The 72,089-nt window shown below is 41.7% G+C and overlaps 1 protein-coding gene across 3 annotated transcripts; it reads left to right on the forward strand.

The window, feature by feature from the left end:
- The first annotated feature begins 30,196 nt into the window (after positions 1-30,196).
- Nrep (neuronal regeneration related protein) lies at positions 30,197-58,311 on the forward strand. 3 transcript variants are annotated; one of them, XM_057789280.1, is made up of 5 exons: positions 30,197-30,361; positions 30,810-30,853; positions 32,163-32,226; positions 52,026-52,103; positions 56,526-58,311. In XM_057789280.1, the coding sequence occupies exons 3-5, from the start codon at positions 32,224-32,226 to the stop codon at positions 56,649-56,651; spliced, it is 207 nt and encodes a 68-aa protein (XP_057645263.1). In that variant the 5' UTR covers positions 30,197-30,361; positions 30,810-30,853; positions 32,163-32,223; the 3' UTR covers positions 56,652-58,311. The 3 variants fall into 3 exon arrangements, with proteins under 3 accessions (XP_057645263.1, XP_057645262.1, XP_057645264.1); XM_057789279.1 differs by lacking the exon at positions 30,197-30,361 and adding an exon at positions 30,485-30,632; XM_057789281.1 differs by lacking the exon at positions 30,197-30,361 and adding an exon at positions 30,651-30,690.
- Positions 58,312-72,089: the final 13,778 nt, after the last annotated feature.

Below are 72,089 nucleotides of genomic sequence, written 5' to 3' on the forward strand. Positions count from 1 at the left end.
TGTTACTACAGTTACAGCCTGCTTCGAGGCCATCGCCTCGTCTGAGAGTGATTCTCACGTTATTAGCAAGAATGTTTGTTTTTCTCAGAAATATCTTTAAGCTCTTAATATGTACTTTCTGTCAAAAGTTAGCTTTACTTCTAAATGAAGAAACTGAGGCAAAAAAAAAAATCAGATTAGATATGCAGTCAGTATGATCATTCAGTGGAATCTAGAAGAATTATTTCCTTAATTATCCAAGACACATAAGGAGATTTCTCCTTCAGTTTCTATTTTCTTTCCTAATTTATGTTTTTAAAAGTAATGTCGATTGGAATGTACTCATGCTACATAATAGTGAGTTTCAAATAGACATTTTCATGAAGTTTATTATGTATTTTGACCATATACACCCCTTCCCCAACTTCCTCTTTCTCCTCTGTCCTCATATCCTACCTCAGGCCCCACTTAGTCTCACTTCTACATTTCTGTTGCATAAACACATCTACCCATATATGATTTTCTATATGTTTATGAAATCTACGGTTCAAAACTGAAGTCAATGTGGTATTTACCTTTCTGAGTCTGACTCATTTCTTGTAGACTCCAGGGCAATCTGGCTTCCTGCAATGGCATGATCTTGTTCTTTTTGGCTGAACAAAACTCCATTGTGCGTAGAGAACATCCTTCTTTTATACATTCATCTGTTGTCAGGTACCTAGAGTGAGGGTAAGTGCATAGCCACAGACACGTGTGAAATGTCTCCGTGATATGCTGACTTAGAGCCTTTTAAGTCTATGCCACAAACGTGAAACTGAGTCCTGTGATGGATAATTCTTTCAGTTCTGTGAAGAACCCCATATTGATTGCTTCCTTCCCTGTGAAGAGGCTTTTAATTTCATGTAATCCCATTTGTCAATTCTTGGTTTGTTTCCTGAGTGATCAGAGACTTTTGAAGAAAGGTTGCCTGTGCTGTGTTTTCAAGTATGCACTTTAATGTTTTGGAGTTTCTGGCCTTCCATTAAGTCTTTGATCCATTTTGGTTGGTTTCTGTACAGAGTAAGAAATACGTGTCTAGTTTCATAATTCTAGCCTCTCTCCATTTTCTCTTCCTAGAGACAATCTAGTCCAGACCCCCTTTCCATTGCCCTGATATCGTTTTATCTTTCAGGGAACACAAGTCTTGAAGTACAAAGAATTGAGCTGGAGATCTAACAAATGTCATGAAAGCAGATATGATGATGTGTTAAACCTGATTTATGCTCAAAATTCAAATTTCTCTCTCTCTCCCTCCCCCCCCCCCCCTCTCTCTCTCTCCCCTGAGAACCGGACATATGACATATTATGTTTATCTTTTGTTGCACCATTAATTATACGAACAATGTACAACTTGAAACAAGGGTGATTATTTGCTACTTCCATGGCTCTATCTTTTGAGTCAGAAATTCATGTGTCCACGGAGATGTCTGTGCTATGCAGTAATGGATTCTCAGTTGGAAAATACTATGACAAGGAGCTAGAGCCACAGCAGCCTTGGTTACCTGTATTCCTAACAGTTAATGCCAACTGGGTGCCTAGCTGGGCCCATTGCCTAGAAGACATCTACCATCCACGTACATGCAGCCTTTCCTCATGGCATAGGCTTCCTGTCCGTACACTGTGCAGCGCTGTCTCAAGTGCAAGCCCCTTAAGGGGAAGCATGAACCAAAGGACAGCCATACAACCTCTCCCTCCTAGTCCCAAAGCCACACTGCCTTGCTTCCACCTTACTCTGTCGGTTGCGGCCCTTACAATCTACTGTTTCAAGCAGAAAGGCTGTGGATTCTATTCTTTCCGTTTCTGCTTTCCTGACACTTACTTATGTTGTGCGTATGCACACACACTTGTGATGGCAAGCATGTGAAAGTCAGGATAATGTGTTCGAGTCCGTTCTCTCCCTCTACTGTGTGGGTCCCAGGGATTGAATTCAGGTTGCCAGGCTTGGCAGCAAGTGCCTTTACCTGCTGAGTCATCTTACTGGTTCATATTTTTATTTAATCTTTGAAATTTTTAATCATGTCAACTTTTGTAATTTTCATATTTAAAAAACTAATATAAAAATTTCAATAAACTATTTTGATTATGTTCCTTTCCCATTACCTCCTCCTTTCCCTTTCCCATTTCTTCTGGCTCCTTTCTTCTTTGTGTGAGTGTGTGTGTGTGTCTGTGTGTTGAAGTGGTTCACTGAGTTTAATAAAGGTTGCTTGCTTGAGTGTGGGTGTTATTCACTAAAGCACAGGCAACTTACCAGTTGCTACACCACTGAAGAAAGCTAGCTCCCGCTCCTCTAGTAGATCTTAAATGCCAATAGCTCCTCAGCTGGTGGGCACTCATGAGGGTGCTCCCTAAGTCATTCTGGAGCGTTGAGGGGCTCCATCTTGTGCAGATAGCACAGTTTCTGTGTGTTCCTGAGTGCAGTAGTCATGCCATGTCCAGAGAATGGCATGTTGCAGCACCTTGCTCCATTCCCTAGCTCGTCCACTTAAACTGCGATGGAAATGTGACAACGTTCTCCTGTGAAAAGAAAAAAAAAAAAAAAAAGAATATCTCTCTGATAAAAAAAGGTACCAAACCACGTGGCTAAAGACAGATAAGAACTGTGGGTTAATTTAAGTTGTAAGGGCTAGCAAATAATACACCTGAGCTAATAGGTCAAACACTTTAAAATTAATATAAGCCACTGTGTGTTTCTTTGGGATTGAATGGATGCAGGATCAGGTGGGACAAAAAATTCTGTCCATAGCCACATTGCTGGAAGCCTTTCTTGGTGACAGACAAGAAATCGTCAGTTGAGATTCCTTATCCTCCATTACTAGGAGTTCCATGGTGTATCATGTATCAGCATCCTCAATTATGACAAAGACATTTTTAAATGGAACACAAAATGTGCTAACCATAAGAGAAATTTTTTTTATACTTTTTTTTATTAATTTATTTAATTATTAAAGATTTCTGCCTCTTCCCTGCCACCACCTCCCATTCCCTCCCCCTCCCCCAATCAAGTCTTCCTTCCTCCTCAGCCCAAAGAGCAAGCAGGTTTCTCTGCCCTGTGGGAGGTCCAAGGACCGCCCACCTCCATCCAGGTCTATTAAGGTGAGCATCCAAACTACCTGGGCTCCCACAAAGCCATTACATGCAATAGGATCAAGAACCCATTGCCCTTGTTCTTCAGTTCTCAGTAGTCCTCATTGTCCATTATGTTCAGCGAGACTGGTTTTGTCCCATGCTTTTTCAGACCCCGGCCAGCTGGCCTTGGTGAGTTCCCGATAGAACATCCCCATTGCCTCAGTGTGTGGGTGCACCCCTCGCAGTCCTGAGTTCCTTGCTCGTGCTCACTCTCCTTGTGCTCCTCCTTTGGATCGTGAGACTTCAGTCCGGTGCTCCAATGTTGGTCTCTGTCTCTGTCTTCTTTCATCGCCTGATGAAGGTTAATATTCAGGGGGATGCTTATATGTTTTTCTTTGGGTTCACCTTCTTATTTAGCTTCTCTAGAATCACGAATTATAGTCTCAATGTCCTTTATTTATGGCTAGAAACCAAATATGAGTGAGTACATCCCATGTTCCTCTTTTTGGGTCTGGCTCACCTCACTCAGGATAGTGTTTTCTATTTCCGTCCATTTGTATGCAAAATTCAAGAAGTCATTGTTTTTTACTGCTGAGTAGTACTCTAATATGTATATATTCCATACTTTCTTCATCCATTCTTCCATTGAAGGACATCTAGGTTGTTTCCAGGTTCTGGCTATTACAAACAATGCTGCTGTTAACATAGTTGAACAGATACTTTTGTTGTATGTTTGGGCATCTCTTGGGTATATTCCCAATAGTGGTATTGCTGGGTCGAGAGGTAGGTTGAACCCGCCTTTCCTGAGAAACCGCCACACTGCTTTCCAAAGTGGTTGCACAAGTTTGCATTCCCACCAGCAATGGATGAGAGTGCCCCTTTCTCCACAACCTCTCCAGCAGAGGCTATCATTGGTGTTTTTGATTTTAGCCATTCTGACCGGTGTAAGATGGTATCTTAATGTTGTCTTGATTTGCATTTCCCTGATTGCTAAGGAAGTTGAGCACGATCTTAAGTGTCTTTTGGCCATTTGAACTTCTTCTGTTGAAAAGTCTCTGTTCAGCTCAGTGCCCCATTTTATAATTGGATTGATTAAAGTCGACCAATGGAATAGAAGAGAAATTTTTAATAAATTTGATTATGTTAAAATTAAAAAAAAAAAAAAAAAAGAAAACCCAGGGTGAGCAGGACAAATTGATGCTGCCGGCTTTACAATGCAAAGGTTGTTACATTACAAAAGAGCAACAAAGAGGAATTTTTACATGTCCCAGTCACCGGTGATGCAGCGGCTGCTTTTGTTAGGTTAGTTCAGTCAGTTTAAGTGTTCTGTATGCTATTTCCCTCTTGTTTTGAAACCTGGCCTTCTTCCATGATTAAGATGCACAAAGACTCTTTCCCCAGTCAAAGAAACACAAGAGTTCCCTACGAGAGTGCCGAGAAATAGCTCCATGAGTTTACAGCTAACTGACTCTTCACAAAGGTGCCAAAAACATGCATTGCAGCAAGGACAGCCCTGCAATACAGGTCTTGTGAAAATTGGATATTCACATGCAAATCTTAGCCCGTACCTGCCTCCCCACAAAAGTCAACTCAGAGCAAACAAAGATGTTAATGTAAGTCCTGAAGAGGAAACATAGGTAGCACTTTAAGACATTGGCATAAACAATAACTTAGAAAGAAAACAGGCTCCTTAACACAGACAAAAATAACTTTTTGTTGCTCATTATAAGAATGAGTGGTTTGCAAGTGGGAGAGCCTCAGTTGAATCTCTCCCACCCAAAACACGCAACTTCATAAAGGCAAATGTTAATAAAGACTGTTCCCTGTCCTCTGCAGCGAAGTGGATGGGACCAGAAAACATCTGCCCAGCAAAGCAAACAATGGATGCGGGGAAACAGACTTCATGGGAGGAGAATGTTTTGCAAACTGATCACTGAGAAAGGATTAACATGCAAAATAGATAAGGAGTCAATATATGTAATATAAAAATCAGGAAGAAGGAATACAGTTAAGAACCGGAAAATGAGGGCTGGAGAGAAGACTCAGTGGTTAGAGCATGGTGCGCCCTTGTTGAGGCGTGGGTTCAGTTTGGAGCACCCCTGTCGGATGGCTCATGCCTCCCTGTGGGCTCCAGCTCCAGAGGATCAGCCTCTTCTGGGCTCCACAGGCACAAGCCCATACGCTGCCACACCCTTATACTCATCATTAAAAAGGAAAAGAAAATCTTTGAAAAAAGATTTATTGGTAGATGATAACCGACAGTTACTTCTCAGAAGAAGTGATTCAAGCGATCAGGTAGTTTAAGAAAAAAATATTCCACATCAATGGCCATGGGGGAGTATGTCAAAACGGGGAGCTCTTGAGTCACCAGCTGGCATGGAGGCTATCAGGAACACGATGCCAATAAGTGCACAATGAAAAGCGGGGGAAAGGGAGCTCCTGTGCACTGCAGACCCAGTGTTCATAAGGAGAGCCATTGCTGAGAGCAGTGTAGACCCTCTCTCATATACTCTATCATATACATGTATATCATATGATTTATCACATGATCCAGCTCTCTTACTTCTGTACATATTTCCAAGGCAAATAGTGTTAGCATAAAATGACAGTTGCACAGCCATGTGTATAGCTGTACTATTTACAGTAGCTAAGATCTGAAACCAACATAGAATCAGTTGATGGATCCATAAAGAGAAGATGACATACATTCTCAATGGGTCATAATTGTGAATTATGAATTGTGAATTATGAGTAATGATTCAGCCATCCAAAGAATGTTCTCCAGAAGCTGAGGGTGGCACTCGATGGAGGACTAAAAGCTTATTACTTTATAACCACACACAAGACTCTGTATGTCGTTCCCAGTCGTTAACAAAACTTAAGAAGAAAAGAAATGCTATCTTCTCACTTGTAGCCAGAGGGATGGCATTCGAGGACATTAAGCGAAACAAAGCAGAGAAGACAAACATTGCATCTTCTCCTTCCTAGGTAGATGCTGAGATCTATTGAGCTGCCTGTAGAACAGTTATTACTAGAAGGGAAGGGTAGAGGAGGAATCCAAGGAAGGTTGGATAATAAATATTAAAACACAGATAGTGATGAGTTCTCCAGCACAGTAGGTGACTGCGCCTCACAATAACCTATTATATATTTTATAGGTAATAAGAGGAGTCTAAACATAAAGTAACGAAGATGGAAACCTTAGTAACTCTCTTTGAAAACATGTATTGAAACTTCATAATGGGTCTCATAAATATGTAACTATTATTTATTAGTCAAAAATAGTCTAGTGCCAAGGGAGATAAAAATACTAACTACTCTGAACTGCTTATTACCTATTGTCTACACGCAGTAAATTACCATCTGCACCCTATAAATATGCATACTTACCATATAATTATAAAAATTTAAAACCCTCATTAAAATTTTTTTCTGTGCTACGGACAGCACTGCTTATAACAAAGAATGGATTTATATCACAGAAAAGAAGGCCGTTTAAAATACGATGTTGGAAACCTCACTTGGAAGTGCTCTAATGAACTCTTTTCTACGTTCGATAGTTTCCCTCTTCCCTGGTTTCTTCCTGTTAGTTGTCTTCCTATAAAAGCAATGCAGTTAGACTTGCGGCTCCTGCACACCCACACTCAGGGCAAAGACAACTCTGTGCACTCAAAAGCCCATTGACGCAGTCTGTTAAGCCACGGCCACCTGCGCCGAACCCTACCCTCACTTCCTCTCCGTTTCATCTTGTATGGGAAAGGGCGCTGATGAGATTTATTCCCCCCGTATATGAATGAATCACTCCTCTTCCTGCTCTTGTCTGCTCTGCCGAAAGGGCAGAAGTTGCTACATTCAGCTGTGGTTTTAAATACCATTTCCCCCTCTGCTTCCAACTAGCATGCATTGGCTTGGAGCCAGTGCTGTCCACTTAAAATTTCCATCTCTGATTTCCAAAACACTGGGGGTGGGGAGCCTCAGCCCCAGACATTATGAATATTGCTTAAGGCAAAAAAATCACCACCCATTGGAGATGTGACTTTGAGTTTAAATTTTTCTCTTACCTGACAGTCATATTCTCTCTCTCTCTCTCTCTCTCTCTCTCTCTCTCTCTCTCTCTCTCTCTCTTCCTCCCTCCCTCCTCTCTCTCTCTCTCTCTCTCTCTCTCTCTCTCTCTCTCTCTCTCTCTCTCTCTCTCTTCCTCCCTTCCTCCTCTCCCTCTCCCTCTCCCTCCCTCTCTCTCTCTCTCTCTCTCTCTCTCTCTCTCTCTCTCTCTCTCTCTCTCTCTCTCTCTCTTCCTCCCTCTCTCCTCTCTCTCTCTCTCTCTCTCTCTCTCTCTCTCTCTCTCTCTCTCTCTCCCTCCCTCTCTCCTCTCTCTCTCTCTCTCTCTCTCTCTCTCTCTCTCTCTCTCTCTCTCTCTCTCTCTCTCTCTCTCTCCTCTCTCCGACTGGACTCCCTTTTCTAAGCCCATCCTTCAATTTAAACTATACACATTTTAGGAATAGCTCAATCTAGGAGAGGCTTTTATGGAAATACTAAATGTAAAAGACATGCTCTCTAAATTCGCCCCTAAACGTCGGACTCTGGGAGGATAATGCTTCCCACATGACAGCTATAATGTGAATGGCAGCCCTTCGCCTCAGTCATTGCTATTGCTTTATGCTTTCCTGCCTTGTTAGCGAGACTGCCCCAATTCTTCCCATACTCCACAGACCGGCTAAGGGACTGCTGATCGGAAGCCCTCCATACCTGTCTCCAGCTGAAGGCCTGACGCAACACAATCCAATCAGATCGTTTTCCTAGGACAATGATAAAAGATGGAAAGACAGCTTTTAAAAATAACCAAGCTTAATCCCAGCACTCGGGAGGCAAAAGGCAGGTGGATCTCTGTGAGTTCGAGGTCAGTCTAGTCTACAAAGCGAGTTCCAAGGCAGGCTCCAATGCCACAGAGAAACCCTGTCTTGAAAAACTGGGGGGAAAGCCTAAGCAACGCAGAACAAAGCCACGCAGAACAAAGCCACTGAGGGCAACAGAAGCACAGAGTGGCTGCTAGGAGGGGTGACATGATGGGAACTGGTTTCTGATGGTTGTGGAGAGAAATGCACCTGTGGGAACCAGGTGATCCCTGCCACTTGACCTTGGGGCGTCTGGGGGCCCCTCATGCTGAAGGCTTTGCTGATGTTCTCCAACACTTACTGTTTCAGCGAGTCTGCAACCACTCGAAGATTATTATGCTTCATTTCTCATGAGAAAGGCAGTGAGATTTTTTTCATTTTTGTTGCTGGTAAATAATTAACTATTTTCTGAGTGTGCACGCTGTCAGTGGTGAAAACAACTGTGTGAGTGGATTTCAAGGAAGCATGATTGCTGCTCCTCTAGTCTGGGAGTTTCTTTATCTGTTATTTCCCTTTTCAAAATCTGAGAGTTCTTCTGTCTTTAAATTTTTTGTTTTTCTTTTTTTTTTTTTAACTGATACACACTGTTCACACCTATATTTCAAGTTTGGAAATGCATATTTGCAAGCAGCAATACAAAAGTATTCATGAAGAATGCATAATCTCTGAAAATTATGAAAACATCCCTGCTACCAATACATTTCTAAATACAAAACTGACTAACATATTTGTTACTTCTGTGTAGCTAGAGAAGTTCGTTTTCAAAACAGATAAAATTCAGTCTTTAGGTGTGAATGGTATGAATGACAGTCTTTTTTTTTTTTAATTCTTAGTTGTTTGGGATCCTTAAGCATGCAAAAGCTTTGAACAGGAGGGTTCGCAAAGGAACCAGTGTTGTATTATGGCATCCAGTTAGGCCAGAGCTGGGAATGCCTCTGGGTCATCTACCAACCCTGCAACAGACAAAGGTCTGATCTCCAAAATATATAAAGAACTCAAGAAACTAGACTTTAAAATGCTAATTAACCCAATAAAAAATGGGGCACTGAACTGAACAGAGAATTCTCAACAGAAGAAATTCAAATGGCCAAAAGACACTTAAGGTCATGCTCAACCTCCTTAGCGATAAGGGAAATGCAAATTAAAACAACTTTGAGATACCATCTTACACCTGTCAGAATGGCTAAAATCAAAAACACCAATGATAGCCTTTGCTGGAGAGGTTGTGGTGAAAGGGGCACACTCATTCATTGCTGGTGGGAATGCAAACTTGTGCAACCACTTTGGAAATCAGTGTGGCAATTTCTCAGGAAATTTGGGATCAACCTACCCCAAGATCCAGAAATACCACTATTGGGAATATACCCAAGAGATGCCCCATCAAATGACAAAAGTATCTGTTCAACTATGTTCATAGCAGCATTGTTTGTAATAGCCAAAACCTGGAAACAACCTAGATGCCCTTCAATGGAGGAATGGATGAAGAAAGTGTGGAATATATACATATTAGAGTACTACTCAGCGGTCAAAAACAATGACTTCTTGAATTTTGCGTGCAAATGGATGGAAATAGAAAACACTATCCTGAGTGAGATATCCCAGACCCAAAAAGAGGAACATGGGATGTACTCACTCATAATCGATTTCTAGCCATAAATAAAGGACATTGAGCATATAATTTGTGATCCTACAGAAGCTAAATAAGAAAGTGAATCCAAAGAAAATCGTATAGTCATCTGCCTGGAGAGGGGAAGTAGACAAGATTGCAGGGCAAAAACTGGGAATTTGCGGGGGAGGTGGCATGGGGCAAAGGGGAAATGGGATGAGAAACATGAGAAGGGGAGGATGGGAGGAGCTCAGGAGATTGGGATGGTTGGGATATAGGAAGGGTGGATTCAGGAGCAGCGAAGTATATATCCTAACTAAGGGAGCCATCTTAGGGTTGGCAAGAGACTTGACTCTAGAGGGGTTCGCAGGTGTCCAGGGAGATGTCCCCAGCTGGTACCTTGGGCAACTGAGGAGAGGGAACCTGAAATGACCCTATCCTATACTGATGAATATCTTACATATCACCTTAGAACCTTCATCTGGCGATGGATCGAGGTAGAGACAGAGACTCAATTTGGAGCAACGGTCTGAGCTCTTAAGGTCCAAATGAGGAGCAGAAGGAGGGAGAACATGAGCAAGGAAATCAGGACCACGAGGGGTGCACCCACCCACTGTGACAGTGGAACTGATTTATTGGGAGCCCACCAAGGCCAGCAGGTCTGGGACTGAATAAGCATGGGTTGAAACTGGACTCTCTGAGCATGGCGGACAATGAAGGCTGATGAGAAGCCAAGGACAATGGCACTAGGTTTCGATCCTAATACATGAACTGGCTTTGTGGGTGCTTAGCCTGTTTAGAAGCTCACCTTCCTGGACGTAGATAGAAGACCTTCGTCTTCCCGCAGGGCAGAGAATTTGGACTGCTCTTCAGTATCGAGAGGGAGGGGGAATGGTGTGGGGGGAGGAGAAGAGGAGTGGGGATAGGGGGAGGGGAGTGGGGGGAGGGGGCAATATTTGGGAGGAGGGGAGGGAAATGGGAAACGGGGAGCAGGTGGAAATTTTAATTAAAAAAGAATTAAAAAAATAAAAAAAGAATAAAATAATAATAAAAAAGAAATACAAAAAAATTTTTTTTGACAATTTTATACGAGTAGATAATGCACTTTAGCTATTTTTATCCCCCCTTCCTTTCATCTTCCTCCTCTTTTTCCCAATCAAACCCTTCTTCTTCCTGAACAGTTGCCCTTCTCCATCCACCTTTCTATTTGTGACCCACTGGGTTTAGAGTAGTTTGCGAGAGTGTTGGTGAGAGATTGCTCACTGGACGGTGGTTGTGCCACTGGAGCCAATGACATCTTCTTCCCCAGCAACCATTAACTGCTAATAAACACCCAGGAGGAAGGTGGGCCTTGTGGACCCCATCTGGGATGAAATATTGATAGATTTATGTGTGATAACCACAGATACATTGAGTGTGTGGAGAAATCAAATATGCTCTAGTACTGAATGAAGTTGCCATGCTGAGCCTCTTTTCTGAAGGGACCTAAGAATAGTTTTAATGGCTTAGTTTTTGTGACCAGACCCTACTATGCTGACTTAGATAGCTTCAAATTTTCGGGTTCAGGTGATCCTCCTGCTTCAGTTTCCTAGAAATCTGGTGGGTACACTGTGCCCAGCTCAGAGAACTTTCTTAAGAAATCATATGATCTCGAAACTTCTCCGGAGATATTTGACAGCTGAAACTTTTGAAGGGTGTAATGGTTAATCTCAGTAGTCAGTTTAAAGAGTTCTGGATGGCCTGGAGAGATAGCTCAGTGATTAAGGGCACTGCCCGTTCCTCCAGAGGACCTGGGTTCAATTCCCAGAACCCACATGGCAGCTCACAACTGTCTGTTACTCCAGTTTCAGGGTATCCTATATGACACCTTCACATCATTGCACATAAAATACAGTTAAATAAATTATTTTAAAAAAATAAATAAAGAGTTCTGGAATCAGCTGGGGGGATGGCCTCTGAGCACACATGTTTCCACTGCTAAATCACAAACACGCGCATCCTAACTAAGGCACAGCTACACCAAACTATTGTTTTATTGTCTTCAGCTTCTCCTATTTTATATCTCACTATCACATTTGAAGGGAAATTTATGCTTGCACTCACATAGCACACAATTCCAATTGTGCAGTATGTTCTACGGTGAGAAGTGCATTATCCGGTTCCCTCTTGAGACAGTCACTGTTGGTTTCATGTTAAGTATATATGTAAGATCATACTCATATAAAATGTAGTAGAGTGCGCAGTCTCATTTAGGGTTTCTTGAGAAAATAAAACTCTCATAGCCTACGGCATTCATTGTATGTAATATATTTAATTTTTAGTCTGAGCACCAGGAATGGTTTTAATTATATGTTCCATGGGAAAGAATCATAAATAATCTTGTGTGTACTGAGTCTCAAAGGAGAAACGCAGTACCAACTATTGTGATAAAAGTTGAAATGGAGACTTCACACTACTGAAACCATATTTGGATCTTTCTTTGCCCCCTCTGTAGGCTTGAGTGATTTTCCATATTTGTGTAAAGACTGATGTTTCCATTGGGCTACTGTTTTTGTTGCTGACTATTATTCCATTATATGAATAGACTGCTGTTTATATGCTCATCCTCCTGTTGATGAGTATATGGAACATTTCTAGTTCAGGGCTAATTTAAATAATGCCGCTGCGAAAAGATTCGTAATGTCGTTTGTTGATACACACACATTTCTCTTTTATATTTGGTCTGGGGATAAAGTTCTGTGTGTCTGAATCTGTGCTTAACCCTTCTTTCTGGTTGCTCTAAGCATCTTAGAATTATTGTATAATGTAGGGGGCCAAGGATAAAACAGATTAAAGTTTGGGATGACACAAGACAAGTATGACCTGGCAGCATCTCTAGAAGAAAAATACAGTAAAGAATAAGGAAGACATCATATTTTACTGGCATTAGTACAAAGTAATGGGTTTCATTATGATGTTTCATAAATGCATTATGCTCTCATCATCTTCAATCCCTTGTTATCACGTCCTGCCTTTCCCTCCATGCTCCTCCCCAATTCCTTCCCTTCCAAGGCCACCTCCTGCGTGCATGTATTCTCCCTATTTTTCTTTACACATTACTTGTTACATATATATAAATACGTGTGCGTGTGTGAATTCATTTAGTGTTGTTCATATGTATATATCTTGGGCTGGTCATTCAGTGTTGGATAGCCAACTGAGGGAGCTCCTCCTTGGAGAAAACTGTTTTCTCTTTCTCTCAGCAGTCATTAATACCTGTAGTTCTTCATCTAGAGGTGTGGCCTTGTGAGATTCCCCAACCACACTTGCAGGAAAACTAGTGTGGCCATTATGTAGGTCTTGTTTAGGCTACCACATTGTTGATATTTTTTTGGGTACAACGTCTATGTCCTATTTATAAGATACAGTCTCTCAGCAGTTGCCTTGCTTCTCCAGCCCTTATAATCTTCTCACCCCCTCTTCAAGATGCTTCTTGAGCCTTAGGTACAGGGGTTGTATTGTAGATGTATCAGCTATACTACTCCTTTGCCTATGCCCAGAGGACTCAGCATCCTCCACAAATGCTTGCTCCCCATGTTCGTTGCTGCTCTATGCATAGACAGGAAATGGAAACATCCTAAAATATCCTTCAGCTGACGAATGGATAAGGAAAATGTGCATATCAACAATGGAATTCTATTCTGCTATAGAGAAAAATGAAATGATGAACTTTTCAGATAAATGGAAGGAACTGGAGAATACTACACTGAGAGAGGTAAGTCAGTCCCAGAAAGACAATCACCACATGTTCTCGTTTAACTGTGGTTCCTAGCTCCAAATCTTCTGATGCAAGTACATAATTCTGAGTAAACACAGAAACCAGGAAAATAAAAGAGACCAGTAATGGGATGGGAATAAAGAAGGAGTTCTAGAGAAGGAAATAGCAGGACACGTATTCCTTGAAGGGAGAAATTAGAAAAATTGGAGAAGTGATAACTGTGGAAGGGAAGGGAGGAGAATATGGAGGGAGAAGGAAGAAAGAAGGATAAATAGCAAACAATGTTTGAAAAACTCACAGAAAAATATTATATTTATCTAAAATTGCATTATATAGCTATACATATGTATGTTTGTTTGCATATAAATGTATCTACTTTGTATATATAACGTATAAATGTATCTACATATAAATGTATATTTAGATATATTTATCTAAAATTGCATCATATGTGTGTGTATATATGTATACTTGCATGTATTGCTTGAATGAAGTTATACCATTTAGGGTGATAATACTTCCTACCAAGACCATAGTCTAGCCAATCAAATCCACAGTACCAGACATGAGTACTATTTAAATTGCTGGTCAGGGAAGCCAAGAGACTTTCAAAACAATATAGGCTATTGCTGCTGCCCTTGGTTGCTATCCAGCATTTAAAGACAGTGTATTTCTGACACAGGACATTGGAAGAATTGAGCTGATACTGACCTGGAAGCCACCTCTATGAGGACCAGCACTCGCTGTACTGGAAGGTGCGATGCAATCTGCCAAGGGAGAAAAATCAGCCAGTGGTCTTAGCAACTGTCATGTTTACAAAATTCAACAATGAGTACAGGAGCAAGATGCCTCCAAAGGTATTTTAGTGGAACTTCTATTTTGGGTATAAGTAACAGGCACCTACTTGTATTTAAGGCCCGTGTGATAGGAGGGAATTTATGCCTGGCTAGAAAGGTTTGGAACCTACTGTTGCACCTTTCCTGATCCAGTTTAATTTCTAACAGCATTCTTACTAGTCATCCTGACCCCGCAGGTGAGTGTTGCTCTCACTCCTCAACAGAGAAGGTTCCCTTTGCAAGAGACAGCAGCCATGACAGAGCGCCACAGCTGCCCAAATGCAGAGAACACTGGCTGAGTGGTGCTCAGAATCCTATCGTTATAAAGAAAAACGCTTCGTTGTAGGGATGAGGCATCTCAGAAGATCTCAAACTTCGTCATTGGTCCTAGGGTCTCCTTTGTAGAGAGTAAAGCAACATTTCTGCATGGGAATTTTGAACATTTGAACTAACACGGAGGCAATTCTTACTGATCTCTGGTGTACAGCTGAAAGCAATAAATCTCAACTCTTCCAACAAATTAAGATAACCCCTCTCTATTAACTATTCTTCATGAGTAATCACCTCCAGATTTCTGGAGCAAATGACTTTGATGACTTAGTTTCTGCTCTGCGGTGTGAGCAAACAAAAGCCCCCCAGTTACCACTACTGATTTTTTATGGTCAAGACCACGAAGTAACTTCCAAATAATGATTATTCCGTTTGCTTTTTGATTCATGTTTTAATGGATATGAGTGATTCTACATCCCCAGACTTGATGGTTTAGAGGGCTATTTCTTCCTTGACCAAGGAATTTGCTTCTAATCCAAGAATACAGTATAGAGAGGGTCAAACAACAATTCTTTTAAAAAGTAAAAAGAAAAAAATAAGTGCAAGCTTGGAGAATTAAACAGAACACACATGCCCAATAAGCTGCACACTCCTCAACTATCTGCATCCAGAACAAGAGATGTGACTATATCTACCAACTGAAAGAAAGAGCTAAATAGTATTCTATTTATATATGCGCCACATTTTCATCACTCATTAATCTTTTGATAGACAGCTAGGCTGTTACAATTTTCTTGCTGTAACGGATAAAGCAACAATAAACACGAGGGTGGAAATAGCTCCATGGTAGGGAATGCAGCTCTTTCGGTTTCTGCTTAGGTGTGAAATGGCTGAGTCAAATGGTGGTTCTATTTTTAATTTTTTTTGAGGGATCTCCAAACTGATTTTCATAATGGCTTGCATTAATTTGCACCCCTACCAGCAGTGAATAAATACTCCTTTTTCTTCACATTCTGTTCAAAATTGGCTGTCAGATTTCCTGATAGCTATTCTAACTAGGGTTAGGTGGTAACTCAAAGGAGTTGTGGGAAAATTTGTAGACTTAGAACTCTACTATTCAGTGAGGCCACACAACCTCAGAAATAGAAAAAAAAATGCACGTTCTCCTTTATATGCAGATCCTAGCTGTGCATGTGTGTGTGAGTGTGTGTGTGTCTGAATAAACCAAAACCAAATAAAAATATATGTATGGTTACAAGATAACATGTAGAAAAGAGAACAAGGAAAGTAAATAATAGGTATGGGAAAGAGTAGAATGTAGGTAATAGAAATTCTATTGAAATGAAAAGCAGATTTAAAGCTAATTGTTTTTCAAGTTTTAACTCTTTTACTTGTCTTTTCAGGGTTTTTGGTGATGGATAAGTGCATAGAAATATATGTATAGTGAAATTGTAGAGGCAACTGACACGGGATGTCCTTCTGTATATGTGTTGCTTTTATTGGTTAATGACTAAAGCTGATTTGGCCTATGGCTGGTAAGAATATAACCAGTATTCATATATATATATATATAGAGAGAGAGAGGGTAGAGTCAAAGGGATGCCAATGTACCTGTTGAAGGAGACAGACGCTGGAACCTTGCCAAGTAGGCCACAGCCCTGTGGTGATACATTGATCTCTACAAACTGAGAGCATGAGTGGGGATGCCATTGCCAACGACATCATCCACACAACTCTTTGAACATGGAGAAATCGAGCCAGTACATACATGGAGCTCTCACGCCTACATTCTAATCTCTTTGGTGTGAGATGGCATGCTTCAGGTGACTGAAAGAGAAACATGGACACTAACCCAGGCACAAAACCTCTGACCTACACTATATCCTCCCTACAAAATATGCTAGGGCATGGTGAGGCAGAATTTGTGGGAGTAGCCAACCAATATCTGATTTAACTTAAGGCCTACTCCATGAGAGGGAACCCATTCCCAACACTACTGGGAACCAACAACCAGAGACTAGAATACTCAGAGACCTAGGATAAAACCAAACACTACTAGCATTAAAAAAAAGGTATCAATAAAATGATTGCTAATGATGTTCTGCTATATACTCCTAGATTGTTGTCTTATCCAGCCATCATCAGAGAGGCTTCCTATGGAAACACATGTAAACATCAATAACCAGACATCATGTGGAGAGAAAGTCTAAATTAGAAATCTCCATTAAGTCCTTCACCTTAGAGCTTAGGGAATCCCGAAGAAGAGGAGGCAGAAAGATCATAAGAGCCAGAGGGGTCAGAGGACACCAGGAGACTAAGACCTTGTAAACCAACTAAGCAAGGTGCATATGAGTTCACAGAGAGTGAAACAGCATACACAAGGCCTACATGTGTCTATACCAGATCCTTGGTATATAAATTATAGCTATTAGCTTAGTATTTTTATGTAACACCTGACTAAGAGAAGGAATGTGTCTTTGATTCTTTTGCCTGCTCTTAGGACTCTTTTCTTCATGTTGGGTTGCTGTGTCCAATGTGTTTCAATATGAAAGTATTTGTTTCATCTTTATGGTATTTTATTTTACCAAAAAGAAAGAGAGAGAGAACAGTACCATAAACTTCTTGAAAGTCTCAAAGTCTCAAGACTGTTGACTTTGGTTGAATACAAATAAACACAGAATGTAAAATAGATCACTTAGATATCATCAATTTTCTGTTTAGGAGAAATTAAGGAGAAGTAACCATTAAAAACAGGACAATGTTACCTGTCCCATATGTACAGTTTTACTCTCGATTTTTTTGCTCCACCTTTCTCTTTCCTTTTTGTATTATCTACTCTTTATTTTTGAGTGCTCATTATTCACCTTTCCACCTGTAGTACAAATTTTTGTCGGGTCCCTTATGTACTTCTTATATGCCTGGCCACACTTTTGTGCATTTTGGGGTTTAGTGATCAGCCCCACATTGAGCGCCAAATGTTGGTGCCTCTTGCCGGGATGGGGGCACAGGGATTTAGAAATATAAGTAAGGAATATACATCCATGTGAAAAATAATAAATAGAAACCATAAAATAGTACAAGGAGGTCATTTCAGTAAATACTGAAATCATCTGCATTTGATTTTTTATATACTCTTATACCCCAATACAAAAGAGAGAAGGCAACAAAAGACTTCTTTAATGTGATACAAAGAACCACTCAAGCAGTTAATTGCTTTAGGCATCAAGTCATTAGCATTTTGTTGTTTAGGCAGTGAAGCTACTCTAGACCAAGTAACCTGAAAACAGCGACTCCCCAGGTAACCTCCAGAAGTATGCTTGCGTATCCTGACCATCTGGATCTACTTGTATTAGCCATCTTAATGTCAAACAAAAACAAACAAACAAACAAGTAAACACATCCTGAGTTGGGATGTGTAGCTACACTTGTCAACCATTTTTAGCAATCTCCAAACTCTCTGACCATCAGACAAAGTAACAATAGGTTCACATTTTTGGGCCTCCACAGTTACCTAGTCCAAAGCTTTTGTACCATGAAACACATATTAATTTGTGTTAAACTCATGATTATTAATATATAATGAAAAGAATTTGTCTTTTCACTAAAATAACTTACCTGCGATGCTCTGTGAAGGGGATTTCACTTGTGTTCTTCATAAGTACCATACTGTTCCCCCTGGCCAACAGATCCCTGCCATGTGTTAATGACTGTCTGAATGAGGCTTTTATGTATCTGAGGCCATCCACTTGTTCCTTTGTGGAGGGCTAAGCATACACTCATCAACTACATACTGATGTTATCCCAGACACCATGAGGATATTGTAATTGAAATTCTGAACTTTAAGAAAACTAGAATATTTGTTAAATAGAAATGTAACTTCTTTTTTGAGAAGAACTTCTCATTATTGATAAAATATTCTCAAAATTATTTCTATATATTTAGTGATATAAGATGGATAAAATATCAAAGAAATAATGTTTCAAATCTATCTAAGAACTCTAACTTTAAAGTAAAAAAATACAGCCTCTTCATCTTCTCATTTCTGATGATTTTTTTGCGAGGGGGACTATAAATATAAGGTCTTGGTGGGGCTTAAAATCATAATTTACAAGTCACAGCTCGAGGGCAACTGAAGTATTGCATTTAGGTGTACAACATGGCTTCTATGTTTTCTCACAGTAATTCTATCACAGATTCTAGTTCTGGGATTTTTGTGTTAACAGTGAAAGGAGTCTAGAGAACGTCCTAGTTTCAAAGTTAATAAAACCTATATAGTATTACCACTTTCTCTAAAACTTTTCCTATTTTAAAGGGAGATTTAGAAATTATTCTACCACCATGAATTTTTGCTCACTCACTGTAACTAAAGTCATAGAGATCTCTCTTATGGATTTTTGACCTGATGTTGGTTTACACTGGAATAGAGAGATGTTGGTTTACACTGGAATAGAGAAATGCTGGTTTTTGTTGGCACAGTAAAGTTATGTTTCTAAATATTCCACTAGAATATATATATTATATATATAATCACATAATACATGTGCATATATTCAAATTTCATGTGTATATAACATATAATAAAACCTCTGGTCAGAAAATGTTGCTTTTAAACCCTTTGTTGCTTATTAATTGTGTGTGTTGTCTGTGATTTCAGCCAGATTATTTCTTTGGTAATCCAAGATCAGATTCAGAGAATTTAGCACCAAAGGATACATTTTCACCACAGTTCCTGCATCTATGGCTCAGGGAACATCTTGGAAGAGCGGGTTCAAAGACTGCAAAATCCACAATACCAGAAAAATCACTGTGAACCTTTCTCTCAAGGAAATGGCTAAAGAAACAGGATCCAAAAAATAGCAGCACCATTAGACATGCTGCAGTAGAATCAGGAAAATCTCAAGAGGTCACTTCTCTGGACAGCGAACTGTGGGAGGAAGAGGATGGCTGAGAGAAGGAGAATTAGTCTCTCTCAGGAATGAACCCTCTGATTGGTTGTCTAGTGCACAGTATAAGCGCTGACACTGCACATACACAAACAACAATAACAGACTCAGCAAGTTGTATTTTTAAATTTGTGTATGTGTATTTGTGTGTGTGTGTGTGTGTGTGTAGCAATAATAATCAGAGAGGAAGAGACTATCAGTTTGAGAGGGGCATGAAAAGAGTTGGAAGGAAGGACCTTGGGAGGGGCTGGATGAAGGGAAGGCAGAGAGGGAAATAGTGCAATCACTTTTACCATATCTTAATTAATAATAAAATCATACTTTAATTAATAATAAGGAAGAATATATCACAACAAACTTTATTACATTTAGGGAAGCTATGCAAAGGAATGTGTTTATACAGCTTCTCAGAAGACACAGTCTAAACAACTATTCTTTTCAGTCTTTTTCCCTCCACTCATTTTCTCTCTCCACCTGCTTCCCAAAGGCACACTGCCTCCATCCATGCCAGATCACCCAGAGGCACACTGCCTCCATCCATGCCAGATCACCCAGAGGCACACTGCCTCCATCCATCCCAGATCACCTAGAGGCATTGACTGACTTCCCGATCTCCTCTGCATTTTCCTATACTCTAGCCACACCATGTCATTCAAACTGCCCCTATCTCATGGAAATTCCCACTAGCTCATGCCTGAAGACTTTTCATTGAATTACCACTCTAAGAAGAATGTTCATCCCTCAGGTCTTTCAATTGCTGGCTCCATTTCAGGAGTCAGATCTCAGAGCTAGTGTTAGCTCAGAAAGGGTTTTCCTGAATCCATCTTCCATCAGTCCCCTTCCTGGCATTCTTTGTCACATCATGTTATTATTAATAGTTTTCTTTATCTAAAAATAACTTGCTATTGTTTGTGTCTTCTTGACTGTTTTCAGCATTAAATGCTGCCAGGACAATGCAACTGGGTGGACACTGCTCTATCTGAGATGACTCACACCTTGTCTTATGCACAGTAAACAAATGCTCAATAAATCTTGAAGGTAATTAAATGGTCCAGGGCATGTAGGAGAGGTATTGCGATGCTGAGGCCAATGCTTGAATGATTCTGTTTGATATGTAGAACTTATGAATGTTCAGGATTAAGAGGAAGAGGGGTTTGAGAAACTTTTTTACCTTGATTAAGAGAATATATGGGAAAGTGCCCATTTACAAATATAGGGAATAGAAGATGGTCTCAACTTTTCAAGGCAATTTAAATTTAGATAAAGCAAGTTTATGGTGCTGTGGACCCTATAGATGGTGATGGGCTGGAGACACTTAGACAAAGGGAAATCTGTCCATGAAGGTGCCAGACATTACTGCCTTAAAAAGACAAAACACTGTTAAGCCACTTAGAAGAAGCTGCAGCTGAACGACATTTACACTTACATCCAGCTTCTTTAGGACTGACTTTCAGGAACCTGAGACCTGCTTATTGAATTATTTGATTTCATAAAATATTCCTTTGTATATGTGTGAAAATACAGTTCTATTTGAGTTCAGTTCATCCTAACTCAGGTTGAACCAGAATGATGATTATTTGAACTCTTGAGGACATGGTCAATCTCACCAATTGTTCACATGTTCTTAAATGCCCAGCGTAGCCAGTAAACTAAACTAACTTGTAACTTATGGAATGTTTTAAAAGAGTATAGGGCATTTAACCAATTCTGTAACGAGAGTCAGGCTTACCTGTTTGGAAAGAGGAATTAGAACAGCAGGTAAAAGTTATGCTTGGGGAAGCGATGATTGTAGGTTCACCTCCAAGGTCCACAACTTCACTAGCCCTGGGTAGTTGGTTGGGCTTCCAATATTAGGTATGACTTTCCTCTTGTTCAGTGGGTCTTCAGTACAATTATGGAATCATTGGTTACCTCCAAGGAATGGTATCTTTAGAAACAGAGATACTCATTGTGCAACAACAACCACAGAGCAATTTAGAAGAAGAAAAAAATGAATTTGAAAGAGACTAAGTGAGGGTGTTAGAGAAGGGGCTGGAAGGAGGGAAGGGAAGGGGAAATGATGAAACAATGTTATAATCTAAAACAAAGAACAAAAACAAAAAGACAGAACCAAAAACTAAGAAACCCTACTGATGAGGGCAATGAGTTTTGGGAGTGGGAGGGAGATTGGCTAGGCATTTTGGGGTTAAAAGACCACTAAGAAAAGAAGTAACCTTTTCTTTCTTTCTTTCTTTCTTTCTTTCTTTCTTTCTTTCTTTCTTTCTTTCTTTCTTTCTTTCTTTCTTTCTTTCTTTCTTTCTTTTGTTGGACACAGTGTTTCTCTGTAACTTTGGAGCCTGGAACTTTATCTGTAGACCAGGCTAGGCTTGAACTCACAGAGATCGGCCTGCCTCTGCCTCCTGAGTGCTGGGATTAAAGGTGTGCACCACCATCACCCAGCACATTTTAAAGATAGAATTTTAAAAAGAAAGTGTAGCAAACATGTGATGTTACTATTGTCAAGCACACGCACACATGCGCATGCCTTTTGCTGTTCTTTACATGTGTATTTCCACAAATTCTCAGGGGACCACATTGTCTAATGTGTTACGTTCTTAGAAGGGTCTTTCCATAGGAGAGGAGAGTAATGACCTCACATATTTTAAGAAGGAGGAGGGAGGGCAGGAGGAGTAAAAGGAGGAGGAGGAGAGGAAGAATAAGAAGAAAAAGGAGGAGGAGAAGGAAGAGCCTTCTCCTCCTAATGGCAAAGACCCTTCTGTCTTCCACCCAGCTGTTTATCTCATGGATAAATCTTTCTATCTCTTCCTCCAAAGGAAAATAGCACCACATTTAGTGGGCAGATGAAGAAGACACTTAAAGGAAAGGATCCTAAGCTCTAACCTGCTATGCCTTAGGCTGTAGTGAATCGTGGGATCTGAGGTGATGTCCACTAATACAACAGGACATTGCTTAGCTATCAGGTACTTGCATTAATTTTAAAATTTTATTCCATATGTTCAAATTTTCATTCTAGCCATACCACAATGCCAGAGAATATGTAAATCTAGAAGTGTTTTTTTTTTCTCCCTTTGATTATAATCTCCCTGATTGGTAAAACAAGCAGTACCCTACTATAATAAAAGACGTCTTCAGCATCTTTGAGTATATTTTGGCATTTTCCCAATGTTGTAGAAAATACTCATTCATTATTCTAATCAACTTTAAAAATTCAAACTTAAGCAAGGTAGAAAATTCTTTGTCAAGGCAAATTAGTTCATACACACTCACACACACACACATGCACGCGCGTACACACACCACAGATGCTAGGGGTTTAAAACAATTTTCCTTTATTTATTTTAGTACAGCATTAAGCACTAGCATTACTTTTAAATTTTCACCCCGTAGTTCAGATCAGATTCAAGAATGAAGAGGAAAGCGTTTTAATGTGTCTCGAATGCTTGGTTTGGTGTGGTGGGGTAGCTGGAGAATTTTCCTGGAAACTGCCCTCTCTCTTCACTTTGCTTCTGCCACAGCCCCCCTTCTTCTCCCCTCCAGAACTAGCCTGACTGTTCCAGGGAGTTTCAACTATTTCCAGATGTTGAGCAAAATAAAAGATCACGATACCAGGATCTTCAAAAGCTCTTAACTTTTACATGTACCCTTTATCTTTTAAATACTTTGGTTTTTTTTTCATTATATTTGATAGCACAGTGGCACTTGTGAGCCATAACTTATCAAATTTCTACATTTTTCTTCATATTTTGTCAAGTTCTTACCTAATTTCCTTTCACTGCCTCTGTCCTCCGTGGCCCGGTTCCTGGTATTTTATGTCATTTCTCACAGCACACTGAGTCCCTCAATGGGAAGGCAGCTAGCTATCTGCGTGTTCTCAGTGTGTGTCTCTCAATGGCGAAGCAGAGACTCTCTCCAGGCTGCCTTCAGCAGCTGTGTAAATACAGCTGGGAAGCTCTGAGTAGACAGGGGCAGTTGTGAGTTATTTTCCTTTCCTTTATGTGTTTTGGAATGCTGCTCTGAGAACCACGGATTCCGCTTGAGCCTCCACAATGGTGCCTTTCATGTACATGTTTAAGTGACTTTTGAGGGTTGGACACAACTTTGCCCTTGATGTGCCAGAACAACAACGTCTTCAGCTCAATTCTTATAACAAACTTGGTGTTCAGGCCTTTTCCTCTTCTATATAATGGTGCAAGGAAATGTACTTAGCTTGCTCGACTTGGCATGTCTTAACAAAATACCTCAGATTGGATAGTTTAGACAATAGACATATGTTAACTTATAATTCTGGAAGCTGTTAATACAAGATCAAGACAATTCCTATTTTGGTTTCTCTAGAAATTTCTTTGTCTTGTAGATAGCTCTTCCCACCTATGTCTTCATGGGTTACTCCCTCTGCCTGTGTCTATGTTTGAGTCTTAGCGGTTTCCTGTTCAAAGGATAAGTCACTTAGCCCTGAGACTAGGGACCAACCATTCAACCTCATTTGACCTTTGTCACTTTAAAGACCTCTCTGGATTTAGTAATAATCTAAGATACTAGGATCATAGCTTCAGGTGAAGTTGGGGTGTAACATGAGGGCCGGCTTATTGGGGTTTATGTCCTGCCCAGTTCCCACAGCTGGTAAGCCCCAAAGAAAATCACACAGAGAGTCTACATTAGATATAATCTGATTGGCCCATTAGTTCAGGCTTCTTATTAACTCTCATAACTTATATTAACCCATTATTCATATCTATGTTAGCCACATGGCTCAGTACCTTTTTCAGCAGGGTAGATCACATCCTGCTTCTTTGGTGATCTGGGCAGGACTGCGAGGAATGGGCTTCCTCCTTCCCAGAATTCTCCTGTTCTCATCACCCTGCCTCTACTTCCTGTCTGGTTGACCCACCTATACTTCCTGCCTGGCCAATCAGCATTTATTTAAAACACGATTGACAGAATACAGACAATTCTCCCACACCATTGTGGGGATATAATTTACCTCTCAACAGAAAGGAAACATAAGGATAAAGGAGACCCTGGTAAGAAACTTCCTCTAGTCTAGTGGTTAGAACATTGTGCATGGTGGCTATACACTTAACAGGCACAAAATGAACTCTATTACCACCAGTTTCTCTGCCCAAATTCATTTTCTTCCTGTGTTTTGAGTTTTAGGAAAGACCATCATTATCCCACCAGGAACAAAGCCAGAAGCCTGGCATCGTCTTAGCCTCTCCTCCAGCTTGTCTCTTATGTTGCCTGGAGACCCTAAGGAAGCCTGCAAGCCCATCTGCATAATTAAGTGGGATGCTCCCTTCTTTTCTGGGTCTCCAGCTTAACTTGAGCCATTCATAATTACTCACTGGGGTTAGCGAACTATTATTTTTATTAAGTTCACTCATTCAATTCTGTCCCTCCTTCATACTCAAATCTAAATATTTGAAATACTCCAAAATATTTAAAAATGTTTCTAGGGAGAAAAACAATCAGTCATATCACTTTCTGGTTAAATTTAATTCTTGGTTTGTGTTGCAATAGGATTGCATTTACATTATGTAACTACAGTATGCAATGTAATTCTTCCCTATCAGTTAGGTTGGTTGAGTTTCCAATAATATTCTCACTATCTCTAGTCTATTATCAAATCCAAGGATGTCAATTCACATTGACTAAATAATTAGGCTCTGCTTCTCAGAGTCATCTCACCTGTACTTGTGGGTTGTATGGGGGGTGAGGAACACCAGGAAAAAGTCAGTGTTTCATTAATAACGGGGAAAGGAACAATGGCTGTTAGGCAGGTGATCCATAATGGTGTAATCTGCTTGCAGTGGAGAAGATTGAAAAAGTAAAGTTGATGTCATTTGTCACGTGATAAGGATGAGCCTACAGTTCAGCATGGAGGAGTACAGAATTGGACCAGGAGATTAATGATAGATTTCTAAAAGGTACAGACTGGTGTGTGTGTGTGTGTGTGTGTGTGTGTGTGTGTGTCTGTGCCTGTGTGTGTGTGTATGTGTGTTGAAGTGATGAGGATTGAATCCAGAGATGTATTCATGCTAAACACTTGCACTAAGCTATACCTCAACCTCTTAGTCTTTGTTCTGTTTGTATATGTGTACATACATCTTCATGTGTGTGCACCTGTGTGTCCATGGGGGAGTGGTCAGAGGTCAAAGTCAAATCTCTTCCTCAACTGTTCTTTACCTTAAGTTTTTAGGACAAGGTCTCTGAGCACAGAGCACACCTGTGGGCCTACACTAGCTGTCCGGAGGGCCTTGGTGAGCTTCCTCTTTCTGCTTCCTCAGCCAAGCACTCAGTGTTTCTGCATTGGTGTTGGAGATCCTTAACCAGGAGCTCTGGAGAGATGGCTCAGGGCTTAAAAGCACTGGCTGCTTGTGTAGAAGACTTGGGTCCAATTCCTAGCATCTACATAGAAATTTACAAAGTCTATAACTGCTTTCCTGACTGTCTTCTGGTCTCTATGGGCAAAACACCCATACACATAAAAGCAAATTAGCCAGGTGGTGGTGGTGCACTCCTTTAATCCCAGCACTTGGGAGGCAGAGGCAAGCAGATCTCTGTGAGTTTGAGGCCAGCCTGGTCTACAGAGAAAGATCACTCCATAGCTACTGAAAAACCCTGTCTTGAAAATCCAAAAACAAAAACAAAACAAACTACAACAATAACAACAACAACAACAAAACCCAAAACAAAAACAGATTCTCATGCTCCCATGGCTGAGAAATTTTTCCAACTTTAATTTTGTTCTGTTTTTTAAGGTAGAGTTTTGCTATGTTTGCGAAGTGGCCTCAAACTCAAGAGCCACTTCAGCCTTCCCAGTGTTAGGATTGTGGGCGTGACTCCCCACACTGGGCGTCTAAGCTAAAGTCTTGAAGAAGCAAGTGGCAGCAAGTTGAAGGGGCTAAGGGCTTCCCCAGCAGCCAGAGCAGCACTTGGGAGACTCACCAGGGAGCAGCCCATCATTCACCAGAGAAGGACAAAAGCTGACACCAGAGTGAAAAACAAGGGCACGACATGGCATGCCACCTGAGACATATTCTCAAAACTTACCTATAAGACTTGTTACCATGTGTCCAACATAACTCTATGTCAAACACTGCCCACAATGGCACATATGTATTCTGTGGGATAAGCTTTAACTGAAAGTTGATGAAGCATAGACAAAAGGATGTATATAATTAATCCAAAGCTTCATAGACCTGGTTTTAACTACTCTCTATTTAGCCTTCTGCCTGGAATTTGTGGTTCCAAACTCAACGCTAAAGTCATAGGAATGCCCATGTGAGATGCGTTGGGCTGCATGAAGCTGTACCTGAGAATGAATTTTCCTTGAGCGTTGCCTGCACCCTTTCCTTCTGATGTACTCTGGGATGGAATATTCCTTGGTAGACTTGCAGCCAGGGACAGAGTGCGTGAGTCAAGTGCTAACCTAGGGCTTTCCTTCTCTCAAAGCACTTAGTGTCACCAGCTGCAGAATTTCTAAGTTTATGATTCTGCCCTGCTGCCTATGCTGGATAAACTCCGCTCCCCTTTCCTCAGAGTGGTGCTTCCTTCTCCACAAATGCAGCTAAGCAGTGGCTCCTCATGGGACTTTCTGTGAAGCCTGGTTTGGTTTAGAACTTGCTGTTTGCAGTGTGTCCAGAGGAGGAGGTTATAATTGTCCTTATTACACTGCACAAAACTTTTGGCTTTAGTGCTTTCTCCCGTCTCTAACTTCACACTGCAAATCCTGTGAAGATAAAGACATCATCTACTTCAGTTTTTCTCTTTCGGAAGAAAATCTTGATCCTATCCAGGTGCTCGCCCCTACTCCACACTGTCCACATAACTCCAGAGAACCCCTTTCCATCCCAAGGAAAAGACTCGATTCTGACAGTGTAAGTCAGTTTCTCTCAACTAGGGGTCAACATAACTGCTCAGACCAAAGCGAGGGACTTTGGTCTGATCATACACTCCATGATTAGGAGAGAAACAAATGATGAGAATGGAAAGTTGGACTGTGGTCACTTTGAAGTTACAGATGGCTTTTATTTCGAACAGAGCCAGGCATGTCATGATTAAAAAGGAGAGCTGGTCAGCTCTGAGATCTGCAGGCTAGACAATAGTGAGCAGGACACCATACTCATGCAACTATGAAACGGCTATTGAATTAGCTCTTGAGCAAGGTGACCTGGAGTGACATCCTTTCTATCCTTGAGTAGCTGGTTCCATCCCTTTATAACCTAGAAGGGACTCAAGAATATATCTTGAATAGTTATATTATAACTGTTTTCTGGACTATTACAGATGACAGGGCTATATTTTGAGCCAGCATTCCTAAGTATCTGTCACTTGAATGTCTATGGCTACAACAATGAAAAACTAGCATTTAGCAAATACAAAATTGTTTTGGTTTTGAAAAGATATCTGAAGGTAATTTTTCATAAGTATTTTAAAATCCACGTGTCTGTGTCGATGCCTGTGTGTGTCCATGTAGAACCAGTGTGTATGTGTGTGTGCGCGTTGGATGTTTATGGGTCTATATGTGTGTGCACAGGTTCATGTGGAGACCAGAAGTTATGAATACTGTTTTCTGTGAAGACATAATACACCTATGTCCAGCTGCTCCAGAAAGGCAACCCAGGACAAACCAAGGTGATGATTGCACTGAGGTCCAACTTGGCGGACTAGTGAGTTTTTACTGTGGTCACTGACAGAAGTATGGGTGAGAAGCACTCACAGGACCAGGGACAACTCGAAAGCATCTGCGTCATAGAAAAGCCAACCCCAACTCAGGTCACAACTCAGGACAGCTACATTCCTGGAACTTTCTGCACACTCTGCAGGCAGCTTGACACATTGGAGAAATTTCTTCCTCATGGCTTGGTTGGTCAGAGTCCCTTCCCCAGGGCTTTAATTGTGCTTTCAAGCTGGGGAAGGAATGGAGATCCTCTACATTCCATTTTTTCCCCCCGGGGAAAGTGCAAAACTCATGAGCTCCAACCTCTACCCTGAAGGGAGCCTTTCCATTCCGAGGGAACTGCTGTACTGCACACACAGTGCAGTCACCTTCTGCCTTATTTGTTTGTTTGTTTTTTGAGAGGAAGTCTCTTGCTGAGTCTGGGGCTCACTTAACCAGCTAAACTGGCTGGCCAGAGAGCTCTGTGGAAATCTCTGGTCTTGGCTTCCCTAGCACTGAGGTTGCATTCATTGCCTCATGAGCCTCTTTCTACCTGTCCCAAGGCAAATTCAGGTCCTCCGGCTTGTGCTCTGCAGACTGTACCACCACAGTGTGCAACTGGAGCTCATGGGACAATTCGCTGGATTCTCTTTTTTTCTACCAAGTAGGTCTTGGGAATCACTTCAGGCTTGGTGGCATATCCACTGAGCCATCTCTCCAAGATCCAACTTCTTACACGTTGCTGACTTGGGATTTGGTAATCTTTGATGTGGTAGCGACTGTGAGCTGAATGGCAGAGATCTCCTGTGAAATCTCCTTGATCAGCCTTTCAGGGGTTCAAACCGGAGAAACTGCCTCCTCTCCCACACCTGACTACAGTTCCCCTCAGTTTCTTTTCAGTGTTTTCCTGTCGGAAACTGACCATGGATGCACCAGGGGAGTTCGATGAACTAGGTTTCTTTCCTTTGTTCTTCGCCACCCTTCCCAAGTATTTCCCACTTTCCCCTCCCAAACACTCCTGGGGGAAAAAATGACGGTGAAATTTTCAATGAAGAGAGGTCTCCTGGGCTTCCCAGTCATCGCACTCATGTCTTTCTGAAAGGTACTTGTTGCTATAGTGGCTTTTGTAGTTTGAAAAGCACTCCAGTCTTCCAATAAGCTTATATTATTTTAGATTATCCTTATAAAAGATTACTTTTCAAGGTTTGCTATTTCCGTACCCAGTGCTTGACTCTTAAGAAAAAGACATTCTGTAAACATATGACTTAAAATTGAGTTTTGTAAATCTTTTTTTGTTGTTAAAATGGAAAACATTTTTTTAATGACTAGAGGTAAAATATAGATAGAAAATTTAGAAGACATTAGTAATCTTTATTCCCACCCCCACCCCGGCAAAGCAATTTAATTAAGAACTAATCTTTGCCATGAAACATCTGACAATCGCCATAGTATAAGATATCTTGGCAACACTACCAATTTGTTGCAACATTTTTAAGCTATTACATTACTACGGAAAGAGCGATTTTTTACATGAATTTTAAAAAATAAAACAAAACAGACCCCCCCCCCCCTTAAGCAATCCATAACTTAAGGAAAGTTGCTCTACAGGAGTTGAGCATGAGAACTTTGAAATCCTTGAGGGAAGAAGGAAGCTCTAGGGCTGAGCGTCTCCGGTTGCACCCACCAGGCCGCTCTTGCAGTATGGGTGTGCGCGCGCGCGGGCGCGACGGAAAGTGTCCGAGTGCGCGCGTGAGATTGTGCACGCGACCCCGTGCGTGTGCATTCTCCCGCCCGCAGTTCCTGATCTGCTGCACCGGCCTGGCGGACTCCAGGCTCGGGCTTCCCCCGTGCGGGGGCGGGCACAGCGGGTAGCCCGGAGCAGCTAGGACACAGACCATCGTGAGCGCCCCCGGGCTGCGGTGGGCACCATTTTCTGCTGTGCTCAGGACAGGCACATAAAAGGGAAGGCGGCAGGGCCGTGGCTGTCCCGGTTCCCTCAGATGCCCCGGCCGCAGGTTTATTATTACAGTAGGGCTGCACCGCCTCTCCCTGGCGGGCCGCCTCCGCGCCTGGCACGCCCCCAAACCGCCGCCTCCGCCTCCTTATTTGTCTGCAAAGCCGCCGCGCGGCGAGGCGGAGAACCCGCCAGAGTGCGCGCTGCGCTCCCGGGACTGCTCGGCGCGGTCTCTCCCCCACCCCCATCCCCCCCAGGGCCCAGTGCCCTACGGCGGCTACGGCGCGGGTGCGGGGGCCGGGGAGCGCGCGCGTGTTGGCCGCGCGCCCACGGGGCCGCGAGCCGCCGATTCCTGCCGAGTAAGCAGTCTGGCTCCGCGGTGGCAGCAAGGCTGGGGCGCTGGCCGCGCGCCAGCTCCATCAGAATTAGCTCATTGTTCACTAGTACACTAGCAGAAGAGAGGGGAGGAGGTGGGAGGAGAAGGGGGACAGAGGAGAGAGAGAGAGAGAGAGAGAGAGAGAGAGAGAGAGAGAGAGAGAGAGAGAGAGAGAGAGAGAGTTAGTTGAGATTGAGAGATCGGTTTAGAGGAAGAGAGAGACGCAAGACACACACTTGGAGAGAGCGCGCAAGGCAGGGAACCCTTCCTTCCCCTCCTCTTCCGAGGCTGCACTTCTTGGAAGTGAAGCGGGTTGGGGTTTTGTTTCCCTTTCCCCCCTCCGCCCTCCTCTTCCTCCACCCCTTTCCCCTCCCCCTCCCTCAGCTGTCTTTCTAGCATGATGCCCTTTTTCACCCACATTTGTGTTTCAGGTGTAGAGAGGAGAGAGAGTGAACAGGGAGCGGGGCTTTTGTCTGTAAGTATATGCCTTTCTCATCCCCAGCTGGGAGCGCTGCTTTCTCTTTTGTGTCTATTCCTTGCCTTTGCGCTAAACTGGACCCTCCAACCTTGCAGAATTCATGCTTTTTCCCTCTGAATTTTAGGGCTAAAGCTGACGCCTTGGAGAAATTATGTCATTTTGCTCCTGCTGCATTAAGGCTGGAATTTAACTCGACCTCCCCCCTCCTTTGTTTAATGCACAAGTTGAGAGAAATGAATTTTTTTGTGAAGGGGTGGGGTTTTGCTCGCTGGTGGGGTTAATTTTGTTCTTGCTCATTGTTAACAAGGAGCCGTTTTGTTCCTTTGCATTAAAGCTTTTAATGCACTTTGGTGCATGCAAGCTTCCCTCTCCCCGTGTAAAATCCTGACACTTGATTACTCTTCAATGTTTCTGCTGCGGCCGTGGGTCTTTCATGTTTTCTCTCCTGCAACACTTTTCTCTGTATTTTTTTTTTACAAAGCAGTTGAACTTGGGGTTCGAGAGTATTAAAAAGAAATGACTGCTTTTTTCTCGGTGCTGCTAATAACCTGATTTGCATTTGTGTTTCTATAACAACATTATAGGAAAACTCGAAGTGCCTCTGATACCCGTTTGGAGAACTTTTAGTTTTTCCATTCATCTTAATTTTGCCATAACTTACGTTAACAAAAGAGTTGTGCTCTAGTGGAATAAAGGCGGAGGGCGAGCCACCGAAGGATCTACTGAATGTTTATTTGGTTTGGGGAGAAGGGCATAATGGTGTATGTTCCTGGCTTTCTCCCCTGTGTAGGTTTTCTTTCCTTCTTTCTTTTTCTTTCTTTCTTTTTTTTTAAACACGGAAGGTTATGTAATACAGTGCTATTTCCAAAAATATCCACTCTGAGGCATCACACTACGGTGGAAGGCTGATTCTTGTTCTGCCGTCTTGATTGCAAATACACTGCCAGTAGTATGTCTGGGAACAAAGAGCAGCCAGAAAACAATCTATTTTTATCACTTCGGTCTACTTTTAAGTTGCCAAACCTTTTGAACTGCAATTTAAAGATGAACCAGTCACTAAGAATAGCCCAGGACTGCAGAGCCAGGTGCCAGGGATTCCTTTGTCCCCTATGTAGACCTGTAGACCACTTGGGAAGCTCTTTCAGGGACTCTAGTGCTTAGAATAATTTGCATGGAACTCATCTCCAGCTCACACAGTGCTTGTCTGTGACCCCTGAGGAGGCTTTTTTTTTTTTTTTTTTTTTTTTGTGCATTTGCTAACCTATGGTGAAACAAGGTGTCTACTGTATTTAAACATATTTTGCAGGTTGGTCTCCCTGGACTGAAGCAAGGGAGAACAGAAGCTCAAGACTATTAAGATTTTCAAAATGGTAAGACATGTTCATCAGAAGAAATTCTCAATAGCTCCTTATCAATAATTCCGTATAAGTACCAGCCACCCGCCTTCATCCTGCCTGATTCTCTATTGTTCCTACCCCATCTGACCTTTCGCTGGCTCTGTCTCCAGCATGTGGAGCATGGCGGTGCAGCAGGCTATATGGAGTGCATGTGGTGAATTAGACTTGCAGTCATTTGGAATAGGAAATGAAGATTCTTGTTTTCAGAGCAAGGATGTTTTAGCTCGAACAGCAGGAACTATTCTGTTCTTTAAGAAGATTGACATGTTGAGACATACATGCGGGGAGAATGGCAGCCGGGCTCAAACCATGGGTCTTCTATACAGATAGCCAGAACTTACCCCAAACTATGAGTCTGTGCCTAAGGAACAAGCTATAGTATATGCTGTCCTTAATAGCAGAAGATAGGATTTTTTTTAATGGATGCATCATGTATTGTTATTAAAATATATATGTATTTTTTTTCTCACTTACAACTTCCTTTAAAAGAGACATTTCAGTTTTAGAGGGCAGGCATATTAGCCTCAAAATATAGCGATTTCTCCTAAGGAGTATAAACTTAAGAGAGGATAGTTAAATTTCTGATTAAATGAAGCAACATAGAAAATATATATTAAAAGTAGCTAGATACATATGTTAAACTTCGGGGGGGGGGGAGAAAAATGTTCTGCAGCTTTCTGTGCAGCATGCCCTCCTGGGATGCTGATGGGCCTCAATGCACTTGTCTTCTACGTTCAATGTGTGCTTTCCTAATTTGCCTCTTATTTTTTTTCTTTTAAACAAGGGTGGAATTTAGTGAATTAAAATTGGATTTGATATACTTCATGTTTTCTTTGAGAACAACCAAGAATTAGCTTCCAGGGAGAGAGATGAGTCAGAGGCAGTTAAATGAGTTCAGATTGGCTTTCATTAAGAAGTGAGCCTTTTAATTTTTTAACATATGCCTTGCCTGTCATTTCAACAAGTGGGTGTCAAAAGCACTGAGCAAAGTCGGTCTGGCTTGGACTGGCTTGTTGATAATGAAATTAAAGAATTGGGGCAGAAAGACAAAAGAGGTGAACATAAAATCAAACTAATCAATGACCTCTTTGCAAGCAGTTACCCTCAGAGCCCCTTCCCAGTTAGCAACTTTTGCAGAGTTGCAAGGTGGTGGTGGAATGTAGCTTTCATTATTCAGTGCTCTTGCTGGAGGGGCCTCCTTACTTGCCTCTGCTCTCCAGCCCACTCCCTTTGTATTGCTGTAGAGAGACCACAGAGACTGTATGTTGCAATGTATAAAGTGATAGTTTTAGTTAAACATAAATAGGACCATTGAGCCCTGCCAAGTCCAGTCCTATAGATCAAGGTCAAAGCACAGCACCAGGCTTCTGTAGGAGGGGGTGGAGTGTGCTCTGTGGAAGGCAGGCATGCATGCCAAGCTGTGAACGAAAGCTGGAACCATTGGAAGGCAGAAAAGCAAAGACAAATTATTACCAAACACTAATCTTCCTCATGTGTCCGTGTTGTGTGGTGGCAGAATGGACGGTTGCAGTTTGTTTCTCTTGGGAGGATTTTACTCATGGAAAAAAAAAAGTTCTCACAACTTCTCGGTGCTCCTTCCATCAAGACGTCAGTCCCTTCTGGCACAAGCCCATTGCCTGAAATAAAACCCCCGGCAGTTATTGTCTGAGGGTGATTCCAAGTCACTTTCTAGAAATTCTTGTATCTGGAAAGTCTAAGTTCTTTAAAGTCCTTGTGTGTAGTATTGTAAAAAATGTTTTAAATATATTTTTAAAAGACTGATATTAGAGATACCTTCAACCCTCTTTCTTTTTTTTTAACAAAATGAAGTTCATTTCCTTTCTTTGATTAAAACTGGGATTGCTTTGTAGAACTCTGTATCTAATTTACTTGAAGATTTGGCTCACATACAGTAGAAATTTCTTACAGGAAGCGGCCTGATTAACTAGTGGCCATCTCTGGAATGAGTGTGTGTATGTGTGTGTGTGTGTGTGCTGCTTTTTCTCTGAAGCACATATTTTCATCTACATGTATAAAACCATACAGAGAATCTAATCTCTATATGCTATAAGGGTTCATTTCAAACACAAATTTATAATCTTTTCAATCCAGTGTAAGGAATTAGTCAGTAAACTGTAGACAGGTTGGGATTAAATATCTGATCTTTTTACACACTCAAGTGAGGTGTCTACTTGACACAGACTAGAGTAGCCTCGGGTGGGGGGAACCCCAATTGAGGAATGCCTCAGTTTATGGACAGGTTTGTGGGTCATTTTTCTTGATTAATGATAGATGTGGGAGGGTCCAGACCACTGTGTGTGGTGCCACCCCAGACAGGTGGTCCTGGGTTGTATAAAAAAGCAGAGTAAGCAAGTTGTGAGGAGCAACCCAGTAAGCAGTGTTCTTCTGTGGTCTCTGCTTCAGTGTCTGCCTTCAGGTTCAAATCTTGGCTGCTGCCCTGACTTCCCTTAGTGATGGACTTCTAGGCCAAATGAATCCTTTCTTCCCCAGGTTGCTTTAGGTCATAATATTATTACAGCATCCAAAAACAAACTAGAACTTAGGGTTTCACAATAGTAAATTGGAGGCATGCCAGAGTCATAGAGTGCTGTTTGTATTATTAAAATAAATAAATAAAATGATGTGACTGTCTTCAGCCATGTGGCACCCTTCACAGCATTTGTACATCTGAATACACCAAAGAGGGTGCCAATCACGTGATGGTTTTGGAGGTGATGCCTGAGGTGATAACAACCCAAGAATATTGTTAAATTGTTAGTTCTTTTTTTTTGGGGGGGGGGGGCGGTTTCGAGACAGGGTTTCTCCGTAGCTTTTTGGTTCCTGTCCTGGAACTAGCTCTTGTAGACCAGGCTGGCCTCGAACTCACAGAGATCCGCCTGCCTCTGCCTCCTGAGTGCTGGGATTAAAGGTGTGCGCCACCACCGCCCGGCTAAATTGTTAGTTCTAAGCTTATTTTCTGCATCTTTATTGTCCGTAATATTTTTATCAGTGACTCATTCTCCAGATCTTTCAGGCCCTTGCTTTTATTGTTTGCAATTTGTAGGATTTTGTATAGTTTTTTAATTACTGAGAGTCTACAGCAATCTTCAGGATTTTTTTTTTTGTATTTCATGAGGGTTTTTTGCTAATTTTTAATTTCTTGACCTGTAATTTTATGATGTGTCGTCGATTTGTGTAGTTTATTTTAAAGGTGCTTGGCTTGTATATGTCAGAGAAGACATTTCAGAATATATATTGAAACTAGTTTGAAAAGCCAGATTTTTAATCCACTGCCAAAGCTAAAGTCTCGGTTTTACCCTCTGTGGAGTAAACCTGCCTCCCAGTATGTGTGTGCCATGAACTCCCAGTGACATGAGCATGAGCTTGGAATGTTTTAACAGAGATGTAGGAACTGGAACAGTTTCCCTTCTCTCTGTGGCTGATGCTGGGCACTGAGAAAGATGGGTTGGCGCTATTGGACGGCTCAGGCTGCTCTGCTTCTGTACAGGCTGTGAAGGAGCGTTCATGGGCTCCTAAGAAGACCCCTCAGCGATGCCTCCTTAACATAAACTTTCTGGCTAAAGAAAACGGCTAGGCTTGGGGAGGGTTGGTCTTACTGGCTGCCTGTGCCACTAGGTTTGGGATGTAAATTGACAAGTAGCTGCAGTGACTTTTGCTACTGCCTGGGAGGTAATTTTATATGGTGCCATCTTGTCTTTCCCCAGGCCTTGCTGTGCGTGAAGGGGAGAATTGGCGATTGTTTGGGGGAAGTAGGACAGAAGAGATAGTCAGTCTGTCTGGGCTTAGCCTCAGTCAGCTTCCTCCTGAGCTATAGAGATAATCGGGCAGGAGATGGTACTCACGTACCTACCGTCTTGGTGTAACAAATCTTGGAATAATTAGCTATTCAAAGTGTGTCCCACTTTAACACTGTGCATTTCTTGAAAAGTTAGATATATGTCAGGTTATCATAAATATACAAAAGGAATTCGCTTCATTTTAAATCTTAACTTCTTCCAAAATCAAAAAATGCACTTCTAAAATATAAATATTTTGCACAGATGAATGGGTAATCCTGAAATAAGAATTTTAAATATTCATTTACCTGGTCCCTAAGTGTCACACCGTGAAAGGTGGTACTGCCACATCCTTGGTCCCCAGCTCTCTGATCAGTGCTCTTCATGGCTGGAGAGTCTTCTAAGACCAGGTCCTTACAGCTCCAATGAATGGAAGACTGAAATAATTACCTGAACAGCTATGCTATAAAAAAAAACCTTGATTTCATCTGATTCAACTTGGTAATTCAGATGTTGCTGGAGTGCTCTGGTGGTAGAAGGGTTTTCTTGCTTTATCTGTGTAATTCTTCTGCTGTGCAGAAAGGGCTAAGGATAAGGCAATCATATCAGCAACTCCAATCCAGATATGCAAAGGGAGAAAGATTCAAGTGCGCTTGCACTGCGTTATCTTGTCTGATGATGTGTTGCAAGATTCCAACTTTAAACTGCTCTGCTGGCTTGCACTAGAAAACAGCTTAGCATTGGGTCTAAATTTACCCCAAATGGATATTTAGGAACATTTTTTATCCTTGAGAGAGTTTCAATAATATTTCATCTCATTGGCTGAAAAAAATCACAGTGCTTCTGTCTAGTGCATTGTATACATTGCCAGCCCTGTTAGTTTATGACTTAAGCATTTAAATTTCTCCCCCACTAAATTCTCAGTCTCAATCCATTCGTTGGTAGCCTTGAAATGCTACTAACCCCAATGATGTAACTTGTTAGTAGTGCATAAGATTTTTTCATATTGCCCAATTGATTATAGGCCTACAGAGGAATTATGTACTTAATATTTCATGATTGGAAATAGTAAATATGTAGTAGAAGCTTAAAATATATTTTGTGTGTACATGCTAATATCTATTTTTTTTTTTTGGTTTTTCGAGGCAGGGTTTCTCTGTAGCTTTGGTGCCTGTCCCGGAACTAGCTCTTGTAGACCAGGCTGGCCTCGAACTCAGAGATCCGCCTGCCTCTGCCTCCCAAGTGCTGGGATTAAAGGCGTGCGCCACCACCGCCCGGCTATGCTAATATCTATTAAGTTGGATGTTTTACAGTGTAGCTCTAATGAGTTACCATGATTAGTTTTTGTGAAGTAGAAGTAATTTGCCTCATTGACCCCTCCTTGTAAAGTGCCAGGGACCTGAAATGAATGTAACCTTCATTTACACAGCAAACTGCTTGCCATTCTTTGTTAAAAGGGAAGAAACTTTGTGGTTAAACCATAAAGTGTGGCACTTGCCAAAAGAGAGTAGCTTGGGCTGCGCTGGTGACCAGTGTTCGGAGCCACGTTCTGAGTAGGCAATGAGGTTCTTCCACTCTGGGGTTTGATCCATCCGTGGTACTCAAACCCACAGCAGCTTATCCTACAGCAATAAAGAATCCCCTCCTGAATCCAGGAGGAGCTTCACTGTCAGCCTTGTGACATTAACAATCAGTTATTTCCAATATACTCTGAATCTGTGGTCCAAAGGACACAAAGGCAGCCTGACTGGAAACACAAGACTAAGAAGAGCCAGCAGTGGGACTGTGCACCATTTGTGTGCCAACTGAACAGCATTTCCACCTAAGCACTGTGCATAGATTGCAGACATCAAGTGACCCCCATATTCTAATCGCAGGAGGAAGACTAGCATGCACAGCCAATCTAACAGACACTGCAAGATCCCATAATCCAGAACTAAGCATAAGATTTAGAGGCACAGGATGTGCGGTACCAGTGGAAATCTTTCTTATTGGTGGAATAGAAACTAATCTAGAGCTAGAAATGGCAAGTTAACCATGCATGCCACCCCTGACTCCCATTGCACCTGTGGCCAATGGCCTCAGTCAGTCTCCACATTCGCCCTTCATCCTGAGTGTGGTATCTAAGTCCTCCATGTAGTATTTCAGGAAGACATGCACACTTGACTGCTGTTAGCGCAACATTTGGGCCCTAGAAGTGAACTGTTTTCTCCTTAAGAGCAAATAATATGTGACATTACATTTTCTAATCTAATGTCTTGAAAATAGTCTTTAATAAACATTGGGCACATGAAGAATTAAGTATATTCGGGTAGCTTTAGAGGAGGCAGAGAATTCTAGATGAAAAGAACAGATCGGGAACTTATACTTACAATAGTGCCTTTTCCCTGTTAAGGTCCTCTGTGCTGTCAAGGATAGGCCTCAAAAATTAGACCTAGAAGTCAAAGACTTGATGCCCTAAGCAAGAAGAAGCCACTGAGTAGGCATTCTCCAGATGGCCGAGGGCACTCACTCGGATTACCAGACTATCTCAGGTTCTGTGCCTTCCGACTGAGGAGAGCATGTCCCCTACTTTCATACTCTGGTTAAAGGTACAGCTGTCTTTATTTCTCACTTTTACTGTCCTTGGACCAGGACTTACCCTGAAGGGAAAAGGGGTACCCCTGGCCAGTGATCTGGAAAGGGGAAAGGGAGCCCAAGGCAGCAGCACCCACCCTTTGTGACAGTGGTGTCCTCTTAGTGAGAGGCCCTCCCAGTTAGGCAGACTGGGTGCGTGCTCAGGCTGACCAGATGTGTTAGGGATTCGACTGCATGTCACCCTCAGGTCTCCCTGACTAACTAATGAGACAGACTTTAAAGTACAAGCCAGCTCCAAGCAGTGCCTTAATAAAACTGTTTGCCATTTGGGTCCTGTAGACTTTAGTATGTGTAGGCAATAGCTTTGTGTATCAGAGGGGGAATCTCCTCACATTGTTCACCAAAGTTGGGGAAAGTCAAGTCTATCCTCAAGGGACTTCTCAGAGGCCCTCTTTGGGAGGTGTTAGCTTCAAGGTCTCCACAGGAAGTGACAGGACTAGGCTCTATGGGACTGACCCACAGCCTCTTTAGGTGAGTTGGGCCCATCCCTCAGTCTTCCAGTGAGGGCAGTGTAGGCCAGCACCTGTAGTTCCCTGAGGTGAGTTGGGCTCTTGTCCAAGGCTTTCTCTGAGGACAACATAGATGAACATTGCTCTCAGACTGTTTATCCATCCTCCATCATGTCCTAGATCATCCTTAATTTCTGGGGTGAAACCAACTTGTTTGGAACCATTTGAAATAATCCTTTATTTGTAGCCATGATTAGGATTAGCCCAGGTCACTTGTCCCATGGTCCTTCCTTCTGTGCCTCCCCCCTCCTTGGTCTATATGGAATGCACCACCCCAAAAAATAGAGTTGGGCTTCAAGACTGAGAATGATCTCTATGAAATAACCCTAGTACCCCTTTATCCCTGTAGGGGAGACTTTCATGTACCTTGTCCGTGTATGACACCAGTGTCGTTCCTCCTGTGCTAACCTACTAAAGCATGTTTTCCTAACCTGCCAAGGTTGTGACCATGAAGTACTGACCCCCTAACCACCACATAAGCCTGTCTTTCTTTCTTGGTAGCAGTAAGGCTGCGACACCTTGCTCCACCCCACCCTCTTTGTCTGTGAGTAGGGTGGAGAATTCGGAGATGGGAAAGTTTCATGACTCAGAACTTTAGAACAACTAGTAAAATAATTTGATGTTCTCATTACGTAGTGTGGTGGTAAACCCTGGCCTTCATTAACATGCTCTAATGGGGCCTTGGAATGGCGCCTACATCCATCTATAAGCCAGGTTGATCTCTGCTGTAATGCCTAACCAGTATCTGCCATGTCCCCAGTGATCAATAAATGCGCCAATGCTTGTGGAATAAATAAACGAGTCACTGTCATAGATACATGACAGTCTGGCACTTCTGGCCAGAACCAGGTGGCCTACTTGGGGATTTATGACCATTAACAGCCTGGCCCTGGGCAGAGTTGCAATCTCCCAGATTATTAATCTTGTGGTCCAGGAAATGAGATGAACCTGGACAGGTGCTGAATTCATTGAGCAAAGCCTCTGTCGCTAAGCATCCTGGAAGAGTCAGGAGGTAAGGGGGACAGTTAGGTCAGCTCTAACCATCCTAGAAGCACAGCGTTAGCTCAGGATGCTGGGTTTGTATGGTTTGCTCTTTCTGGGGAGAGCCCCAGACCTCACCCAGGGTGCTGGCTGTGGAGTACCATTATGAACTCAGTAGTGACATGTTTCCAGCAGGCAGCAGGGATAGCCTCTCAGTACTCGAATGGATGTAGTTGAGCAGAATCTGCTCTGGCTTCACAGTGATGAAATCCTCAAGACAAAATTATTGCTGAGTACTTCCTTGGCCTGCTTTCTAAAACCGTTTGTCTTCAGGGTGTTTTGATTCTATAGCTGGAGGTGTTTCAAAGCCCCAATTCCAGGAGGCTTGGTTCAGTGGCCATCCAAACTTTCACGGAGGACAATACAAGAGTAACTTGAGTTTGAGATGGAGGAAAATATGCAAGAGAGTGTGGCTGAAGAAAGGAAGGTATGTTTCTCCTTTTTGTCTAAAATTGGCAGTTAGAGACACTGATTGGAAAAGAGGGGGGAAGAGCCAAATAACTGCGACCAATGAGAATACTGAATCCAAGCCTCCTGATAGGTAGTTAAAACAGAAAGTTTTAGAAAGTGTGAAGAAGTGTCAGTGTGGCTGGCCAGCTCTAGCCCTTCAGCGCCCGCCCTCAGGTCACGATCACACACAGCTGTCCTTTGATTACCAGGGCAGGTAACAACCTTCCTGCTGGAGCCAGGCTTGATACAATTCCAGCAGGGAAAAACACCACTGGCTGAAGAGGGAGAATTTTACAAAAGTTGTTTTGTTTAATATAGGCCTAGGCATTTTGAGGACACTTTTATCGGGTAAAGTTGGTGTCTTATAAAGGAAATCATTTTTAGGGGTGGGGGACAGGAAAGAGAAAGTAAGGGAAAACAGTGCTTCTTGGACATTCTCTGTGAAGGAAAAACTATAGTCAGTACTTAGATGGATAAAGGCAGTGGTAAACATGACCCCAATAAGTGCTATTAAGTACTCAGTACTCCACCGCAGGAGAATTTCATATCCTTCACTAGGTCATCCTTGTCAAAGCTACTCCCCCCCAAGGCTCGTTGAGACCATAGTCTGAAAGTTTGTCAGACGCTTGCTAAGTGGGCATATTAGCATGTGTGGGGTTGGCAGTGTAGGGTTGAGCATTCACCCTGATGCTTTGTAGGAACTCAGCTACACCAGATGAAAGAGAGAACACTGTGCACGGCATACAGCCATGGTTAAGTCATGCAAGCAGATCGGAGGGTATCAGATGTTATATGATTAAGATAATTAGAACTAGAACAGATGAGTGATACTAGCTAGCCCCTTGCTTTCCCGAACAGACTTTCTTTGATTGACAGCTTGTGAAGTTTGTGCGTGTGTGTTGCTCACCCTGCGTGTACACGCAGAGGCTAGAGGTTAGTGTCCACTGTCTTCCGCTGCTATCTGCCTTGTTTTTTGAGACCAGATTCCTTATTAAATCTGGAACTTGACATTTCGGAGACTGACCAGAAAACCTTGGATACAACTGTCTCAATCCAGCGCTGAGGTCACTCACACACTGCCACACTCAGATTGTACCTGAGTACTGGGAGTGCAAACGTTAGTCTTCCTGGTTGTGTAAAGTACTTTTTCCACTGAAACATCTCCTTAGCATGCCTATCCCCTAAAAGTCTTTTGGGAAATTGTATTTATTTCTTTGATGGTCCCAGTCCAAATTAATGGGACATTGCTAATTGATAAAAATGTGCTTTCTGTTTTTACAAAGTGCCCACCATACCTACTACTTCACAGAATGTAAGGGTTTTGTAATATTTTTCATTGATTGGGCAATTGAAATTATATAATTAATTAATATGTTAGTTAATACAGAATCGGCATATCTGCTCATATCTTTAAGCCCTCTGTCTCATATGTTTTTATCCTGATTTGTCTGGATTTGATTTTTCCAAAGTCCCAATGATCTGTACCAGGTCAAGTCTCTGGGCTTTGCTCTTTTCTAGAGTTGGGTCTACTATACATCATCCAGTGCTTTGGCCTGACAGTTTGCTTAGTTCCTGATAATAGAATCTTAAATTATTCAAATCTTGTTATCATGGTCTGGGAGCCAGGTCTACACATCTTTTTATTTAATCTTTACAAAGTCTTTCTCCACCCCACCCCCTTTTCCTGAGGACTGTTTTTTAAACTTTAATTTTATTATATGGGGCTTGGTTGTCTACCCTGTCATAATCAATTCAATCAGAGATTCAATTAAATTTATTCTTGGCCTCATAGAAGCAACTTCTTTGATGATGTGAATTTTTACTAAAATCACCAGCTGTTCTTACCCTATAACTTTGATTATGGTTGAATGCAGTCCTCTGTGGGGTCTGAGCATGGCATAGGACACATATTCTAGCTTGTTATTTGGTGTCTTTAGACCGTGACTACCTGGTAATTGGCTTGTTACCCCTTCTCCATCTTCTCATTAGCCTGTCTTTAGAACTGTCTGGATCTCTGCTACGTTAATTAAAAGTTTTCAAATTAAATCATGTTAAATATATTTTCTTTCTGAATTTCTAGTTTCTAGGAGCTTTCTCACTGCCTTTCTGCTCTTAACGAGTGTTTATTTTCTTCCTTTCTGGTCAAGATCACATTATATTTTGTGCAATGCATGGTCTGTCTCCACAGATCACTGCAAAAGATAAGATTCTAATTCTCTTAGCAGTGTGTTTTAAAGTTGACTAAATTTTTGAAAAGCAAAGTTATAGTGAACAAGATTTCAAATCTCTTCGGTGAAAGATTAGAATTAGAGCTGCCTTTGAGGGCCATCTGAGGAGGGGCTGTCGGGGAGTTCATTTGGGGGTCAGATTAAAATGACGTGTTTTTCCGCAAATGGGCTTTGTCATTTGCTGCAGCAATAGCTAGATACATTTGTGCTGTGTTGATCCTTTTCTTCCAGGGAAGTGGAAAGGGAGGGAGAGAAGAAGGAAAAGGGAGAGGGCGAAGGAGGAAGGGAAGGAGAGAAGGAGGAAGGGAGGGATGGAAGGAGGGGACGAGAGGGGAAGGAAAGCTGGAAAAAGGAGACTGCCTGTGTTTCTCAGTTGGGTTCAGTAACATCCAAAACCTTAATGCAGCCATCCATGCTGAAGTTTCTGCTCACGTAGGAGATTTCCACAGCAGCAGTAGTAACACTTAAGCAAATCTTGTGTTTCCAAAGACTGCTTTATTTTTTTCCTCCTTAAGGTTAGTTCTATTTGAAGGAGTGGCTATTTACTGGAAATAGGTTTTAGAAAAACAAATAATTTGAGAAAATTGCTTTTGACAGTGGGTATCAGACATCTGTCTACATTTCACCTCCAGCCACTAAGAGGGGGTAATGAGCACCCTTGGGGGTTGGGAGCAGGCCTCTCCATTCTGTGGAGGACCTCAGGGTGACACTCTGGTGGCTCTAGGAAGAGCACACGGTGTAAGTAGTGAGAGGTGAGTCTGGGAGGATAGAGATGCTCTACCTTCTCCATGCCTTGACTGTGTGACCCTGGGAAACCCCCACCTCTCCCTCAGTCTTCTCATCTGTAGAATGGTAAGAGAGGAGAGTGGTCCAGGGAGCACCCCACCCACCTCTGTGCTGGGAGCACCCACCTCTGTGCTGGGCCCTGGTACAATACTGTGTATTGGCTCATTTCATCCTTACAGTAAAATGGTGGGGATTAAATTATTGTCAAGGCCTGGGGGTGAAACTTCATGGTAGAGTGTTGACTTGGCATCATAAGATGCTGGGTTCCCTCCCCAGTACCACGTGCCTACAACTTTTTTCCCTGAAAACACGCGTGTAAATTGAGGTGTGTAGCTCAGTGATAGAATGAACGCTTAGCCCTGGACTCATCTTCTGCAAGGGGGAAGGGAGGGAGGCAGGCCTCGTGATGGACTCTGTGATGCCGTACCACGTGTACCTGTGGATCCTTGACTTTGCACATTCTGTCCCCGTGGGTTCCCACAATACCCATGTCTTTCTCTTGGAAAAGGATAGTTCTGATGTTTGGTGAACAGTGGAATGAAGAGGCAGGATGGAGGATAAAACAGAAGGCTGTGGAGTAAAGTCAGGTTTCTAATGATGGTCTCAGTTTAAACAGAGCTTTCCTGGTGCTTAGAAGACAGGGTCTCCGTCAGGCACTTTCCCTTCTAACTTGGAGTCCCCTTTACAGACAGTGTCACAAGTCCTACGACACTGTTTCTTTCTTCATGGCTTACTCTGGAACACCATTTCCACTTGGAGTGGGGGGTCCTCCTCTGATCTCTGCCTTCATCCCTTGCTCCACCTAGTAGCTGAAAACCGGGCAGTGTTCAGGGCAGTAGCACAGCCTTTCCGAGCTTGTTCCACCTCTCCTGTCCAGCCAGGTGTGTGCTGGTTTGTCTGGAGGACAGGCTACGGGAAACTGCTTTGGGGCCTTCCTTTGGCCTGAGCACCCAAAGACTGTGCAAACAGATCCATAGACTCGGCTCCTTTTCTTGCAAAGGCCAGGCTGCTTATAAGTGGTGTCTTCCTATGTAGAAACTACTTTCCCTCCAGTCCCGGAGGTCTCTTAGAAGGCTGTGAGGGTCGCTCGGTCTACACAACAGGGCAGCGCTTACTCCGCAAGCACTGACCTGTGAAATGTCTTTCGCCAAATGCCAAGCAGAAGACAGGGAAAGAGTGAATATTTCCTTTGGGGATCCACACTTGTGGAGGAAATGCAGGTTTTCTGGAAAGTTTATTCTTAGGTCTTTTACAAAAGTCAACCAGATGAAGGCTCCAGAATGTCTTTAGACCTGGGCAAAAGTCCATCTCATTATCCGCCCAGAGCAGGAAAATCCAGCATTCTCTGTCTAGATTAAGTATCTCACTAGCCTTTGACTGAAGGCTTTAGCAAAAGAAAGACAGTTTTAAACAATTGTTCTTCCATTTGGTATTTTTTTTTAAAAAAAAATTCTTAATGGACAGCACAGTAATGTTTTGGTACAAAGAAGAGGGAAAAGAGCATCCTCCGTGACGAGAGGTGAGACGTCTGATAGTTCTTTGAAGACCGACACCTGGAAGAGCATTACCCAAAGTGATTGACACCAATAGCATCAAGTCTGTTTAAGCTTGGGGCATGGTTAATTTTGCTGTGTGGTGTTTTTTTATTTATTTGCAATTTTTGTTTTCAAGATAGGGTTTCTCTGTGTAACAGTCCTGGCTGACCTGGAACTCTGTAGACCAGGCTGGCCTCAAACTCACAGAGATCTGCTGCCTCTGCCTCTGGAGTGCATGTGCCACCATCACTCGATGCAAGTTTTCTTTTCTTTTTTTTTTTTTTTTTTAATAATAAAGTTTATAAAATTTAAAATGTTAAAAAAAATAAGTCTGGAGTTCCTGCTAGCCTTGGGATGGCTGTAGAAGGAGCTTTGAGGCGCTGGGCTTGCAGGTTGGGGAGAGAACAGCAGTGTTATTCTTCCTGTGGTAGAGAGTGTTGTCCTGAGGTGGACAGCTGCAGTTCAGCACACTGAACGGGACACAGAGCTAATAGCCCAGTGTTCTTTTCCTTTTGATGGGCCTTCAAAATTGGAGAAATATCACAAGACAGAGTGTTTCTCCTTTCTTGCTGACACAACCGAGCAAATTCATCTAATGGTATAAGGTGGTCCAGACTCAAAATTCAGATATGTTAAATAAATATTTACTTTGGTTCTGCTCCACAGAGGTAAAAGATTTTTATAACATATTTGTTGGAGTCATGGGGGCAAAGAGAAACTTATGCTGTGCTTGCATGCCTCGAGGGCTTTTTGGCTGCAGCTTAATAAAGGTTCCGTTTTCCTTTTTTATTCTCTTTATCATTCATTTTTCCCCTTTACTGAAAAGGCAAATATAGTGTGGCCTCTTCTTTAAAATAATTTTAATTACATTTCTTTGGTTAACTAATTAGCACGTGTGCCCATGCATGCATGTACATATGTGTGCAGATGTGCCATAGGTCAGAGGACACGAGCCAGCTCGTACTCTGACCGGCAGCCTTGGCAGCAAGCCTGACTCGCTGAGGCATCTGAGGCATCTCACCGCCCAGTTCTTTCTGTTCTTCAGCTGCAACTCCGTAATCTCGGAATTTAAAAAAGCTCCCCTAGCTTTTGGCTCTTTGTTTGGAAAGCCTCTTCTCATACACGATGAGCGGGTTCCAGAGTTTTGGTCTTGTGCTTTACTTTGAGCTCTAACCAGCTGTGGAGACTTTGTTTTGTCTTCATTGCTGAGGAGTCACCCATGAAGTCCAGATTTGAAGCACTGAGCTTACTTCCTTGAGTCTAGACCGCACTTGGCTCTGGTCCCTGTACCAGACTGACCTCCAGTCCCAGGGAGGTGTCTTGGCAGAAAACTGGGAATCCCTCGATGCATGCTCTCTGTTTTGGGAGTCTGTCATCTTTAGGTGGATTTTATTGTGCCAAGCAAGTTCCTGTTGGGAAGGAATGAGGCTGGGATAAGAGGGGGTGTTTGCTTGGTGTCGGTGTTTGCAGGTGACCTTAGTGTTGTTCTGCGTTATCAAGTCACTGCCTTCTACCTGGATTTGTCCCATCAAAACCTAGAAAATTCACGTAATGAATGAGTTTAAGCAATGGTGTGAAAGAAAAGCCAGATGCGGTTGTTAACCTTTTGTGGCTTGTCCCTGCCGTGGTTTGTTGCTACCTTTGAAGGTCTCTTTGCTGTTATTCTTAGAAAACAAAGCCTAAAGGAGTCGGCAGCCAAACAGACTATTACATTGTGGAGCGGGAGGACTGTGAAAGCTCTTTGTGCCGACAATTAATTTCACATGTAAACACTTTCAGTTTGTTGCCAGCAAGGAGATTTTTGTTTCCTTTCTCTGCCTAGTTGAAGTCTAGAAATAAAATTCCACAGCTGTCAGGTTCCCACGTATTCATCAGCGCCTCTCACAGTGGCTTTCCAGCGAGCAGAAAGAGTCCAGAGGATTCTACTATTGAAGTCCACACATCTTGTTTCAGGCACCAGCAAAGAATGGGCAGTCTTTGGATGATAGTGCAACACATGATGCGAAATGAATCAGACGTGAACATTTTCTCTTCATCAGAGGAACATGCACCTAGCTAGGGTCAAGCTGATACCAGTGGGTCTGACCAAGTTGGGAGCTGCCCCTGTCTTCCTTGTGAGGTCGAGATGTATTCCCCCACCCCACTTTCTCCATGTTAGGGACTTCTGGGGACTGGCTTGAGTGTCAGCAGGACCACCCGAGCCAGCCATTCCTTCTTGGCAGGAAGACTCAATGTTTTCTCTCTAATTACTCATTGTTCTGACTGCCAGTGTGTGTGTGTGTGTGTGTTTGTGTCATTTAGTTCTCAACAAATGTTTGCCAACTTAGGCTCTGACACCTTTATTCTGCTTGCTGAAATTTGCAAGGATTCTATACATCATTTGGGTGGCCCAGTGGTTTTCATGCTTTCTTTTCCCTCTTCCAGTGGCGATGGCTCTCTCTCCATGTGCTTTCCGTGGGAGAAGTTTTGTCTAGCTTTTGCAGGGTTCTAAGGCCAGAGCTCCAGAGAGCCAGCACAGTGCACCGTCTTTTGGCACCATCTGGTCTTTGGTGCAATGCTGCTTAGAGAAAAATGATCTTTGTTCCTCATTTATGGTTTCAGTTTACAGTCTTCACTCATACGACCAGCGGCACTTGGGACTCAGTGGCTGTTGAGGAAGATTCATAATTGTGCTCGTGCAGAGGATATTTCCCGAAATGAGCTATATGAATATGCACATGAATTCCCTTCAAATTATAGGGCTAGGTTTCACAACCTCCTGGCCAATTAGGCCTAGTAGAACATGTACATATGCAGGCATACACTGTCTAATTGGCAGCTAAATTATGAAATGTGCCCCTTTGCTATGAAAAGAATTAATTGTGGAGGTTGGGCACCCGCTACCCTACTCTGTTTTCTTAATGGCAAGGGGTGGGCATCTATCTTTTTAAGTCCTAAAGAGGCCATTTGTGTACATCCTTGAAACACAATGGATCCCTCCAAGGGTAAAGAATCGCATTACAGTTGTGGTCATTAACAGCCAAGCCATGCAGTAGTCTTTACTTCAGATTTCTGGGAAGGTTTGTTGAACAGCTAAGTAAGTGGCGATTAGCTATGCGGTATGTATTTGCTCAGAGTAAAGATATAATGGCGCCTTCGTCGGCCATTATCTCAGGACAGTCTTCTCAGAGAAATGTTGAGAAAAGCAGCAAACAAATAGGGGATAATTTAGAAGCCGCTAAATTACCAGCTGGTAATACATAGAAATCAAATTCTGCCATGGAGTACTGGGAATCATAGGAAATAGGACAAAGGACTTCTCCAGCCCCCACATGTGGACCACAAGACTACTGGAAAAAAAAATAAAAATAAAGCAAAAAAGAGCAAACTTTCAAATGAAAAGCTTGAAAGAATTTAGGCAGTGTTCTACGTTGCTTTTTTTATTTTTCTTTTAAACATGAGACTGGTCTTTGATTATCCTCCAACACACGTACTCATACACGCTTTATTTTTCTAATGGAGAATACTAGTTGTTAGTTATAATACCACCAGATAGCAAGTGGCTTTCAAGCTTATTACCTATAGGCTTAAAAAATGAAGTTGGTTTTTTTTTTATTATGTACTTGACAGAGTAAAGTAAATCTTCGAAGAGAGAAGCAAAGAGGGGAGAAAGTAGGAAGAAAGAAAGGAAGGAAGGAAGGAAGGAAGGAAGGAAGGAAGGAAGAAAGGAAAAAACATGGACATTTTATTCTCAGTGTGTACGCTGTGTTGGGATAGTTAAACTGAAGGCCGAGCAGTCCAGTACTTTAGGGATAAGAAATCATAAATTTCATCATAAGCCACATTTAAATGTATATCATGGATTTAAATATGTTAAGACACCTTCACATAGTCATGTTAATATAGCTTTGTGGGAAAAGGTACATTAATTAGTATTCTCAGAGAAAATCATGAGCACAATTTCAGGCAACATCAAATAAAAAATGCTCAATTCTTCTTTATATTTTAGAGTAAACACTCATATCTTTGTAGTTGTCAAAAATATATATAGCTTGTATGTCTGAGTCCCTATTTGAATTCTAAGAATAATATTTCAGAAGGATTTGATAGAAAGTTCTGCTTATTTTTCTACATTGAAGACAGTTTTGAAAGACTGCATGCTTCTCTTGTGATGATCAAGGCATAATTTGTTTTACTTGTTTAATAAAACAGTTTTAGGGTTCTTTCATGTACGTTACCCAGAATACTGGCATTTTTGAGCTGCAAGGTCCCACCCCCAAAAGTAAGAACTCAACAAAGTGTGAAGAATGTTACTTTAGTTTTCATGAAAAACAGTAAAACTGAGTGCAGTTAGAGCCGTGTGTACTTGTGCAGCGTGAACCAATGGGTACCGAGGAGAAAGAGAGGCTTCAGTCTTCACACAGGGATGCCAGATGGGTCCCTAGTGGATTCCCAGAAACATTTGCAGGCCTTCATTGGGAGTCATTGCCAGATATTAATATTCTGAACAGGTTGGAAAGCCAGACAGGGTCCGACAGCCTGTGGCACTGTTGGGTCCTGAGAGCTACAGTGGGCACAGGAGCCTCTTCCGGCTTGGAGCACATCCCCTTGAACTTACCCATCAGTCTATTCCTGCATGTGCGTCTAATAGCAAAGTTCCTTCCTAGAACTTCCCACGCCAAGCAGCTTGTGTCCTGCCAGAAGTTCCGAATGTTACACTAAATGTTGATTTTGCTTGCTCTTAGTTGACACATGCTCTAGTAGCTTCGATATGCTAAGGCGGTGTGACTTTGTTAAAATGGAATATCCCCAGAGAAACACAATCACAAATGTCACTTCTTGACTCTGCCTTTGGTTCCCGAGCAAACCATTTCTCATGTGTGTGTGTATGTGTGTAATTGTAGTGAAAATGTTGAAAAGTGATCAGCCACTGAGGCCAATTTATATTACGTGAACTTATTCCTGATTTCGAGTTGGGGGTCAAACTGGGATGTTAGGCTAAACTGGGGTTTTATGTGCTGTGATTTTGTTATATGCCTTGAAACAAAACAACACAAAAGCTTATTAAATTTAATTGATTATAATTTAAATTCCCCCTTTTCTGGCTCAAGAGAATGCCAAGACTGGCTGCCTGTCCCAAACAAGGCAGATGGTGTCATTCTGTAAGAAGGAGCTGGGCAGAGGAGGGGAAATGTGTGAAGGGAAGGTAGGGTAGACTTGAGGGAATCACAGCGCTCAGAAAGCAGCTGCACTCCAAGGAGAGGAAATGGTTCTGCTTCTTTCAGGGTGGGCCCCAGAGTGGGTGGTGGCTGTGGACTGGTCCTGTTTTAAGAGGGGGGCATTAGAGAAGAGACATTTTGCTTTAGGGGAAATGTGAGACCATCAGCATACTGGGAAGAAGGGAGCTGAGATCTAGGAGCCCAATTCGAGTTGCAGTACTGACCCACTCACTGTGTGGTACTTTGGGCAAGTTGGCCTGCCCTTTATGAGTTTTCCTTTTACCATCTGTGTAATTAAAATATTCCTATTCATAGGCCCACTGCTGTAAAGAGTGTATACAGTGTGTGCACTTACTCTGATCTACCGTGTGCCTTAACCATTACTGACAGAACAGCACAGTTACTATTATGTTACCCAAGAGGAGGAGTGCATTATCCTTCCATGCTCCCTGCTTCACATTCCCAACCAACTAGACTGGTTGAGACATACAAAATAGGAACCGTTAACTCAACAAGTAGTGCTTCCAAAACTGAAAATGACACGTGAATCTCTTTGCTAATCTGTTAATGAGATCTGCGTCTTAATTGTTACTGTACGGAAGGGTTACTTACAAAACTGAGGCCTGGAAGGAGTCGCCTCTCGTTTCATCCCCCACGTCAGGCAGCGTGGTGTCAAATGTGAGTTAGTTCTGACAGATGGCTGTTGGATTCTGTCTCTAAGGTTTTTTTTTTTTTTTTTTAAAGAAGATTTCACAGTTTTCCACTCTAAATACTTTTAGTAATTTAACAACTCTCGTGCCAAGTTCTTTCTTATAGCTGACCTAAATTTGCAATTTGTAGTTTAAGCCTCCCCGCGCCCCCACACACACTCCCTCCATCTTGCTTTCTGGAAATAGAGAACAGCTGGTCAGCAACCTTATGCGAATAGCCCTTTGTATATTTAAAGGAGACTTGCTCAGCTTGCCTCCTTCCCTTTACGTCCGCCCACCCTCAGAATTCATCAGCTCTTGTTATCTGAATCGTTCATTGCACAGCTGCCCAGCTCCCTGCCCCTCTCTTAGTACCAGGCTGCTTCAGGGAGCTGAATGCAGTGTGGTCTGAGTGGTCGCATGGAGCTGGGAAGAACATAAGACATTTGGGCCCTCCTCCTCAGCTTTGCGTCTGTTCTTCAACCTTCTGATAAGTGAAGGCTAATTCCTCAGAGTGTCGATCGCTACCTGAGCATTTATGTCATAAACTAGGAGACTTGCAAGGATACTCATGGAACATAAGATACTTTGAAAGCTCTCTATGGCCGCTTAGCGCACCCTGCCAGACATGCATTAGGCTGCCACTTTGCCTGCTAACGCTCACATTGATTGATATCACTGCTCTGTCGGACTCCATCTTGAAAGACTAGCCAAAGCTCTCCTGGGTACAGTGCGTATTCAGAAAAAGTGTAATGAGTTTCCTGGTGCTCTGAGCAGACAGGGAAAGAGGAGAATGTAGACTCTAGAATGACCATTAAGAACTGAGCTTGTGGGGGGTGAAGCCATGTGGTCTCAGGATGGACCTTTGTGATTTGAATGTGTGCGCTTTTATGTCTCCATAGGTTTACTACCCGGAACTCTTGGTCTGGGTCAGCCAAGAACCATTTCCATACAAGGAAATGGAGGGAAGTCTTACTAAGGTAAGAGCCCCAGCTGCTGTTTGTAAACATTGCTTTCAAGTTTGAAGTGTAATCACACATAAGGAAATAATCCAGGCTTATTTTATTTTCATCTTAATATCCATTTTACAATCCCATAATAATCCACTAATACGACACTATGCCGGTCTTAGAAATAACATTTTTTAAAACATAACCTAGAACTGGGTTTAGTGGTGTTTACCTAATAACCCCAGCACTTAAAGGCTGAGACAGGAGGACTGCCGGAGATTTAGGCCTAGCCTGGGCTACATGGTGAGACCCTGTTTCAAAGCAGACAAGTCAACAACAAAAACAGAAAACGAGCAAACCAGCCTCGTAGACTTTTGTGATCCACAACTCAGATGCAAATTTTCACTTAAGAGTCTCCCTGTGTCAAATGTTCAGTCATGAGCTTTCCCTATAGATTCTGTGAACTACAGGGAGTATCATCAGTCTCCAGTTCTCCCTGTAGATACTGTGAACTATAGTGAGTTCAGTCTCCAGTTCTCCCTGTAGATACTGTGAACTATAGTGAGTTCAGTCTCCAGTTCTCCCTGGAGATACTGTGAACTATAGTGAGTTCAGTCTCCAGTTCTCCCTGGAGATACTGTGAACATAGTGAGTTCAGTCTCCAGTTCTCCCTGGAGATACTGTGAACTATAGTGAGTATCAATCTGACTTTAAGTGGAAGATTGTGCTTCTTAGCACCGATCTGCTGGTTTCACAAGGAAGAAAGACTCCATTGAAAGTAAAATTTCTGCTCAGCAGTTTCAGGGACTGGAGGTGACTCGGTGGTTAAGAGCTGTGTTGCTCTCCAGAGGGTCAGGGCTTGAGTCCCAGCATCTACATGGTGGCTCACAACTGTCTTTAAGTCAAGTTTCAGGAGGGTCAACACCCACTCCTGACCTCCTGGGCACAATTTGCTCATGGCACACAGACACGCATGCAGGGAAAAGATCTACACACATAAAAGTCATAGTTTCCCCCCAAAAGATCGACATTTCATGTCATTGAACCATGGTACCACCCCACATGTGATGTCACTGCCGTTTTCCTGTATGAGAAGACCTTATTTCCACGGACTGGTTTGAGCAGTTCCCCTGATTAACAGGATCTTCAGAAACTGCAGTCCTGTTATTGGCAGGTGCCGTGGAAAGAATATAATCCTAAGTTGTTTTTAGACATTCAGAGAATTTCCAAAGTTTAAGTTGAAACTTTTGTCAGGAAGGCAGATGGAGAACATTTTATGGGACCTGGTGGAAATGAAAGTGTGGTAGTCTTACAGAGCTGGAGTGGAAAGGACCTGAAGTGCAGAATCCAGCTGCGCCCCACAGCTCCAGCCTGGGCCACGTACCTGTAGTGGTAACTTCATCCTCACCACTACCATCACCACCTCCTTTTCCTCCTCCTCCTTATTATTATTTATTCTCCTTGTTGTTGTTGTTGTGGTTGCTTTGATGGCCCGAGAGGTAGAACCTATGCTAAGTACACATTTTGCCCCTGGGCTCCATGCCCCACCCCTTAAAATTATTTGCACACATACATGCGTGCTTTTGTCCTTAGACGTTCTTTTCTGGGCCAGACCAGGGCATAATTCCCCTAAATTAGCAGCTGAGGGTGGAAAAGAAAGCCATGTAGTCAATTTTTGTCTCAGTCAGCCCTCCCCACAGTACCCTTAGATACTGGAATATCAACCAAGTGGGAAAGACTAGATGAGGCTCCTCGGTGAGCTGTGAGGTCTGTGGGGTGTCTCTTCACTCCGTGCCTACACCAAAGCATGCTCTAGGATGGGTGTGGAGGGTACTGGGCACCACACCTTCAGCCCTTCGCTTGTCTCTTCTCAACAATGGAGTGGTATTTTAAGCATAAAATACTTGCCCTTTTTCCAGAAGGAAGCTTCGGGAAAACCACACTTTTGCATAGCTGCATGAAAGATGATTTCAATTTACTTGGTCCAAAGCACCTTACTTAGTAGCTGGGACCGAGCTAGCAGTCACCAGAAGGAACTCCATCCCTGAGGATGTGACTTCTGGTGGAACAGGCCTGTCGTGGACATGGAGCACCTCTGCTTGCCCTCCACCCCCAGACTTCTAGAGAACCCAAGTTCCTCTGTCTCACAAGAGTCATTGTGTGCAGATGGTGGAGAGAGGTGACTGTTTCACCTCGACTGTCATAGAGCCTGACATCTGGGAAAACAAGGTATACCGGAGACAGCCAGTTCTGGAGAGCAGAATGGTAGGAGTCAGGGAAGAGGATTGTGATCTAGTAATTCCGGGCTCCAAAGAGGAGGTGCAAAGAGCCTGGCTCTGGGAGTTGCTCCCTTTAAAGGCGTTTTGGTTTACTGGCCCTTGAGGTCTTGTAGTAGCATGCCTCTGCATGACTTACTGATGGTCTTTCTGTCATCCGGTTACTTGGATGTCTCCCATAGAACAAGTTAATTAAGGGCAGGCTGGGTAGGGACAGTTTGTTGCTGTTTCTCTGTAGGCTCAAAATCCAGTGTTTAGAACAGTAACAAGTGATGGCGTGCACGGGGGGACAAAGTAGTACAAGTGTTATGTTCACATCTGAAATACTCCAGCTTTTTGTCTCTGTTTTTATGGAGGTCAAAGGTTAGTGGGACAGGGCCTCATAAACGAAGACAAGACTCAGTGGTGTGCTGACTTTGGAACAGTTTCAAGGCCACACTAACGGTCAGATGGGGTGTGGCATTGCTTGGAAAGTATCGATGGGTTTTGCTTTTGTTCTGTAATTTGTGGATTATATACCAAATTTCAAGATTGAGATTCTTTTTTCACAATTACCATTTTAACTCTGTTTATGCACTATTATTGAGTGCCCCAATTTAACATGCTTTGAGGAATTTTGTTTAGAACCTTAATGCTGTGTGAAGAATTATACTTCTCTGGCTGTTTACTGATATCAGAACACCCTCTGAAATCACAACCTAGACCAGACTGTTCAGGGACACACTGTGTGGGTTTCATATAGGGCTTTCGTGTGGAAATGCTTTCAAAGTTCTAGGCACATTGGGTGTTGCATGTAGTAGGTGTTGCTTCTTCAGCTTAAATGACCTACCCTGAAGCTGCTGGAAATAAAGAAACTCCTGGCTCCCAAATTCATCCTTAATATAAATTCAAATGTGTAATTTGCAAGTCACAAAATGAGAATATCGCTTCAATCCTAGTACTTCCATCCAGGCAACTTCATCGATTGGAACTTTCTTGTTAGAACCTAAAACCCAAGCAAAAAGAGATTTAAAAAGGAAAAGAGAAGAAAAGAAATACTCAAAACCCACAAAGGCTATTCCCACCCCACCCCCTAGAAAATATCAACAAGTAATGGTTTCATTAAGAAAGATCTTTGTCTTCATTGTATGTCTGGATGGAGCATACAGTCTTTCTTTTTTAATGAATTAAGGCTTTTGTTCAGTTGTTCAGTGAACCCCACTATCTGGCTCTCTTGCTGCTAGGTTCTGATGGAGGCTCTCTTCCTCCTCCTCCTGTGTGTCCAGAAGCAGCACAGTGGTGGTCATCAGTCGGGCCCATCATCTTAGTCCTTGACTCTGTAAGAGACTTGAGTTTTAGGCTGCCTGAATCTCACCAGCCTCTTGATGTGGTTTCTCACTCTCCTCCTCCTTCCTACGGCTGCCGGCTGAGATTCCTTTACATTGTGCACATCTCAAACACTTCCATCTTGGGTACTGGTTTAGTCCTGACATTAGCGCTTATATGAAGTGTGCCAGTTGCTTATAGAAAGTTCACATAGAAAGATATATGCATTGTGATATATTTTAAAGTGTTTTAATGTGTAATGGGAAGTAGATTACTGTCTTCCCTCCATCACATCACTCACTGAAAAATAAAAGTATGGATCTAGAGAGATAGCTCAGTGGTTAAGGATACTTTCTGTTTGGGCAGAGGACCTGGGTTCAGGTCCTCACACCCACATCATGGTTCACAACCATCTGTACCACAGTTCCGGGGATCTAATGCCCTCTTCTGGCCTCCGTGGACACTGGACATACATGCTGCACACGTAGGTACATGCAGACAAATGCTTGTACACATAAGATAAATCTTTAAAATATGCATTGGCACTCCTGTGTGCTCTCCTAACCCAGGGTGATCCTGGGTACTGACTCTAAGGAGTGTTGCCACCACCATGTGAGAAACACTTGCCTACACACAAGCAAAGGAAAGCTGTCTTTAATGGCTTCATCACCCGCTGACCTAATATTTACCTTTAAGAGAATACTATTAATATATAAACTGTTCGCAAAATAGCAGAAGTTCAAGAATAAAAAGTGAGTAGAAGTGAAAAACAAAACAAAACAAAAACTTTTTCAAATGGTTTTAAAGTGTCTTTCTTTGTGTGTGTGTGTGTGTCTGTCTGTCTCTCTGTTTGTCTGTGTGTTTCCTGCAGGGGAGACTTCCCGTGCCAAAGGAAGTGAACCGCAAGAAGACAGAGGAGATTAGCGCTGCCTCCCTCGCTCCACCAGGCAGCCATGAACTCTGCTCCCCAAATATCAGTTACCTCTACTCTTTTTAATCGTAACACCTCCATTTGTATCGCATATAGTATATGGGGTTTTGATGAGGTCTTGGTATCATATATGGGATTTTTTTTTCTGTGTAAATCATCAAATATAAGAAGAAACTATGGGACTCTAAGCCTTGCTTTAGAGAATTTACAGTGGACAAATAGGTATCATCAAAACAGTTTCTAATCATTCTGACTCAAGTGAAAACGCTCAGAATTTCACACTGTGAATCCACGTTTACAACCCCTACAGGTGGGCCTTCAGGCCTGGTTCGCTACAACAATGTCTTCCACAACTCAAACTCCCACTGCGCTCACATGACTGGTCCACACCCACCTCTTCATCACACGGCTCCTGACTGCTTCTTGCAGAGGCTGAGAGTCCCCCCACTTTTTTTTCTCACTTAGATGTAACAAGCCTAGTAGTTTATGTTCATTGATCGTCTGTATATCTCTATATTTTATCCATGTACTCTTTTGATGTATAGAAGTAGTTTGAAACTCATCGTTTCCTTGTGGTAAGTGACCGAGATGCTGCCACAGGACCTGAGACACTGATGAATGGTGCTATTTTGGACTTTCAACATGCTCCTTGGCGAGGTAGCTCTGATGGAGTTATTTTTTATTTTCATGTTCTGAGAAGGTGTTGTTGGTACTCTGTTTCCCCGAATGTTGTTCTCCAGACTGGACTGTCTTGTTTTCCTGGTGTCTTCAGTGTGGCTTTCTTCTTCAGTGTAGTAGGTTGAGTGGATGCTACCGAGAGTGTGAGGGGCTGTCCTCTCGTGGCTGGCCCTGGTGGAGATGCCGTCATGGTAGCGGGAGCAATCACAAAACTGTAATGTACCTACCAGAACTCTCCGTTCTGCAGCCTCACCTGCCTGACTAGAAAAAGAAAAGCAATAATTCCACAGGCATTTGGAGGTATCTCTTTAGATTCCCTTTGTTTGACTGGATATTTGGGGGGCGGGGGGAAGGTCCACTATCTTTAAATAAGTGCCACATGGGGAAAAAAATCCAAAGTACTGACATCCAAGTAGGAATTTGAAAATTATACCTTTCCAAAAGTTGAGGTTGGAAAAATGTCTTTACAAAATAATGATTATTATCATGATGATGATGATGACGACAATGATGATGACAAAAGGCAAAACACCTTTTTTGGGGCCGATTTGATAAGCAAGGTGTAGATTTTACATTTTTGTCCTTGCTCCCAATGAAATGGATAAACAAAAATAAAATCCGATAACACCATCTCTTCACGGAATGTTGTTGTGTTAAGCCAGACTGAAAGCCCACCTTAATTTTTATATAATGTCTTTAGCTCTTCCTTTGACAGGGCAGGCCTTGTTCTGAACTGTTTGCGCTTCTGACTGTTAAACACCAGTGACGCATGCACTGTACCTCTTCCCCCTCTTCTCGCTCCCCCACTGGCCTGAGTTTCTCGTGCATTCTTCCCTCCTCACCCCCACCTTCGTTAGGATAGACATATTGGCTATGTAAATAGAGCAAGAAAACAGTGTTGTGCATTTGTGGCATTTATGTGGAGTTGCAGGTGCGCACTGCTGAAAATGCCGGCTTTGTAACATGTGCTCCTTACTGTTGCTCTCATAAGTACCCAGTGCATTTTAGCTATTTTAGTAGTATTTGTTCAATAAATATGCAAGCTGTAAGATAACTGTGGTCTGGTGTCGTCATTGCAGAGTCTGACTTCTTAATTAATGCCTACGCAGATTCATAGTAATATTGTGTTTCTAGGACCCCTCGAATCAGGCCAAGGGCCAGAAGAGAGATTTACCTTTCAAGGATTTTCTCTTTGGGGGTTTTATGAGAGTAGGGAAAGGTGGGGGCTGATTAAGATGGCATTAACGTCATTGCCTTGGTCACAAAGTAGAAAAGGAGAATTAAATCCAAATCCTTTCACTTCTAGACGTTTACTCTCTAGGGCTTTCCCACATACTTAGAATGCACTTTCTCACCCTCTCTTTGCCATTAAGACCCACGCCGAAGGGTTTTCACCTTCACGCAGACAAAAGGCTTACATTTGTAAGAGGATACAATTCTGGGATGAATGTTTAAGCCACTAATGTGTAGGTATGTAATCACTTGGAACCCTGTGGCTGATGAGATGCCATCATCAGAGCCTTTTAGAGGTCTCAAGTGACGCTGAAAACAAAATTGGGGATTCATGCCGCATAAGTACTTGGGCTTATTCCTAGCTCTCTTTCTGTGGTGTGTGTGTGTGTGTGTGTGTCTACGTGTTGCTGTAGATAGAATACAAGGTTTTGCACATGCAAAGTAAGCTACTCTACCCACTCATTGATATTCTCAAACCTCTCTTGATATGTTCTTTAGGGAGGCAGACGTTATGGGGACAACTAGATAGCTCTGAGACCTATGAATAGAGGGACCGAGGTGCCCAGGCAACCACCAAGGGAGTGGTCATGGTTCTCCAACCCCAGCCAGAGCATTAGATGATTCTAGCCTCATTTGACATCTTGTCTGTTGAGAAATTTCTACTGCTTTCCGTGTTCATTATAGGACTGAAGCATCACCTTGATTTATGCAACAGCTTCAAAAGCAATTGGTGTGGTGTGGATACTGAGAGTTCAACTCAACAGAGGGTATAAAGAACTGGAGAGAAAGAGAGAGCGTGTGTGTCTTACCACCCCCACACTGGAAGCGTGTCCTCAGTAGGGTGGACAGAAGGTTCTTGGGGGAGATCCTGGTTCCTGATGCATGTCAAGAGGTAGTTTGTAAATTGGGAGGTCATTGAGTTTAGTTTGAATTAGTGCATATCTCAGGTGAGATACCAATACTTGTATACACACCCAGAGGCTAATGCCTCTGCATATAAGGGAAGGGCTTCTTTTATTTGATTACCTTTCTACTTATAAACAATCCTTTTTTTTCCTACTCAAAAAGCTCCCTGTTTTTGGAAGGGTGTCAACTTTGAGGGGATATACTCAGCTTTATTACCTTCTTAAGCAAGATTATGAAAAAATGATGAGACTGAGCCATTGGAGTGGCATTTCTCTATTATTTTATTTCATCCATCTTAATTATCTGTTGCTACTAAAGAGATCACAACCATGTTTTTCATATTGAAACCATATACATTCATGTTCCTCAGGTTCTACATGTCAGGATTTCTGCAGTAGTATAGCTGGTGACTATTTGTATTTCCTTGCAACCAAGATGTCAAACAGGGCCGCAGCTATCGGATGTTCTAGCTAAGATTGAACCATGCTCCCTCCCTTGGCTGTTGGCTGGGCACCTGTCTTAGGGTTTACTATTGCGGTGAAGAGATGCCATAACCACAGCAATTCCTATAAGAAAACATTTAATTGAGGGTGGCTCGCTTACAGTTTCTGAGATTCAGTCTATTATGGTCATGAAGGGGATCATGGCATCATGCAGGCAGATGTGGTGCTGGAGCTGAGAGTGCCACATCTTGACTCAGAGGAAACAGGAAGTAAACTGACTATCACACTGAGGGAAGTTTGAGAAAAAAGAGACCTCAAAGCCCACTCCCAGAGTGACGCACTACGTCCAATGAGACCACACCTCCTAATAGTGTCATTCCCTTTTGGGGCCATTTTCTTTCAAAAGATGCTTCTTCTATCGAAAGTTCTTGGAGCCTTGGGACCATGGTTATGAGGTGCACATCCCGAATAAAACAGGGCAGCAGAGCTTCCATTTTCTAATCAGAGTGCTGTGAGTCCCACAAGAAATCGTTACCAGCAGTTGTAAAAACACAAAGGTTGCAATACGTGATGTTTACAGTTCTAAGAAAAATCTATGGTGTTCTGGGAGGCCACTGAAGTCGGCTCATTCAGCCTCCATAAAGCTTACAGTGATACATGGTTGACCTTGCCCTCCACTGTAAAGTTACAAGAATCATTTCAGGAGCAGCCACTAAACTGTTAATGGTTAATACCTGTTGTGGCAGAGTAAGGCTGAATTTGATGGCTGGCTAGGGTCAAGCAGGAGCCCCAAACTTTGGTTAAAGGCAGAAAACAAAAACAAAAAACCAAGCATTACCTTATTGAGATGGCCAATTGACAATGGACTAGATATAACCCACTGACTTCAAAGAGTTTTTAAGAATGTTGATTAATTACAAGTGCTTAAAAATTGAGAGCTTCCACATAAACATCTAGGTAGAAAAATAGAAGCTGTAACAATAGGAGAACGGAGCTGAAGAGCAGGCTCTCCCTTCAGATGGATGCAGCATGCTTCCTCCTCCAGCTGATCCTCACCATGACCTCTGTTCTCACTCCTTGCTTCTTCTATCACCTGCCTCTGCTGGAAAGGCAGTTTGCAACAGAGAGTAGTGGTACCCTGGCTTTACTAACAAAGGACTGGAACCTTTATCAAGAGTTTTTGTTTGACAGTGGAACTACTTGTCAGAACACTAACCAGACTAGAAACAAGCTCTTCCATGTTGACCCAACAGCCTGACAGCTGCGATGCCATCTGCCCCATCTCCAATTCTCTTTGGAAAGGTTCAGTAATCCTCCTCCAGCAACTGAGGGTTTATGATTTAAAATGGGGGGGGGAGTCTTGGATAGGTTTGGACTACATATGAGCAGAAGAGATGCATGACATTCAAAATGGGTTATATGGCAGCTTTGGCCAGAGTGCATGCTTGCATGCTCATGGGTAGCTTTAAGAAAGTTTGTGTTAAAATCTTCTGGGTTTTTTTCCTAAAATCAAAAATGACTGTGGGTTCATAATAATCTCTTTTCCACACTCTTTCTTTTCTAAGAGATCTCATCTATCTCAGATCTGGCACATGGCCCTTAAGATGATACCAAACCCCAGATGGAGGAAACAGAAGGTTTCTTCTAGGTAGTCATGAATACAGAGTCTCAGGCGTTTCTTTCTCCTATCCATGTTAGTGGTGATTATAGTGTTAATCAGCAAGAAAATTACATGAATTTTCAGATTTTAGATGTATGGAGGTTGGAATGATGGGAACAACGACAATATTTACTTAACACTTTTTCCTCTTCCTCCTCGTGATTCTTAGCAAAGATGACCTTGCTTTTGAGCTAAGATCAACAATAACAATATGGCAGGAGATATCAAATAAGGGAAAATGGCTTCTGCAAGGGATTGTATAGAATCATTTTCTGCTGTTCTTAACATCTATCCAGAGGGTAGATTTTGATTACTTGACTAGGAAGAAAAGTAGCAAGAAACAGATAAGACATCAAAGACTGGCAATGTTGATTTTGTTCGTTCATTCATTCATTCATTCATTCATTCATTTATTCATGGTATTATCTTAAGGGCCATGTGCCAGATCTGAGATAAATGAGATGCATTCGTTCATTCTGAGACCAGAACTTTTTATGTTGCCTAGGCTGACCTTGAACTTCTGGGCTCCAGTAATAATCCCATCTCAGCCTTCTGAGTAGTTGGGACTTCAGGTACGTGTCCTTATGTTTCTTGCTGACTGTTTTTAAACGGGATTATAATGCTTTCTGAAAATAGCAAGTGAATAAATCCAAAGATAAAGACACTTTCTTGAGGATTCTCTCAGATGGTGTACATTGTTTAATAAAATTGTCAAACTCTTATTGTACAAATTATGACATGAGATATTTATTCAATTTTAATCATTTCTCCTCGCATCATCATATAAAATGTTTGACTTCTTTTTCCTAATTGAAACAAAAATTCTATCCTATTAGACTGACTAGCAGCTTGGAAGAACCTTTTCATTATTAGTGGTTTTCTTGATTTTGACAAGTTCTTACGTAATTATTCTTTAAAACCAGTCAGCAGTATTCAAGAGTTGCATATGAGTTTGCTGGAGAGATTACCTTCCTTGTTGGTTGACTTCTTTTATGCCATTAAGTCCATATATCTTACAAATACTTAGAAGAATATCTCATTTTGGCTCATGGTTTGAGAAATTACAGTCTCTCATAGTGTGGAGGGCACGTTGGAGCCCATTGTGATAGGTTCATATGGCTGGGAATCCTCAGATCCCATACCAGGAAGCAGAAAGCCAGGCCTGAACCAGGATTCAGCTATAACCTGTAAGCCCAGGGCCCTACCTCTGCTAGCCATGCCCCATGTCCAAAAGTTTCATTGAGTCCTGAAATAAAGCCTATAAAGGAAGTTTCATATTCAAATCCTAACACTTTTGTCTTAGGGTTTGTCGTGATGAAAGTACATGACCTAAAGCAACTCAGGAAGGAAAATATTCAATAAATATTTCTGGTAACAACCTATCGCTGAGGGAATCAGAGCAGGAACCTGGAGGGAGGGGCTGGAGGGAGGAGCTGGAGGGAGGAGCTGGAGGATGCCATTGACTGGCTTGCTGTCCATGGCTTGCTCAGCCAGCCCAGGGCCCACCACCCACACTGAACAAAACTTTTATAATCACCAATTAAGAAACTGTCCCACAAGCTGGCCTACAGGCCAATGTGGTGTGGAAATCTTTTCAGCTGAGGTTCCCTTTTCCCAGGTGACTCTAGTTTGTGTCAAGTTGACATAAACTTGGCAGTACAACTTTGCTTTATGTCAGAGCATGTTAACCATCTTGCTCTGTAACAGACTTAGAGAGCGACAGTTAACGGACTTAGAGAGCAACAGTTATAGCTGCATTGCCTTGATTTGTAATTTTAGTGATCAGTTTCACAAGGTTTTGTAGAATTTAAAATAGGTATTTGAGTAGAAAAATAACACTAACTTTCTCTCTGATAGAAATTATACCTGATTTAGCTACTTGATAGTAAAGGTTGCCCCTACTGATGAGTATTTTTGAAGACATTTTTTATAACTGAGTTAAACCCACAGTTCTAAAGTAGAAGTAATACACTGAAAGCAAAACTTAAGATTGAAGTATTCCATCAGAAAACATTGTTTTGTCAAGTGTTTAATCAGCTTTAAAAAAAAGCATGTGGTTTTATTCCTGCCATTTCTAAAGAGGTAGGTTTTAAAAGGTGGTTCTAACTGCAAGTGTTACAGCATAATTAACAATAATTGGAGAAGTCAGAGTGAATCTGTCTTGGTATACTTCCCAGAAACTGAGAAAGTGAATTATTCAAAATAACCAGAGAGTATGTTTCTGCTACTCTGAGTTCACAGCGCATTAAAGATGCAGAAGAACGTTCCCAAGCTGTTAGGAGAGAGAGAAACAAAAGTATTTCTGATTATAGATCATTATATGAATTTTGCCACATGGCATTAGACGTTCAAAGAATTGAATTTTGTTGCTGTAACAAAGGATTTTCAATGTAAACAAAAGAAATCTGTGGATATCCCATCTCATATGAGCAGAAAATAATCATTGATAGATGCAGAAATTAATAACTAAGTTTATTGTCTCATTAATGATTTCACTGGGATGTGATTTCCCATGTGTTTTTACCTAGTGTAAGAAATTCATGTTTTTCTCTGTAGTGCACTGCTTCTAAAAATAATTCACCTTTCAAAGATTTCTTTTTATACTTAGAGATTTATGGTCACAGGGAATAAAAGTGAAAGTTTACGTGCACTTTAATTGTAGACAAGTTCGATAAAGAGATTAAACATTTTTGATAAAAAAAATGACATTAAGATAAAGTTCTTTGGTAAAAATAAAAATGTTCAAAGTGAAAAAGAAAAAACATTACATTTCTGAAAGTTACAGAAGTATTTGTTTTTGAAAACAAAATGATGGTACCTTACTCAATACAATGATGTTTAGATTCTGTTGTATATATTTGTACTAGAATCATAACTTTCATTTAAAATGCAAACATAATATTTTTCTTTAAATTGCATCTTTTCTCTTCTGTTCTTCTCTCATATATTACATCATGCCCACAGTTTTCCCTCCCCTTTCTCCTCCCAGTCCCCTCCTCCACCTCCTCTCTCCTGCAGATCCATTCCTCTCCCATTTCCCTAAAAAAAAAAAAAAAAAAAAATAGAAGAAGAATAGGCATTCAGGGATATCCACCAAACATGGCCTAACAAGTTACAATTATTCTGGTCACAAACCCTTATACCATGCTGGATGAGGCAACCCAGTAGGAAGAAAAGGGTCCCAAGTGCAAGCAAAAGAGTCAGAGATAGCCCTACACTCCCACTGGTGAGACTCCCACAAAAACACCAACCTACACAACCATAACATATATGCAGAAGACCTAGCTCAGACCCATACAGGGTCTGTGTTTGTCACTTCAGTCTCTGTAAGTTTCTATCAGCCCTTTTTAGTTGATTCTGTGGGACATGTTCTTGTGAGCCTGTGACTGATCTGTCTTGCTCCTACAACCCTTATTCCCCACTATCTTCTCTGGGGTTTCCCTGGCTTCACCTACTGTTTGGGTCTTTGTATCTGCTCCCATAAGTTATTGAATGCTGCCGCTCTGATAACTATGGACTGGGTATCGATTTATGAGTATAGCAGAATATCATTAGGAATAATTTCATTGCCTTTTTTTTGTTCCAGTCATATTTGCTTCTATCCTGGGTCTCTGGTGTCAGGGTCCAATGCTAGCCCAGACCATAAATTATTTCTTTTGACCAGACCCCAACATAAACTATCTCTCTCTGGACTGGCGTGGAGGAGACGGGAATAAAGACATGACTCACATGTTTTCATCGGGAGGGAGATTCTCAGAGATCCCTCATGATATCCTGAGTTCACATCCTGAAAATTTTTCTCTTGTTTATCTTCCAAACAGCTTTATACCAAAACTTCACTGATGGGGAAAATACATTAGCAACTGTTTCCTAGGCAACCAGGTGAATGGCTTTCAGTCACATCCACAACTACCTGTCTGCTGTGTATGCTAGCTGTCACATAGGCTTGAATCAGCATCTCTACCAGGCATCCTCCAAAGGATGAATGCAACAACATCCTGACCTTTTGTTAGGTTGTGACCACCTGTCTGGTAGGCTATGTGACCATCCTCAGGTGGGGCCTATGGCTTTAGAGCTTGGCTGCCACACCATATAGAAATCTGGGCCTTCAATCCACTCTCTCTTATTAATTTTAATAAAACCTGTGCTTCTGCAACACAGCAGAATGATCACGCCAGGACTGGGAAAAGATCTCTTCATTTGCCCAAATCTTCCCATCTTTGGAACAGGCATTTATATATGCAAGCTCCCGACTTAGGCATTTGGGGAGAAGAAGCTTCAAACCCGTCATTGACTGCTGATCTCTGTGAAGAAAAGATATTACTGGAGAGAGATACTTTTGGGCCCTGTGTCTCGGAGCCATACTTTCTTGTCAGGATAAATTATAAAGCTTTATGAATAATCATGCTCCCAAAGGCTATAGTCTCCTATTTAAAGGAGAAGAGAATCACCTAAGTTGAGAATGCTTCTTCAGCTGGTTTAGTGCAGCTCTTAAATCTTTTACGTTGTATCAAAATCTAAAATTCTTAACATATGTATTAACTCCCAACATTTACAGAGTATGTCAAACTTTTCTCGGCAGTTGACAGGTCAATATTATAATTCTTAGCACTGTTGGTCAGTACCAACTTTCCAAATATCTTTGTCAGTACCATACTTCTCAGCATTGTCGGTCAATACCAACTTTTCCAAATCTCTTTAGGTCAGTACCATGATTCTCAGCATTATTGGTCAATACCAATTTTTCTCAACATCTTATATACAGTTAGAAATATTATCATTATTAGGTCACCACAACAATGAATCAATAATTAAACAAGTCATAATTTTCTCAAATCCACCTTAACCAAAAGACAAAAAAAAAAGCTTTTCTGATAGGTAAGAGTACAATGATATTGGTGTTATTAAATACCAGTTCCAGTCTCTGAACAGCAGTTAAACTTTTGGTCTGCACCCTTCTTAAGTGAAGAGGGGTTTAGTCATTTCTTATTTTGAGCCTTTCCTTCCCTGAGGGGAAAACTTAGGTCCTAGTTCTTAGGGTCAATATTTTAACCAAAATGAGTTCTGTGTCCCAGAAATTAAAAACACTCAAATGTTCAGTCTGCATTTTAGTTCCAAAGCAAACAGGATTCAAACTGCAGAAAATTGTCCTCATCACGGCCAGGTCATCTCAGCAGGGCCTCTGGGTCTGTGTGTGTCCCAGGTGTCTGGAAGCAGCTCAGCATCTGTTCCTCAGTGCAGCACGGCACCCTGCAGTGTAGAGTGGTGGTAGCAGGTCCTGCGGTCAGGCACTCCTCTCTGTTGGGGGCGGGGAAGACTGGGCCATGGACACTTCTCCAACTCCTCTATGGGGGTGTTTGCAGCTATGATGTCATCTGGTCTGCCACTTCTTTACTGTATATGCAGTCATCTCATCCAGTTTTTATTTTCATTCTGTGAAAAAAGAACATAAACGCATCCTCGACCCCAAATATATATAGGTCCGGTCTTTTTATAATTCATTGCAAGGGCTTTTCCACCTTGCCTTAGCAAAGGTCACCTTGGTTCCACCATGTTAGATCTGTCTGCAGCACATCTGTCTGCAACTTTTATAAGTTGCTTTCAAGGAGCCATACCACACTCCACAATTCTTTTTATTATTAACTGTATATGCCGTTCTTCCATTGGAAGAGCCATTTGTAAAATTTTTGTGTAACATCCTTTAAGGGATCTTTAGCTATAACATTAGCAAAATATAGTTGTGCAAATTGCAGCGAAAATCATCTGGGAAAGATTATTTTTCTGACCTTTGAATTAATCAAATACAGTTGTCCAAGAATCACTATCTTAAAATTATTAATCTATTGTTTAGTATAAGAAATATTGATCACAGTTACTATTCTGTTAAACTATCTCTTAGATTCCATCCTGCTCTTTTGTATTAGACAAGCTACTGCTTTAAATTAAGAGTTTAATAACCTGCCGGGCGGTGGTGGCGCACGCCTTTAATCCCAGCACTTGGGAGGCAGAGGCAGGTGGATCTCTGTGAGTTTGAGACCAGCCTGGTCTACAAGAGCTAGTTCCAGGACAGGCTCCAAAACCACAGAGAAACCCTGTCTCAAAAAACCAAAAAAAAAAAAAGAAAAGAAAAGAGTTTAATATCTTAACTGGCAAAAATGAGAAGATGCAGCTATAAAAAGAATTCTGTTTTTGAATAAAACTGCAGTAGCTTAGGTTTTGTACTTAATGCGCAGATTTGTTATAGCAGAATCATAATTAATATGCTGAACTTGCAAATTATTGTTTACCTGTCAGTCTATACCTTACCTGCTTGAGTACCTGTCTGGCTGCTTCTATAAGCTCTCTATTGGAAATTGGCTCATATCTTCCTTTAAGAATCTTACTTTGTAGCTCAATATCTCCCAATAACAATATTATAACTAAGGCTTTAACCATTGAATATCTAATTAAAAGTTTGTAAACTATCCTCCTCTTAAGTTGCAAGTCTGTGTAGGTGATAGGAAAATGGAAAAAGAAAGCATATTCAACTAATGATCCTGGCCTAATTCGACATCAACATGTAGAAGAATGAAAATAGATCCATATTTATCTCTATGCACAAAACTGAAATCCAAATGAATCAAAGACCTCAACATAAAGCTAACTACATTGAACCTCACAGAAGAAAAATTTAGAAATATGCCTGAATGCATTGGTACATCTCAAACACAGCCTCAGTAGCACAGACATTGAGAGAAACAATTAATAAATGAGATCTCCTAAACTGAGAAGCTTTTGTATAGCAACGGATGTAATCAACAAGACACAATATCAGCCTGTAGAATGGGAAAATATCTTTACTAATCACTAATAATCCACTCCAAAAACACACAAAGAACTCAGGAAATTAGTCATCATAAGAACAAATAATCCAATAAAAATATATGTCACAGACTTAAACTGAAAATTCTCAATAGATGAACTTAAAATGACTGAGAGACACTCAAAAATTGCTCAAACATAACATCCTTAACCATTGGAGGAATGTAAATCAAAACAACTCTGAGATTCCATCTCATTCCTGTAAGAATGACCAAGATTAAAAATACTGCTCACAACTTGTGCTTAAGAGAAAGTGGGATAAAGAAAAAAACTCTTGCACTGTTAGTGGAAGTGCAAACTGGCCCAACCACTTTGAACACTAGTATGGCAAATTCTCAGAATTAGGCAATCATCTACCTTAAAACTCAGTAATACCCTGTTTGGGCCTATATACAAAAGATGCTCAACCATACCATAAGGACACGTGTTCAACTATGTTCACAGCAGAATTACTTTATCATAGCCAGAATCCGAAAACAAATCAAAATACACCTCTTCCACACATATGATAAATGAGATATATCATTCTATACAATAGCCGCAAACATCACAAAATATCTCTGAGTAACTCTAATCACACAAATTGAAAACCTGTATAATAAGAACTTTAAATCTTTGAATAAAGAAATTTAAGACATCAGAAAATGGAAAGATCTCCTATACTCTTGCTAAGTTACAGCCAACATAGCAAAACTGACAATCTTTCTAAAATGAATCTACAAATTCAATGCAAATGCCCATTAAAATCATAACAAATTTCTTCACAGACCTCGAAAGAACAATTCTCAACTTTATAAGAAAAAATAAAAACTCAGGATAGCCTAAATAATTTTAAAATCCTATACAATCAAGGAACTTCTGAATGCATCACAACCTCTGACTTTAAAACTTCACTACAGAGCCACAGTACTGAAATCAATCCACCTTGGATACGAATTCACATGCCTACAAACAGTAGACTTTTGACAAAGAAGCAAAATTGTGAAATGGAAAAGAAACATATTTAACCTTTTTATTTACTTTTAATTGACCTGAAGCTGCAGTTCTCAGAGGCTATCTTATTTCAAACCTGTCTTTTTCCTTCCAGTTGAAGCTGTGCCATACGCAGAGGGTAGGACACAGTCTCTCTCTGTCTGCCAGCCTGCCTTTCCAAGCTCTGGCAGGCAGATTTTTAACTACCTTTTTTATTTTAACTTGTAAATCATAAAATTAACAGAATTCTCTCCCTCCCCCAAGTGTGTTAGATTAGCTGACTACTGTGTGCACGTGGCGCCTCAATCTCAACAGTAACCTAGGTGATTCTTGGGCCAAAAGCCGTTTTCCTTCACTTTTCCTACCAATTTAGCAAGTGATAAAAGTTGCAATTCTGTGACTATTGCACATACAGATTCTAAATATCTCTGCCATTGTTTCTGCTCCACTCTCACTCCCTTTAGCTACCAACATATATAACTGAATACTCTTTGCTATTATTTACAAAATTTTACTTCCACTTTAAGTCTTTGAAGAAAGAAATTGAGGAGGATACCAGAAAATGGAAGGATCTCCCTTGCTCTTGGATTGGGAGGATCAACATAGTAAAAATGGCAATTCTACCGAGGGCAATTTATAGATTCAATGCAATCCCCATTAAAATCCCGTCAAAATTCTTCACAGATCTTGAGAGGACATTAATCAAATTTATATAGAAAAACAAAAAACCCAGGATAGCCAAAACAATCTTATACAATAAAGGAACTTCTGGAGGCATTACCATCCCTGACTTCAAACTCTATTACAGAGCTTCAGTATTGAAAACAGCTTGGTATTGGCATAAAAACAGAGAAGTCGATCAATGGAATTGAGTAGAAGACCCTGATTTTAACCCACAAACCTATGAACACCTGATTTTTGACAAAGGAGCTAAAAGTATTCAATGAAAGAAAGAAAGCATCTTCAACCAATTTAAATTTTGTCCCGCTTCTCTACACTTCTTTAAATTGTGATTCTATTTCTGAGCACTCAATTCTCACATATCACAGGGGTGGTGAAATTTTCTCTTACAGGTTCCTCACGTCTAGTCACTTCTTCCTTGTTTTGGGGGGTTTGCGGATCAGCCCCACATTGCAGGCAACGTTATGTCGGGGTCAGGTGCTAGCTTGGACCATAAATTATTTCTCTTGACCAGACCCCAACATAAACTATCTCTCTCTGGACTGGCGTGGAGGAGACGGGAATAAAGACATGACTCACATGTTTTCATCGGGAGGGAGATTCTCAGAGATCCCTCATGATATCCTGAGTTCACATCCTGAAAATTTTTCTCTCCTTTATCCTCCAAAGAGCTTTATACCAAAACTTCACCGACGGGGAAAATACATTAGCAGCTGTTTCCTAGGTAACCAGGTGAATGGCTTTCAGTCACATCCACAACTACCTGTCTGCTATGTATGCTAGCTGTCACATAGGCCTGAATCAGCATCTCTATCAAGCATCCTCCAAATTACAAAGAAGGAGAAACAACATCTTGACCTTTTGTTAGGTTGTGACCGCCTGTCTGGTAGGCTATGTGACCATCCTCAGGTGGGGCCTATGGCTTTAGAGCTTGGCTGCCATACCATCTAGAAATCTGGGCCTTCAATCCACTCTCTCTTAGTAATTTCAATAAAACCTGTGCTTCTGCAACACAACAGAATGATCACGCCTGGCTTGGTGTTCTGTTCAGGAAGTTGTCTCCTGTGTCAATGCATTCAAGGCTGCTCCCCACTCTCTCTTTTATCAGGTTCAATGTATCTGGCTTGATGTTAAAGTCTTTGCTCCACTTTGACTTGGGTTTTGTGCAGGGTGATAGATATAGATGTATTTGCTGTCTTCTACCTACTAACATCCAGTTATACCAGCACCATTTGTTGATGCTTTCTTTTTTTTTCCATTGTGTATTTTTAGCTCCCTCATCAAAAATCAGGTATCCATAAGTGTGTAGATTTATGTCTGGGTCTTTGATTCAATTCCATTAATCAACTTGTCTATTTTTATGCCAATACCACACAATTTTATTACTATAGTTCTGTAGTAGATCTTGAAATGAGGGATTGTGAAACCTCCAAATGAGCTTTTATTTGTACAGGATTACTTTAGCTATCCTAAGTTTTTTGTTTGTTTGTTTGGTTGGTTGGTTGGTTTGGTTTTTCCATATGAAGTTGAGTGTTGTTCTTTCAAGGTCTCTAAAGGATTGTGTTGAAACTTTGTTGGGGATTATTTTGAGTCTGTAGATTGATTTTTGTAGGATGGCCATCTTTACTATTTTAATCCTACCAATTCATGAGTGTGAGATCTTTTCATCTTCTTATATCTTCTTTAATTTCTTTCTTTAAGTCTTGAAGTTCTTGTCATACTGGGTTTTCACTTACTTGCTTAGAGTTGTCCCAAGATATTTTATATTATTTGTGGTTATTTTGAAGGGTGTGTTTTCCCTGATTACTTTCTCAATCCACTTGTCATTTGTATATATGATAGCTACTGATTTTTAAGCTTAATCTTGTATCCAGTCACTAAATGTGTTTATCAACTGTAGGAGTTCCCTGGTAGAATTTTTTGGGCTGTTTATGTACACTGTTATAGCAACTGCAAATAATGATGCTTTGACTTCTTCCTTTCCAATTTGTAACCCCTTGGTCTTCTTCAGTTGTCCTATTGTTCCAGCTAAAACTTCAGTTACTATGTTGAATAGATATGAAGAGAGTG

This window comes from Chionomys nivalis, chromosome 14, assembly GCF_950005125.1.
Source record: "Chionomys nivalis chromosome 14, mChiNiv1.1, whole genome shotgun sequence".
Lineage (NCBI taxonomy): Eukaryota > Metazoa > Chordata > Mammalia > Rodentia > Cricetidae > Chionomys > Chionomys nivalis.

Coding starts and splice junctions, on each gene's coding strand:
- Nrep (XM_057789280.1), top strand. Junction 52,104..56,525: donor TGGAGGGAAGTCTTACTAAG/GTAAGAGCCCCA, acceptor TGTTTCCTGCAG/GGGAGACTTCCCGTGCCAAA.